Consider the following 72,089-nt stretch of genomic DNA (forward strand, 5'->3'; position numbering starts at 1 on the left):
CAATACACCTTAGGGCACTTCAGTGCTCGGCCACGCCTCTCTGACTCTTCACACAGCAGGATGAAAGGTTTATCTCAAGTATTGCAGGAACTATTAAAAACGTATGACAACCTAGACGAGGGTTGGGGAACCTTCGGCCCTCCAGCTGTTGCATAACCACAACTGCCATCAAGCCTGGACTGCTTCGCTTTGGCTGTCCAGGCATGATGCGAATTGTAGTTTTGCAACAGCTGGAGGGCTGACCTATACCATCACGTACTCATTGACTGCGGACTCCTGTATAACATATACAGTCACCAATGGGGTACTATTACACGGAGCGATTTTTAATGATTAACAACTAACGATAAACGATCACAAGCGAGACTGTTTATCGTTTACCTGAAATCGTTTACCATATCACACAGAGTGATAATCATTACTGCGATCGGTACTATGACCGTTTATTCCTTCTGATCCCGGCAAAACAATGGGCAATGTGCAATTACACTGAACGATTAGTGAACAAATGGGAAACTTAAGCGAACGAACGTGGAATTACAGCAAACGATTAGCGAACGATTAAAGGGGTTGTCCGGCGATAAAAAATTATTCACAGACATAACATACATTACAAAGTTGTATAACTTTGTAATGTATGTTATGTCTGTGAATGGCCCCCTTCCCCGTGTCCCACCCCCCCCACCCGTGTACCCGGAAGTGTGGTGCGCTATACATTACCTGTCACGTGCCGACCACGGTCTCCGATCCTCAGCAGTGACGTCTTCTTCGGGAGGCCGGCGGATCTTCCCGAGTGCCGGCAACCCTCTGCAGCGTCATCCGAAGCTCAGCCGCGATTGGCTGAGCATAACTGTGCTCAGCCAATCGCGGCTGATGACGCGGCCACGTCATCAGCTGCTCAGCCGCGATTGGCTGAGCACAGTTATGCTCAGCCAATCGCGGCTGAGCTTCGGATGACGCTGCAGAGGGTGGCCGGCACTCCTGAAGATCCGCTGGCCTCCCGAAGAAGACGTCACTGCTGAGGATCGGAGACCTTGGACGACACGAGATGCGGTGAGTATAGCGCACCACACTTCCGGGTCTAGCGTGGGTGGGGGGAAACACGGGGAAGGGGGCCATTCACAGACATAACATACATTACAAAGTTTTATAACTTTGTAATGTGTGTTATTCTGTGAATAATTTTTTATCGCCGGACAACCCCTTTAACAATAATTTTAGATTCAGATCTAAATCAAAGATCAACCACATATGAATGCTTTTTCAATCGTTGCCTGCAATTACACAGAACGATCATTGTTTAAATTCGAACGATTTAACGATTTTTCGCACAATAATCGTCCCGTGTAATAGGGTCCTTACAATACACTCATGGTATGATGATTGCATCATGGTTATAGCCCCTGGGTCCGATCACTGAGATTTTATCATGTAATTATGCTTTATTGAACCATTTTGTGCAGCAGATACAATGACAGTGACGCAATAGACTACAGGGCACATTGTGACCCGTTGTTACGCGCAATAAAGTTATTGAAACGTCCAAGGTCAAGACCACGTGGTGAGGATGGTAGCTGGTAACCTTGACTACAGGAGAAAACGCCGGTTACAGCTGCTTCTCGCGAGATCTCACCTCATTTACCAGAGCGGCTGGTAGGAGTTCTCGCGAGGTTTTTGACTCCCCGCTGTACTCTGCGCTAGGTCAAGATGTCGGAGTCTGAGCTCGGAAGGAAGTGGGACCGGTGCCTGGCGGATGCTGCTGTCAAATTCGGTAACGTTCAGGGGGAGAATGGCGGGACGGTGCTGTCATGACTGTCATACAGGCGCTAAGCGGGAGGCGGGGCAAGCATGGCTGACCCCAATGTGACCCTGTAATCCGTGAGTGAGCCGCCCGTCCTGTGTGCTCCGGTGCCGCCTGTCCTGTGTGCTCCGGTGCCGCCGCCCGTCCTGTGTGCTCCGGTGCCGCCTGTCCTGTGTGCTCCGGTGCCGCCGCCTGTCCCGTGTGCTCCCCGGGGCCGCCGCCGCCTGTCCTGTCCTGTGTCATATATAGAATGGCCAATAACATTGTATTCATCACTGTGGGAAACGGGAGTTTCTATCCTGGGATGCTGCGAGATTCCAGCTCTGAAGCTACAGAATACAGAGTGCAGCTCTGGAGTATAATACAGGATCAGTAATGTATGTACACAGTGACCTCACCAGCAGAATAGTGAGTGCAGCTCTGGGGTATAATACAGGATGTAACTCAGGATCAGTAATGTATGTACACAGTGACCCCACCAGCAGAATAGTGAGTGCAGCTCTGGGGTATAATACAGGATGTAACTCAGGATCAGTAATGTAATGTATGTACACAGTGACCTCACCAGCAGAATAGTGAGTGCAGCTCTGGGGTATAATACAGGATGTAACTCAGGATCAGTAATGTAATGTATGTACACAGTGACCCCACCAGCAGAATAGTGAGTGCAGCTCTGGGGTATAATACAGGATGTAACTCAGGATCAGTAATGTAATGTATGTACACAGTGACCTCACCAGCAGAATAGTGAGTGCAGCTCTGGACTATAATACAGGATGTAACTCAGGATCAGTAATGTAATGTATGTACACAGTGACCCCACCAGCAGGATAGTGAGTGTTGCTCTGGACTATAATACAGGATGTAACTCAGGATCAGTAATGTAATGTATGTACACAGTGACCCCAGCAGCAGAATAGTGAGTGCAGCTCTGGGGTATAATACCGGATCAGTAATGTATGTATGTACACAGTGACCCCACCAGCAGAATAGTGAGTGCAGCTCCGGGGTATAATATAGGATGTAACTCAGGATCAGTAATGTAATGTATGTACACAGTGACCCCACCAGCAGAATAGTGAGTGCAGCTCTGGGGTATAATAAAGGATTGGAGGAGTATTTCAGCCAAATGTAAAAATCCAGAGTGGCAGGGAGTGGTGGAGACATAACAGAATTTATACACTCCTGTCCCTGTGCACCCCCAGCGCCACCACTCATAGCCCCTCACTCTGTGTCTTCACGATATGGCAGGATACATCTGCTCAGCCAGTCACTTACTAGAGGACTAGGCATTTCTGAGCCGGGTCATGATTTCACCGGGCGGGCGGCTGTGAGTGTTGGCGCTGCACTGCAGGGGCACAGGGACGGGTAAGTATAACTTGTTTATGTTCTAAAGTCTGTGGAGAAACATGGCCGGTCAGATGGATCCAGATCTCTGTGGAGAAACATGGCCGGTCAGATGGATCCAGATCTCTGTAGAGAAACACGGACGGTCAGATGGATCCAGATCTCTGTGGAGAAACATGGCCGGTCAGATGGATCCAAATGTCTGAAGAGAAACATGGCCGGTCAGATGGATCCAGATCTCTATGGAGAAGCATGGCCGGTCAGATGGATCCAGATCTCTGTGGAGAAGCATGGCCGGTCAGATGGATCCAGATCTCTGTGGAGAAACATGGCCAGTCAGATGGATCCAGATCTCTGTGGAGAAACATGGCCGGTCAGATGGATCCAGATCTCTGTGGAGAAGCATGGCCGCTCAGATGGATCCAGATCTCTGTGGAGAAACATGGCCGGTCAGATGTATACAGATCTCTGTGGAGAAACATGGCCGGTCAGATGGATCCAGATCTCTGTGGAGAAACATGGCCGGTCAGATGGATCCAGATCTCTGAGGAGAAACATGGCCGGTCAGATGGATCCAGATCTCTATAGAGAAACATGGCCGGTCAGATGGATCCAGATCTCTATAGAGAAACTTGGCCGGTCAGATGGATCCAGATCTCTGTGGAGAAGCATGGCCGGTCAGATGGATCCAGATCTCTGTGGAGAAACATGGCCAGTCAGATGGATCCAGATCTCTGTGGAGAAACATGGCCGGTCAGATGGATCCAGATCTCTGTGGAGAAGCATGGCCGCTCAGATGGATCCAGATCTCTGAGGAGAAACATGGCCGGTCAGATGTATACAGATCTCTGTGGAGAAACATGGCCGGTCAGATGGATCCAGATCTCTGTGGAGAAACATGGCCGGTCAGATGGATCCAGATCTCTGTGGAGAAACATGGCCGGTCAGATGGATCCAGATCTCCGTGACAAAACATGGCCGGTCAGGTGGATCCAGATCTCCATATAGAAACATGGCCGGTCAGATGTATACAAATCTCTGTGGAGAAGCATGGCCGGTCAGATGGATCCAGATCTCTGTGGAGAAACATGGCCGGTCAGATGGATCCAGATCTCTGTGGAGAAACATGGCCGGTCAGATGGATCCAGATCTCTGTGGAGAAACATGGCCGGTCAGATGGATCCAGATCTCTGTGGAGAAACATGGCCGGTCAGATGGATCCAGATCTCCGTGACAAAACATGGCCGGTCAGGTGGATCCAGATCTCCATATAGAAACATGGCCGGTCAGATGTATACAAATCTCTGTGGAGAAGCATGGCCGGTCAGATGGATCCAGATCTCTGTGGAGAAACATGGCCGGTCAGGTGTATACAGATCTCTGTGGAGAAACATGGCCGGTCAGGTGTATACAGATCTCTGTGGAGAAGCTAATCCTTTGGTTGTGAATGGAGAGATAAAATAGTTTCTATAAAATAATAGTAAAGTGATGGGATCTTCTGTGTAGATGTAAGGTCGGTGGGATGGGGTATTAGAGGAGCCATATTTTAGGGTTAATCCAGTTGCCTGTCCTGACTAAGACCATGAATCTTATTAGATGTTTGGGGCCGTACTCCCATCACCTCACTGATCGGCCGCGGCTCTCCTCTCAGCTTTGGGTTTCCATTGCTACTAGCACTTGTTCCTCTGCTGTGTATTAGTGGTGGTGACAGATACTGTAGTGTTGTTCTATTGACCTGAAGCAGATGACACTGTGATACGTTGCACGGCTGCAGCTGCTGAAACTTTGATTGGGGAACTCAAGAGAAAAAAATAGTTATCACATCACCATCAATCAGACAGTGTTCTAGGTGTGTAGGGGGGGGGGGGGGGGGGGGGAGTCACTAATTCAAGTTCTTCTTTATATGCTCACAATGTCCCTGGAAGTTTCTCTGACATACGGACGATATTGGAGAAATGGAATGCGCGGTCCCTCTTAGGGAGGATAGCTGCAATCACCAGGACAATCCTTCCTAAAATCCTGTACTACTTCGAGACTCTCCCGGTTCAGGTCCCTCTTGAGGCCCTATTCCACGGAACGATTATCGTCCGTATTTGGCCGATATAGGCCAATAATCATCCCGTGAAATACAATCCAACGATCACCCGGCTGATCGTGCAGTCGTTTGTCCTTCAAGCATGTTGAAAAAAATTAGACTGATACAGCAATGATCCCCTGCCGTCCCTCCGTGGAATAGGAGCGGTGGCAGCAGACCACTGTTGTATGCCATGGGCTGCCCGGACGATCTAGCGATCACCCGGGCAGCCTCCCCCCGGACTCACCCGCTCGCTGCTGTCACATGGAATAGGGGCTTTAGCGCGCTTAAAGGACAACACCAGTGCCCCCCCCCTTTTAATTAACACACTAATCATTGGCCTGAAGCCGTTCCACCTCTCTTACCAGGAGCCTTTTTGCTCCCATTCATGCCAGAAGAACCTGGAAGTACAGAAGATCCAAAGACACGGACAAGGCTGAATTTCGAATGGCGATCGAGTGTGATGGTGAGTATAGGATCTGTATAGAATCTGTAATCTATATATATATATATATATATATATATATATATATATATATATATATATATATATATATATATATATATATATATATATAATTTTTTTTTTTTTTTTTTTTTTTTCCTGCTGCCGGAGTTGTCCTAAGGCAATGCAAGCTTCCATCCCCTGCTTTAGGGACAGAGCGCCTAAAGGTCCTATTCCACAGAACTTTTTTGAACGATTATCGCTCATAAAATCGATCAAACGACCGCTCGTTAGCGATATTCATTCAGTGGAATAACTATAAACAAGTGAACGACAACAGCGAAATCGTCGTTGAGTCGTTCACTATCTTTTTTCAACATGTGGAAAAAAAAAATCGTTGGTCTTTCAACAATAATTCGCTAATCTTTTCGTTGAATAAAAAATCTTTCAGTCGTTCTTGAAATGTCTACCGACATTTCCCCACGTTTTAAATGACCATGTAACGACCGCAAAAAAATTGTTACACTACAGTAGGGCTGGGCAGTTAATCGAATTAATTCGATTAATCGTCCAGAACTTTGAAATCTATTTCATTTTTTTGTGAAAATCGTAAATTCGATTTTCACAAAAAATAATTTCGGGCTGCGGTGCTGGAGAGGAGCTGAGGAAGAAGGGTTGTGGTGTGGGCCGGCGGGAGAGCTGTAGAGGGGCGGTGTGGGTGAGCGGGGAGAAGATGCTGGGTGGCCAGGCTGGAGAGGGGCAGTACGGTGCCAGCGGCCTCCAGCCACTGACAGCGCCGCCGCTGACCTGCCACCGCCCCCGCCCCCTCCACTGAGCGTCCCGCTCCCCTTCCGGCCAGACGTGGAGGTCCCGAGTCTGTGGAGGAGGAGGCCGCAGGGACTACAGTAGGTGGTGATTGCAGCGCTGCACGTCCTGGAGCTATACAGCGGGATCGGGGGGGCTCAGTGCAGACCCCCGTTCCCGCTATATAGCTCCGTGACCCGCAGCGCCGCGATCACCACTTTCTGTAGTCCCTGCGGCCTCCTCCTCCACAGACCCGGGACCTCCATGTCTGGCCGGGAGGGCAGCGTGTGTGCGGAGGTGAGGAGGAGGAGATGTGCCCTCCTGCTCCAATCCCCCCCAGCTGCACCAGTCACCTCCCAGTCCTCTCATTGTCCCCCAATTCCCTCAGTGTTCCCCCAATCCCCTGTGTCCCCCTCAGTTTCCTCCCCCCCCCCCCCCCCCCCCCCCCAGTGTCACCTCAGTTTTACCCCAGTCCCCTTCAGTGTCCCCTCACAGTCCTCCCAGTCTCCCCTCAGTGTCCCCCCAGTCCCCTTTAGGGTCACTTTAGGGTCACCCCAGTCCCCTTTAGGGTCACCCCACATATATACCTGTACTACTACTACTACTACACCCCTTATCCTTTATACCTCCACTACTACACCCTATGTAGATGGAGGCATGATTTCCTATACTATATGGGGGCTCTGTTACACTGGAAAGCAATACAGTTGTCTGAAATATCATTAAAATAGTAAAATTAAAATTGTCCAAAATTTTTTAAAAATCAAGATTTTACTTTTTGCCCATATCGTGCAGCCCTACACTACAGATATCGTTCATGTTCCCACACGTATTATGTGTGGTCATTCGCTTAAAAAAAATCGCCGTTTGAGCGATTCTATGAACGATAATCGTTTCATGAAATAGGGCTATAAGACTTCTGTATACACTACTTACAAAGAAAACCAATATAAGCTTCTGCTGTTCTGCTCTTACACCTCAGCGGTCCTGCATGCCATGAATCCGCCACTCCCAGGAGATGCCACCGAGCGCTGGGCTCCCTTCCACACATCTATTGGTTATTGTCCCATATTAAGATATTTCGGCTTTAGATATACCGCTGGACCCAGTATGTAAATGGATCCTCACAGCAGCCTGATGAGACTCGCTAAGCATTGGAAGAGACCGACTGCTCCAACACAAGATGAACCCTTAGCTCGGATGCTAGATGCGAGGAATATGGAGCAGCTAGCGGCTATAATTAATAATAAGCTAGAAAGATTCCGGAAGGTGTGGGTCCCTGTGGGATGTCTGCAGGGGGGAGAGAACCGCCCGTAACCCCACTGCTTCTCACCAAGGCTTAATGTGAGTGACGGGTTCCCGACAACAGTTTTCTCCCGTTGTGTGAGCGATCTTCTCGTCCAGACTATATGATATGCTACAAAACTGTATTTGAATGCGTTAATTGTACTTGTTGTATATTTGGCTGTGTAATATACCATTGTTATTGCTTCTGTTTTGCTGACTTTATGGAAGAATCGTCAATAAGAGACTAATTATTAAAAAAAAGAAAGTTATAAATCATTTTTAAATTACTTTTATTCAGAAATCTCCAGTCTTCCAATACTCATTAGCTGCTGTATGTCCTGCAGGAAGTGGTTTATTCTCTCCAGTCTGACACAATGCTCTCTGCTGCCACCTCTGTCCATGTCAGGAACTGTCCAGAGCAGCAGCAAATCCCCATAGAAAACCTCTCCTGCTCTGGACAGTTCCTGACATGGACAGAGGTGGCAGCAGAGAGCACTGTGTCACACTGGAAAGAATACACCACTTCCTGCAGGGCATACAGCAGCTGATAAGTACTGGAGGACTGGAGATATTTACCTAGTAATTTAGTAATTTTTTTAGTAAAATATCTCCAGTCCTCCAGTACTTATCAGCTGATGTATGCCCTGCAGGAAGTGGTGTATTCTTTCCAGTGTGACACAGTGCTCTCTGCTGCCACCTCTATCCATGTCAGGAACTGTCCAGAGCAGGAGAGGTTTTCTATGGGGATTTGCTGCTGCTCTGGACAGTTCCTGACATGGACAGAGGTGGCAGCAGAGAGCACTGTGTCAGACTGGAGAGAATACACCACCTCCTGCAGGGCATACAGCAGCTGATGAGTACTGGAGGACTGGAGATATTTACCTAGTAATTTAGTAATTTACAAATCTCTATAACTTTCTGACACCAGTTGATTTAAAAACAATTTGTTTTCCTGGAGTACCCCTCTAAGGCCCTCTGTTTATGTTCTGTCTTGTCTGGAGCTGCTGCGGCACCTCTTTTGTGGCTGTGTGACATGGATCAGATGGGTTTCTTAGCTGTAATATGATACGGTCTATAGGCTGCTGGTAGCAATGTGTAGCTCACAGTCTTCTCCATTTACCCACTGACTGATTGTCATTGTCTAGTAAGAGCGTCGGTGGTGGCTGCTCGGCACTACAGGTGCAGACCTGAGGACCACATCCACCTCTACAATCATCATACTGTGAGTGTCACTGACATGTACAGTCCCTGGCAAGAAAAGGAGGGATGATACTGTATGTGTCATGGGGGGGGGGTGATCTATGTGTGATGAGATGATGGTCTGTGTTGTGATGGGGTAATGTGGTGATGGTCTATGTGTGATGAGGTGATGGTCTGTGATGTGGTGATGGTCTGTGATGGGTGATGATCTATGTGTGATGAGATAATGGTCTGTGTAATGAGATGTGATAGGATGATGATGATGGTCTGCGTGATGAGGTGATAGGAGGAGGATGATGATGATGATGGTCTACGGGTGATGGGGTGATGATGATCCATATATGACGACGACGACCTCTTCTGATCAGGTTTTCCTTACCTGAGTGGGTAGTGCTGGGCTCCTGACTTACATCCACCCCCATGATAGAGGAGACCATATATAAGCCCCTCTATTTACTGCCAGGGATGTCTTTAATACTTTCCCTTTAAGTATCATAGAGTGAAATAAGAAGCAGAGGCTGAAGCGTATGTTCTGGGTGAAGTGGTGAGTGAACCCCATAGGCGGCTTGCGTGCCGGCTGTAATTGCTGCAGCACATCGCTCCGCTCTGATCATTCTTATCGAGAGAAGTCATCATGTTTTCTGTAACGTCCAGATTATGAGAATGGGGAGGAGGTGGTGATGGCGGGATCTATCTGTACACTCACATCCCCCATGGATCGGTGACAGTCCAGTGTCTGCAAAGCCGCTCACACAGTGCAGCGCCCCCCACTGAGGGGGTTAGTAAGTCAACTACAAAGCCATCGGCTAAACCCCCTGATCAGCAAATGTTCACCCCCACTGCCCTCTCCACATAAAACTACAACTCCCATCATGCCCTGACCACATTGCTTGGTGTATAGGGCAGTGGCCTTCATCCAGTCACTCAATCTAAACTACCGTTCCCAGCGTGCCCACCTGGGAGGTGCCTGTCCTGTACAATAAACTATGCTGTCTGGGCATGCTGGGATTGATAGTTTGCAGCAGCCATAGAGCCACAGATTGTGTCACTGCTTTATACTCTGAGGGTTGCAGTGGGGACATGCTGGGAGTTGAAGTCTGCGGCAGCAGAGGATCACTGCTTGGTGTGTAGCGTCTCAGGAATATTGGGTTGTGTTGAGCAGACTGAATGCTCCTGGCGTCTGGAGAAGATGGATGGCGCCCTAGGAAGTCCTGGAGGATACAGCCATAGGGCGGCATCCATCTTCCCCAGCCGCCGGGAGTCAAATGCCAAGCTATCGGGTTCAGAGAATGTAGCCAAACCCGAACAATTCATCAACTCCACTGAACACTGCTATTAGGCCATGTGTCTGATACAGTAGACAATGCTCTACGAGCTCCACACCTCCCCTGTGTGACCTGCAGACAATAGTAGGGAGGCCTAGCTGGGAATGGTGTCAGGTGTACTGATTCCATCATCCGGATGTTTCCGTTCACTGACAGAAAGTAGAGAGGTCGCCGAGGATTGGAGCGAGTGCTGGAGCCACGACTTATTACCACTTGTAGTAATCTTTACACGTCCCGATATTCTGGGGGAGGGAGCGCCCACCTGTCAGCTCAGCGGTCACTTCCCTCTCTCTCCCCGCTCGCTGCACTCCATTATTACACAGACAGCGGGCGGGGAGCAGCAGGAACGGCCATTGTTTGGGTGACCCATTGAAGTTAGTGGTGGTCTGCTGCTCTTATTACAAGGGGCAGACCATCGCTGATCTTTCAGACATCTCGAAAGACCATGATCAGCCGACTGCCCATGCCTGCTGACCGTTGCTTTTTAACATGCTGAACAATTATCCACCTTAAAAGGTCGCAAATCGGCCCAATAATCGTTCAGTGTAATAGGGACTGTGTTTAGTGACTGTGGAGAGAGTGGTCCCTGCCTATGGTGGCGACGGTCCCTGCCTGTGGCAACAGCGGCAGTGGCTGTCACTGCCTGTAGCAACAGTGGAGGTCTGCGACTGTGGCGGTCCCCGCCTGTGGTGGTGGCTGTCCGTGCCTGGGGTGGTTCCTGCCTGTAGCGGTGGTGGTTGTCCCTGCCTGTGGCGGTGGTGGTTGTCCCTGCCTGTGGCGGTGGTGGCTGTCCCTGCCTGTGACGGTAGCGGCTCCTGCCTGTGACTGCGGCAATGGCGGTCCCTGGCTGTGGCGGCATGTTGCGTGTTTTTCCTCTTTTGTCATCTCCAGTTGTTTTGCTCTTTTGTACACAGCTCATGTTTGTTAACCTCCTCGGTCACAGACCGCTCTGTGCGGTTGATGGAACGGTGTGCGGTTTCCTCCGTCCAGGCCATGTAAGGGTAAATGTGCGTTCTCATTCCTCAGTTATTTCTGTGTAGAATAATCCAAATATAACCGTATAACCGTACACTGCCAAACAGCTGCATAGTGTTCACAAGTGAATAAGCAAGCGGCTGGAAGGCTGAACCAGGGAATGGCTGTCACTGTGCCGTCTGTTCACCTGGATGTCAGCTGTTGTATAAGAGAGAGGATAGGGGGCAGTATTATAGTTATATTTCTGTATATAGAAGCAGTATTATAGTAGGATATTCCTGTATATAGGAGCAGTATTATAGTAGTTATATCCCTGTATATAGGAGCAGTATTATAGTAGTATATTCCTGTATATAGGAGCAGTATTATAGTAGTATATTCCTGTATATAGGAGCAGTATTATAGTAGTTATATTCCTGTATATAGGAGCAGTATTATAGTAGTTATATTCCTGTATATAGGAGCAGTATTATAGTAGTATATTCCTGTATATAGGAGCAGTATTATAGTAGTTATATTCCTGTATATAGGAGCAGTATTATAGTAGTATATTCCTGTATATAGGAGCAGTATTATAGTAGTTATATTCCTGTATATAGGAGCAGTATTATAGTAGTTATATTCCTGTATATAGGAGCAGTATTATAGTAGTTATATTCCTGTATATAGGGGCAGTATTATAGTAGTTATATTCCTGTATATAGGAGCAGTATTATAGTAGTATATCCCTGTATATAGGAGCAGTATTATAGTAGTTATATTCCTGTATATAGGAGCAGTATTATAGTAGTTATGCGGTTCAGGGAAGAAACAGAGTGCTGCACCTCACACCTATGGCTGATACTAGTGCCGCTAGGCTGAATAAAAAACACATCAGAATTTTGTGTATGAATTGATCAAGCCATACTGCCCCATGTACCTCGTGCAGGTATCTGATACACATGGGTCCCTACACTAAGTCCACACCGTGCCAGTCAGTGGCCACCAACCCCGCAGGCGTGCACAGTCAGGGAACGGGGGCCATGGGACGGCCCTGCGACCCCCATGCCACAGGACCAGACCCAAAAACACCACACCAGAACCCGGCCAGCACCGCCGGCGGAGAAGGTCGCCCCCAAGCAGCACAAGTCTGGATGAGGTATTACACTCACCATAGCTGCAGCAAACAGAATGGGAAAAAACAGGAGGGATTAAAACCATGTGCCTGTGCTCACATGTCTGGACCCTATGTTTTCCCCATTCTGTGAGAGCAGCAATGGTAAGTGTAATACCATATCCATACTTGTGTCGTTTGGGGGCAGCCTTCCCCGCCGGTGGTGCTGGCTGGGTTTTGGTGGGGCTTTTTGGGTCTGGTCCTGTGACATTGGGGTTGCAGGGCCGTTCCATGGCCTCCCTTCCCTGCACGTGCACGCTTTGCGGGGTTGGCGGTCGCTGACCGACACGGTGTGTAGTTAGCGTAGGGACCCGTGTGGACCAGAGGACCTGCGCGGTGGTACACGGGGCAATATGGCTTGATCAATTCATATACAGATACTCTGGTGTTGATTTTTAATATAGGCCTAGCGGCATTAGTATCAGCCATAGATGGGATGTGCAGCGGTTCCATTCTCTCCAGTTCGTATTATAGTAGTTTATATTCCTGTATATAGGAGCAGTATTATAGTAGTTATATTCCTGTATAAAGGGGCAGTATTATAGTAGTTATATCCCTGTATATAGGGGCAGTATTATAGTAGTTATATTCTTGTATATAGGGGGAAGTATTATAGTAGTTATATTCCTGTATATAGGAGCAGTATTATAGTAGTTATATGCCTGTATATAGGAGCAGTATTATAGTAGTTATATTCCTGTATATAGGAGCAGTATTATAGTAGTTATATTCTTGTATATAGGGGGAAGTGTTATAGTAGTTATATTCCTGTATATAGGAGCAGTATTATAGTAGTTATATTCCTGTATATAGGAGCAGTATTATAGTAGTTGTATCCCTGTATATAGGAGCAGTATTATAGTAGTTATATCCCTGTATATAGGAGCAGTATTATAGTAGTTATTTTCCTGTATATAGGGGGCAGTATTATAGTAGTATATCCCTGTATATAGGGGGCAGTATTATTTTAGTTATATCCCTGTATATAGGGGGCAGTATTATTGTAGTTATATTCCTGTATATAGGAGCAGTATTATAGTAGTTATATTCCTATATATAGGAGCAGTATTATAGTAGTTATATCCCTGTATATAGGGGGCAGTATTATAGTAGTTATATTCCTGTATATAGGGAGCCGTATTATAGTAGTATATCCCTGTATATAGGGGGCAGTATTATTTTAGTTATATCCCTGTATATAGGGGGCAGTATTATTGTAGTTATATTCCTGTATATAGGAGCAGTATTATAGTAGTTATATTCCTATATATAGGAGCAGTATTATAGTAGTTATATTCCTGTATATAGGAGCAGTATTATAGTAGTTATATTCCTGTATATAGGGGGAAGTATTATAGTAGTTATATTCCTGTATATAGGAGCAGTATTATAGTAGTTATATTCCTGTATATAGGAGCAGTATTACAGTAGTTATATCCCTGTATATAGGAGCAGTATTATAGTAGTTATATTCCTGTATATAGGAGCAGTATTATAGTAGTTATATTCCTGTATATAGGAGCAGTATTATAGTAGTTATATCCCTGTATATAGGAGCAGTATTATAGTAGTTATATCCCTGTATATAGGAGCAGTATTATAGTAGTTATATTTCTGTATATAGGAGCAGTATTATAGTAGTTATATCCCTGTATATAGGAGCAGTATTATAGTAGTTATATCCCTGTATATAGGAGCAGTATTATAGTAGTTATATTTCTGTATATAGGAGCAGTATTATAGTAGTTATATTCCTGTATATAGGAGCAGTATTATAGTAGTTATATTCCTGTATATAGGGGCAGTATTATAGTAGTTATATCCCTGTATATAGGAGCAGTATTATAGTATTATATTCCTGTATATAGGGGGCAGTATTATAGTAGTTATATTCCTGTATATAGGAGCAGTATTATAGTAGTTATATCCCTGTATATAGGAGCAGTATTATAGTAGTTATATTTCGGTATATAGGAGCAGTATTATAGCATATTATATATTAGGACATCCTTAGCAGTTGTTGGGTGGATCACTGTGGGGAAACAAGTTTGTCTTTATTCCACCCCTCCCCTTCCCCCTTTGGGTTGTTGTTTCTGCAGCGCTCGGTACATAGTAAGGAGTTGGGGGGTAAATTTAATGAGTTTTGGAGATGTGTTCAGGGTTTTGCCTTTCCTTCCCACTTCTGAGTAAAGTGAGATGTCGTCGGCTCTTGTCAGATGAGTCACTGCGGTTATTACGTACACAGACCGGGACGTGAAGCGGATGTTATATATCATGCTTGGTCTGGGGCTGACATCCATATGGTGTTATGCTGCTCATTGACCTCAGGAGTGTTTATTAGTCTGTGGTACCATCACGTATCTGACGTCCTATACTCTGATGTTACAGACACATATATGATAACTCCAGAGCTGCATTCAGAATGCCACGGGTGACTCCCTAGGACTGAGGCCCCATTGTTTTGGGTTTATATCTTGGCATATACCATGTCAGGTCCGATGAGCATTACGGTCACGTTTAACATGTCACACTTCATGTTACATAAGGTTTTTATAGTTTGAGGTGTCCATTTTGGGGGCTGAGCACTGCTTGTGACTAGGTATATATACTACAGGCTGTATACTGCTCCGTGACTCCCTCACAAAAACTATATACACCCAGAAAATTTACCATATACTCAATATACTGTTGTAGCTGTCAGTATAGCTTTCGTCTGATATGCTGACCATACCCTGGTGTGGATGAGGCCTGTACTCTGTATACTCACTCTGTGACTCCCCTGCTGCTCTTGTGCTGACGCTGTTCAGGTCCCCCACCAGACTCTGCTCACCCTGCTCCAGCCATGACCTGTCATGTGATCTCCTCAGCCAATCACAGGGTGGCACCTTATTACTGATGGGTGACTATGGAAGCACAGGACACGGGTGAGGTTGGTACATTGGTATGGTATATTGTGTGGTGAGTGTTTGTCTTGTGGATTTCCCTGCAGGTATCCAGAGGGAATCCAACATGTATATGGATGTTTAGTGATGGTGGTCAGATGACTGGCTATAATATGTGAGTGCAGGTGAGATGGACGCTGTATGCTATGGGCTGGTGGATCCCCGCAGGTACTGGATGAAGGACAGAGCCGTGTAGACAGGCCTGTAATAAATGAGTCACGTCCGGATGGGTCTATACCTAAGAGCCATCCGCCCCTGTGGATGTGGAGGAGGGAGTGAGGTCATCTCACTGTCCACAAATAGAGGCCATAGCAACCCCGGAGGAGGCCGCCGCCACCACCGCCTCACACTTTCCACATTGATTGATTAATGGCTCCGTCTAATACACAGCGGCCCAATGTCAGGACACTTTTGTTGTACATGGATCAGATTCATCGCCTCTTGGAAGGAACGTCGTGCTGGCGAGCCATTTTCTTTTTCTAATAAAACAACAGGAATTTGCAGTCTGGACTTGGTTACAGAAATGTTATGTTATATACAGTTGTGCTCTAACGTTTACATACCCAGCAGAATTTTTGCTTTCTTATCCTTTTTTCAGAGTATATGAACTTTTTCCCCCTCATGGTTAGTGGTCGGGTGACGCCAGGTACGCCATGGTTAGTGGTCGGGTGACGCCAGGTACGCCATGGTTAGTGGTCGGGTGACGCCAGGTACGCCATGGTTAGTGGTCGGGTGACGCCAGGTACGCCATGGTTAGTGGTCGGGTGACGATAGGTACGCCATGGTTAGTGGTCGGGTGACGCCAGGTACGCCATGGTTAGTGGTCGGGTGACGCCATTTATTGTCACTGCGTTTTTCTTTTTTTAAATCATAACGACAACAAAATGTCCCTGATCAGAAGTTTACACCCTCAGTTCTTAATCCTGTGTGTTGCCGCCTCTAACATCAATGACAGCTTGAAGACTTTTTGTGGTAGTTGTGGATGAGGCTCTGTATGTTCTCAGATGGTAAAGCCGCCCATTCTTCTTGGTTCCTGTATATTCCTGGGCTGTCCTGGGTGAATTGTGCGCTGGAGATCTCTGCAGAATGGCTCGATGATACTGAGGTCAGGAGACTAAGATGGCCGCTACAGAACCTTCACTTTGTTCTGCTGAAGCCAATGACTGGTCAGCTTGGCCTTGGTTTAGGGATTGTTGTCATGTTAGAACATCCATGTACGTCCCATGTGCAGCTTTCGGGCTGATGACTGCACATTTGCCTCCGGTATTTGCTCATAACCGGCCTTCATCTTTCCTTCATCTCTCAGTTTCCTGAGCCTTTGTAGCTCACAGAACACCCCCCCCCCCCCTCCCCCGTGCTTTACGGTAGAAATGGTGCTCCTTCCATGGTGCTCCACAATCCCCAGGTAGGGGAACTTCTGATCAGGGTCATTTGGATGTTTTTGGTTGTTATTATGATATAATAAGAGAAAACACAGTAATGTAACAATAAATGGTGTCACCCGACCACTAACCATGGGGGGATGTGGAGTTTTTGTGTTGTCATTCATACTCCCTGAAAACAAAGACAAGAAAGTAAAAATTCTGCTGGGGTATGTAAACTTTTGAGCACAACTGTATCCTCCTGTCGCCAGAGCATCGCTCGCTGTTCTCCAGGTCTGATGTGGTTGGTATCTGTACCCGGCATGCTATATACCGCCGTATTGGCCCTGTGTACAGGCCCTGGGTTTTATGTAGAGTATCTGAAGCTAATCCACATCTCCATTTATTCTCTCTATTTGAATGGAATGATCTGTGAGATTGTTAGATGCCTCGGTACTATGAGTACAGCTCTGGATGTAATGATTCCTTACTTGCTTCGGGGTTAGGCCTACGAGTTTCATACATATGGCATCCTGTACCATGTGTGGGCTCTGTTCACATCTGCCGGGCAGATTTCCATCCACAGCCGGGGGACATGCAGGACGCAGTGATAGATGATCCATACATGTTTGTTAGATCAGGATAGAGGGTCAGTATTGGACATGTTGGTTGTGTGAGGGTACTATTACATGGAACGATAATCGGCCGATTCGGCCGATCATCGCTCCATGTAATAAATACAACGATCAGTCGATGACAACGATCATCGGCTGATCGTTGATATAGGTTTAGACCTATTTTTGTCGGGCGCTGAGCACGCACCGCTACGTGTAATAGCGGTGCGCGAGCGGCGACTAAAGATATACATTACCCATCCACGTTCCAGGGCTGCTGTTGCGGTCTTCTTCTCCCCGGGTCCCGCGCGCTGTAACGTCAGAGTGGCCTGTCAGCTGACAGGCCACTCTGACATTACAGCGTGCGGGACCCGTGGAGAAGAAGACCACAGCAGCCCTGGAACGTGGATGGGTAAAGTATATAGTTACGCAAGGGCTGCAAGGACATCGGTAACTATGTCCTTGCAGCCCTTGTTTAACGATTATCGGGCCGTGTAATAGGCCCAGTAAACGAGCAGCGATCTAGCAGATCGCTGCTCGTTTACAGGTATTATCGGGCCTGCTCGGCCCATGTAATACCACCCTGACTCCTGGTATCCTCACGATGAGCTGCTTGGGGGTGCGCTCATGTAGCCTCTTCAGTTTGTGCTGTGCAGTGGAGCAGGGTCCTACAGCGTTAGGCCGGGTTCACATTGCGTTTTTGCAGTGTAACAGGTCCGTTACTTTCAACGCACACAAAAACTTGGTCAAACACATTTTTGTGTGCAATTTAAAAAGCATCCATTTGGTTTGTTGGGTTTTTTTTTTTTTTTTTTTTAAATAATGGAAGTTAATGGTAAATTGAATCCAAATTTTTCCATAAAACCTATACGTTAAACGTACTGCAAAAACTGTGTGAACCCAGCCTTACCCTGAGTGACATGAATAAGCTTGCTACTAATATAATGTATGCAGAGTAGGTTTGAGCGAACTTCGGCAACTCCACCGAACCTCAACTCTCACCACTTGACTCTCACCGCCTTGAGAAGTTGTATGCCGCCCTAGGGAGTCCTGCGAAACTTTTACAGCTCAACACTATTGCAAAGCCATAGTAAGCATTGAAGAGGCTGCAGAAGCACCATGGGGGGGGGGGCGGTTGTCTCGTGTCTGGTGCCCCCCATCCTGCTCCATGGCTGAGGTGTTGTCCGTACCAGCCCCGAAAGGATTGATGAGACTGTTCGTTGCCATCTTGTGTGCCGTCTGTGACTGCGTTATCCTCCCTGGCGGTACCTGTGTATCTATGGCCGCACAGGATGCTGCTAGTAGTAGTAATACATCATATAGCCATGTCCCCTTTACGTACGTTCTATTTGGCTTCTCTATTGCACAGACCCTCTATACGGATGTTCTATGTGACCTCTGCTCTCCCCTGGTTACTATGTGTATTGTCTTATTATAATACACAGTTCCAGGAAGTGTTCGGCACGGCTCTCTGTGTTTTTCTTCCTTAGTGTCTTGTAAGTTTACAGGGAAGAGCTGAGATCCGGATGAACCCTGGAGACTTTGTAGCCTTTCCAGGTCTAATTTATTTTCCGAGGTTTCATTAAATCTGCTTCACTATTTTTGGAAATAAATCGTCATGAAGGGCCAAGAGTTTTGCCAGAATTAAGACTTTTCTTTGTGCGTTGATTCCGGAAAAACATCTGCATGGAATCTGACAGAATTGGCAGCAGAAGAAATTGCTGAGAAACCTTGTGGACCTGTGTATGCGGAGCCGATGGCAGCCCTAGGGATCTCCTCGCCTGTGTATGCGGAGCCGATGGCAGCCTCAGGGGTCTCCTCGCCTGTGTATGCGGAGCCGATGGCAGCCTCAGGGGTCTTCTTGCCTGTGTAAGCGGAGCCAATGGCAGCCCTAGGGATCTCCTCGCCTGTGTATGCGGAGTCGATGGCAGCCTCAGGGGTCGTCTTGCCTGTGTAAGCGGAGCCAATGGCAGCCTTAGGGATCTCCTCGCCTGTGTATGCAGAGCCAATGGCAGCCCTAGGGATCTCCTCGCCTGTGTATGCGGAGCCGATGGCAGCCTCAGGGGTCGTCTTGCCTGTGTAAGCGGAGCCAATGGCAGCCTTAGGGATCTCCTCGCCTGTGTATGCGGAGCAAATGGCAGCCTTAGGGATCTCCTCGCCTGTGTATGCGGAGCCAATGGCAGCCTCAGGAGTCTCCACCTCTGTACCCAAAGCGGATGGCAGCTTCAGGTCTCCCCTCCTGTGTTCCCGGAGCCTTGGGGATTTCCCCTCCTGTGTTCCCGGAGCCTTAAAGGTCCTTAGATGTCTCCGCTCCTGGCATCCGTATATCGGCCTCCTGGCACAGGACCTCTCTGGTGTTTTATATCCACATGGAGGATGAGTTCTTGCTGGGCACATTTACTCTTCACGATGCCAGGGAAGTTGGGTGACACCTATATAAGCAGTCATTTCTCCTGGTACAGGTGGGAACCCATGCTTCGTCCAGGTGACCACCTCTGTGGATGCAGTAGTGGCCAATCCATCTTTCCCAGAAGCTGATGCCACTTAGCTGTCATGTACATAATTTAGTTTGTTAATTTTTTGTGAAGTTTTTGGCTTGGACAAGAATGTTATCTTTTTTTATTAGTCCGCTGGCCGTTTAAGCCCCAGGTGCTGGTCTGAGACTGAGCTGTAGGGGGCAGCACCACATTCTGTTCCCGTAGCTCTTGGCTGACGTCTCCCCGCACCTCTATAAACGATGTCGTTCTGATCAGCGGAGTCCCACAGAGGGAGCCGTCTTTGTTTACTATCATTCCTCGCTGGCGTTTCCTCCCTGTATTGTTCCTCATGAGTCACCATTATTTGCCCCCTCAGCTTTCCTGTTTTAGGACATGAATGTTTGGTGCAGCTGCTGCGGTCTCCTCTTTTTGCCAGGATTTGTATCATTGTTTGTTCCGCTGCGTCCTGGTTTATATGGACACTGGCCCTGGATGAGAGCGCCGGGCCCCGGGGAATCCCTCCAACACTGCTGCATCTGCGGCCTCCGAGTCTCTGCATCACCACTATGCTATCTGTTCTCACCCCCTCTGTATATCAGAGCTTGATTTAAAGGGGTTCTCTGCTTTGCACAATCCCCTTAGTATAAGCCGACCACATAGCATCCTAATGCTGGGACCTCCCAGAGATCAGCTGTGATCAGTAGGTAAAGCTGCCTGCAAGTGTTAAGGTTCCAGGCAGCGGGCAGTATCAGAATTTGCCCAGTGTGTCAGTGTATGGTCTGGATTCCTCGTGTTCCATGGTTGGGGCGGCGGCCCGTGGAGGTCCAAATGCTACTGTTCTCTATAGTGCTTGTTGGTGGGGGGAGTCTGTCCAGCAGTTCTTTTACCATCGCTATGATCCAGCTGGACTGAATGCAGAAATAATCGGGAGCATTAAAATGCCCTTTAATCCAGAACCTGATCATTCAGAATGTCCAGGTCTCCTTGATGTCAGATAAATGGAGAATCCCCGCTTTCCTGTCACCCCAGGGTGTGTGTGTGTGTGTGTAAACTGTGCCGAGCTGCCATTGTTGGTGCATGACCCCTCCACAATATTAGGTGTGCACACGGCGCCCACACACATCCCCTCTGCTCCCCGCAGATGGGGAAGGCTGCTCTCCCCTGTGTGATACAGAACAGTCAACATGGCCCCGCCAGCAGCAGGCCGGCACACTTCCCTTCCACAGGAAGCACTCGGAGGTGAGATGAAACTTATTAAATGGAAAAATAGAGCTTGGCACAGAGTGGGCAGTGTTGTGCCTGCATGCCAATGTGCTGGAGTATTGTGCTCCCAGGCGAAAGAAAATTTTTCCATTTCCTAGAACATTAAAAGCTATTTTTTTTTCTTTATTCTGGCTCCATTAAATGAATTGCAGCGATCTGACACGAGAACGGCTGGCTGCAGGCTGAGCGGACCCCAGCACCATGCCCCCCATCCTCTGCCAGCGACACAGTGTGATCCCTTGTAAGAAAACTATATTTGTCGTCTTTGTCGTTGTGTGTAGCCTCGGGTTAGTGTTAAAGGCCAAAACCATTAAGTCATTGCCATTCTGATGCATCACACCTTGTAGACCACCGGCTAGGAATCACCGCCCAGCGGACGCTTCCTCGTCCCATCTGCACCGCCCAGCGGACGCTTCCTCGTCCCATCTGCAACGCCCAGCGGACGCTTCCTCGTCCCATCTGCACCGCCCAGCGGACGCTTCCTCGTCCCATCTGCACCGCCCAGCGGACGCTTCCTCGTCCCATCTGCACCGCCCAGCGGACGCTTCCTCGTCCCATCTGCACCGCCCAGCGGACGCTTCCTCGTCCCATCTGCACCGCCCAGCGGACGCTTCCTCGTCCCATCTGCACCGCCCAGCGGACGCTTCCTCGTCCCATCTGCACCGCCCAGCGGACGCTTCCTCGTCCCATCTGCACCGCCCAGCGGACGCTTCCTCGTCCCATCTGCACCGCCCAGCGGACGCTTCCTCGTCCCATCTGCACCGCCCAGCGGACGCTTCCTCGTCCCATCTGCACCGCCCAGCGGACGCTTCCTCGTCCCATCTGCACTGGTCTGTATAGCTGTAGTAAGATGCATGATGAAAGTTATCAGTTCTGCTACTACAAGGCTCATCCTCTCTGCTATCTGGGCAATGATGGGTGGATAAGTCTGTGATGCGATGGGCTGGGCCCCCTAGTACTCATCATACAGTAACTCTCCTAAGGTTCCTGTCTGGGCAGAGTGATCTGTGGAGGTTTCCAAGAAAATATTTTCCTGATAATGAGAAATAAAATGGGATAAATCCATCCGCGCCTCGCCCAGGCATTTTCCTGGCTCGCTCCATTCACTGATAGTGAGGTGTTAATCTGAGCCTGACCCATCCGCATTCCCAGCTGCTCTCCACCCCTCTATACAGGGTCCCAGAGTGAGGAGCGGGGCCTGCATCGCTGCTCTCCACCCCTCTATACAGGGTCCCAGAGTGAGGAGCGGGGCCTGCATTGCTGCTCTCCACCCCTCTATACAGGGTCCCAGAGTGAGGAGCGGGGCCTGCATCGCTGCTCTCCACCCCTCTATACAGGGTCCCAGAGTGAGGAGCGGGGCCTGCATCGCTGCTCTCCACCCCTCTATACAGGGTCCCAGAGTGAGGAGCGGGGCCTGCATTGCTGCTCTCCACCCCTCTTTACAGGGTCCCAGCGTAAGGAGCAGGGCCTGCATCGCTGCTCTCCACCCCTCTATACAGGGTCCCAGAGTGAGGAGCGGGGCCTGCATTGCTGCTCTCCACCCCTCTATACAGGGTCCCAGAGTGAGGAGCGGGGCCTGCATTGCTGCTCTCCACCCCTCTTTACAGGGTCCCAGCGTAAGGAGCAGGGCCTGCATCGCTGCTCTCCACCCCTCTATACAGGGTCCCAGAGTGAGGAGCGGGGCCTGCATCGCTGCTCTCCACCCCTCTATACAGGGTCCCAGAGTGAGGAGCGGGCCCTGCATCGCTGCTCTCCACCCCTCTATACAGGGTCCCAGAGTGAGGAGCGGGGCCTGCATCGCTGCTCTCCACCCCTCTATACAGGGTCCCAGAGTGAGGAGCGGGCCCTGCATCGCTGCTCTCCACCCCTCTATACAGGGTCCCAGAGTGAGGAGCGGGGCCTGCATCGCTGCTCTCTACCCCTCTTTACAGGGTCCCAGAGTGAGGAGCGGGGCCTGCATCGCTGCTCTCCACCCCTCTATACAGGGTCCCAGAGTGAGGAGCGGGGCCTGCATCGCTGCTCGCCATCCTGTGGCCCTCCAGATGCGACATCTCCCAGCATGCCCTAACAGCATTGCCCACGGTATAGGGCAGCAATTTCCAACCTGTGCCTCTCTAGATGCTGCAAACTAGAATTCCCAGCATGGCCGGACAGTCTATGGTTGTCCTGGCATGCTGGGAGTTGTAGTTTTCCAGCAGCTAAAGAGCCATGACTATCCTTGCACCAGTATTGTGGACGTGTTCTTGATCACTCTGCTTTCCTACATGCAGTGTTGGTTATGCTGCGTCCTGCATGTTATCCCAAAAGGACGCCAGCCATAGTGGAATAATCCACAGTGTTATGTTTGGCTCTGTAGCCCCCCCCCCCTCCAGGTGCCCTCTGCATTCCCCTCCCCCTCCAGGTGCACTCTGTAATTCCTACCCCCCCCTTCAGGTGCACTCTATGGCCCCCCCTCTGTGTCTCCCGCCAGGTGCTCATTTGGGCCCCCACCCCACTCTGGTCTGTGACTCCCTCTGGGTCAGCTCTGTGGCTCCCTTCAGGTCGGCTCTGTGCCCCTGTCCTCCGCCCGCCCCAGTGCGCTCTATGCCCATCTCTGGCTCCGCTCTGTTGCCCCCCCTCCAGGTCCGCTCTATGACCCTCATAGACACTACTGACCCCTGACCGGCAGGCCCCCCCCCCCATTTTACGTCCAAATTAAGTAAAAATCTTGCAGTTTTGGCATCGGATCGCAGCGTCCTGAGACAGTGGTTTTCCCTGAAACATTTATTTTTTGTTCTGTGAAATTGCCATTACTATGTGTCCTGCCAAAGCGTCTGCGCTCGGCTCTGTAATGAGATAAGAGCCCGGGGCGCTCAGGAGTGCGAGCTCTTAAAGGGACCTGCCACTGGATTGTGGCCTCCAGCCTCCGACCACTCTGCGCCTGACTGCTCATGATTAGCAGAACATTAGCAGTCCATATTACTGAGGTCTGCTCCCTGTATAAGGACAGCGCTGGCTACAACTCCCATCATGCCCTGACCACAAAAACGTGCGGTCAAGTGTAATTCTGCAACAGCTACAGAGCCATATGTCCTAGATTATGTCCGCACAGCCTGCAGCATGAGGGCATGCTGGGAGTTGTAGTTTTGCACTGTTGGAGAGCTACAGGTTGGGGACCAGTGTGAATACAGTCAGCAGTGTTCCTGGGGTTCCTGTTTGTAACATGATGACACACTTGCCTGTACATTGAGCATTGCTCTTGGATTATGCTGGGAGTTGTAGTTGTGCCGAAGGTTGGAGGCCACTGTCCTGTACAGGGTATGCTGGGGGTTGTGGTTGTGCCGCAGGTTGGAGGGCACAGTCCTGTACAGGGTATGCTGGGAGTTGTGGTTGTGCCGCAGGTTGGAGGGCACAGTCCTGTACAGGGTATGCTGGGAGTTGTGTTTATGCCGCAGGTTGGAGGCCACTGTCCTGTACAGGGTATGCTGGGAGTTGTGGTTGTGCCGCAGGTTGGAGGCCACTGTCCTGTACAGGGTATGCTGGGAGTTGTGGTTGTGCCGCAGGTTGGAGGCCACTGTCCTGTACAGGGTATGCTGGGAGTTGTGGTTGTGCCGCAGGTTGGAGGCCACTGTCCTGTACAGGGTATGCTGGGAGTTGTGGTTGTGCTGTGGCAGTGAAGGGGTGAGGTGGCGGGCACGTCGCTCTCTGGGGTAATGAAGAAAGTGTGTGTGCAGCTTTCAGGCTGTGTAATAGTTTCTTGCCTGGGATTAGTCCCTGTTCCCGCCAGGCGCTGGGCGTCTCTGGCAGAGCGGCATTCTGGGAGCTTGGCACTGCCGGTGTTTTCCTTCGCTTACCCTGCACCTCTTCTGCTTTCACAAAAGTACCAAAAAAAAAATCCGCCCATCACAAGATGTTTGTGCAGATAAGATGAGAATGTGGAGCCGCTCTCCTCCGCCCCCTACCTGGTTACAGCCGCGTGTCCACCCCCAGGCGTCATACATGTGGCTGCCAATGCTTCACAACCTTCCGATAATCCGGAGACTCCGATAATCTGGGACCGAGAACCCATCAGTCCCATTACTACATTAGTCTACCTGACAACCATCTCATGGGAATGGCGCCTTAGTACATGAAACGAATATCGGCCGTATTTGCCCGATATCGTCCGTTGTGGCTGATAATCTTCTTGTGTAATAGAAGACAACTATCAGCTGACATGAACGATGTCGGCTGATCGTTGTAGTCGTTTGTCTTTCAACATGATCTGCTGCCGTTGCTCCGTGGAATAGAAGTCAGCAGACCGCTGCTATCTGCTATGGGCTGCCCAGACGATTTAGCGATCACCGAGCAGCTCACCGCCCCCCCTCACTGCTGACGCATGTAATAGCGGCTGGGGGGTACAGAGAGGAGCCCTGGAAGAGGAGGGGCTGGGGGGTACAGAGAGGAGCCCTGGAAGAGGAGGGGCTGGGGGGTACAGAGAGGAGCCCTGGAAGAGGAGGGGCTGGGGGGTACAGAGAGGAGCCCTGGAAGAGGAGGGGCTGGGGGGTACAGAGAGGAGCCCTGGAAGAGGAGGGGCTGGGGGGTACAGAGAGGAGCCCTGGAAGAGGAGGGGCTGGGGGGTACAGAGAGGAGCCCTGGAAGAGGAGGGGCTGGGGGGTACAGAGAGGAGCCCTGGAAGAGGAGGGGCTGGGGGGTACAGAGAGGAGCCCTGGAAGAGGAGGGGCTGGGGGGTACAGAGAGGAGCCCTGGAAGAGGAGGGGCTGGGGGGTACAGAGGAGCCCTGGAAGAGGAGGGGCTGGGGGGTACAGAGAGGAGCCCTGGAAGAGGAGGGGCTGGGGGGTACAGAGAGGAGCCCTGGAAGAGGAGGGGCTGGGGGGTACAGAGAGGAGCCCTGGAAGAGGAGGGGCTGGGGGGTACAGAGAGGATAATTGCTGGTACAGAGAGGAGCTCTGAAGGGGAGGAGAGACTGAGAGAAACTTTTGAGGAGAGTGCGGGGGTCAGAGGAGTCTGGCAGCAGTTTGCCCCATGCTCTTGGCTGAGTGTATGGCAGCCTTGCGCCCTAGGCGCCCCCATCACCGCGTTCCTCCCCTCCCCAGTCTAGCCCCTTGTGTCTTAGCACATTGTTATGGTCCATTGTTCTGCATCGGTGGCAATGTTCATCCCGAGCCTCCTGGTTCATGTGGTGCAGTGGGGGGATAAGCATGGATGTGATGACTGGTCTGGTATGTTTCTTGTGTGTTTAGTGACGTGGAAGCTGTGAGAGGGGGGTGCACGCTCGGAGCGGGGGGATATTTTTCATCCACCAGGTTTGCACAACACATGTTGCTGTGATGCCTCGAATTCTCCTCTTATCCCATAAAATCCAGATGCTGCTCGTAGCCTGGAGCCCGCTGACTACCACGTATGTTCCAGTCGACTCTGCACTTTCTCAGCCGTTAATCTCCTATCTGGAGATCTCTGAGCCCATCGCAGGTTGAGCCAAGCGACCCCAATGTGTTTGGCGCAGAAGCCTTTTATGATGCTTAGGCCCTCGCTATTGTCACAGAATATTGGTGGATGCGTTCCAGGTGCCGCGGCTGCAGCCGGCCCGTCGTTTGTTTACCATTGTTTGCCCAGCTCCAGATCTGTATATACCAGAGCGTAAGCGGGATTACTGTATTATAATAATGATTATTAAAGATCTTCACCCCCCCCCCCCCCCCCTTTTGGCCACCACTAGCCAAAAGTCAGTCACTTTTTACAGATCTGTCATGGCCGTCTCTGCTATTCTATTTAGAGGGAACATACACAGAATAGCCCTACAATGTGGCTGTCTGGGTATGATGGGAGTTGTGGATTTGATGGGTGATGTCTCCTGTAGACTGCGGCAGGTTTCCTCCAGGATGTGTGATGGGGGATGTCTCTCCTATAGACTGCGGCAGGTTTCCTCCAGGATGTGATGGGTGATGTCTCTCCTGTAGACTGCGGCAGGTTTCCTCCAGGATGTGTGATGGGGGATGTCTCTCCTGTAGACTGCGGCAAGTTTCCTCCAGGATGTGATGGGTGATGTCTCTCCTGTAGACTGCGGCAGGTTTCCTCCAGGATGTGTGATGGGTGATGTCTCCTGTAGACTGCGGCAGGTTTCCTCCAGGAGATGTGATGGGTGATGTCTCTCCTGTAGACTGCGTCAGGTTTCCTCCAGGATGTGTGATGGGTGATGTCTCTCCTGTAGACTGCGGCAGGTTTCCTCCAGGAGATGTGATGGGTGATGTCTCTCCTGTAGACTGCGGCAGGTTTCCTCCAGGATGTGTGATGGGTGATGTGTGTCCTGTAGACTGCGTCAGGTTTCCTCCAGGAGATGTGATGGGTGATGTCTCTCCTGTAGACTGCGGCAGGTTTCCTCCAGGATGTGATGGGTGATGTCTCTCCTGTAGACTGCGGCAGGTTTCCTCCAGGATGTGTGATGGGTGATGTCTCTCCTGTAGACTGCGGCAGGTTTCCTCCAGGATGTGTGATGGGTGATGTCTCTCCTGTAGACTGCGGCAGGTTTCCTCCAGGATGTGTGATGGGTGATGTCTCTCCTGTAGACTGCGGCAGGTTTCCTCCAGGATGTGTGATGGGTGATGTCTCTCCTGTAGACTGCGGCAGGTTTCCTCCAGGATGTGTGATGGGTGATGTCTCTCCTGTAGACTGCGGCAGGTTTCCTCCACAATTTGACAGCAGAGGAGCAGTATGATGCCACCATGGTGCACTGTGACGGTTCGCATATGTTGAGTATATTTTTCTTCTTTGTGATTCCGGAGTCTTCTCTTCTGGCGAGCTCCTCAGATTTGTTGGTCGTGTTTTACATTTTTTTCCCCTCATCATTGATCATTATCGTGCGGCGGTCGTGAACGGCTTCCAGAAGGCGCTATAGATTACAGCTACAGAGCCAGCGCTCCACTATCTGGGAGAGACTTGCTGCACTGCTCATCCAGATCTCCCCAGTTCATGATCAGAACTCCAGAGCTATAGCCGTCTCTCCTGTGATATGTATAATATATAGTATGGCCAGCCTGAAAGCTACGGTCGGCTCTCCTGTCATATGTATAATATATAGTATGGCCAGCCTGAAAGCTACAGTCGGCTCTCCTGTCAAATGTGTTATATATGGTACTCTCACTTTGGTTGGTGACCACTTGTCTACATGAACCAGGAGGCTCAGGCTGGGAGGGAAGCTCCAGATATTGTGACCATCTGTAACCTCCATATGATGCGCGGTGCAGATGGCGGCCGGGTTTCAGCGTTGCACGCACACACCACGTCCAGACCCCATGGATTTTGCTGGCAGGGGGATCTGTGTTCTGGTTGCCGTCCTCTCGTCTCTGCGAGTTTCACAATCTTTCCCCCTGCGTTGTTTAAAGGTGCTGCGTGTACAGGATGGAGCAAGCTGTTCACATAGTTTATCTAATTCTCTGCAGGGACGGGGGCTGTCAGCGTTTGATGTTCAGCCCCCGGACTGATGGGGGGGGACAAGGCTTGTGTTTAATCCTTTCCATACAGGGGCTGATGGAGACCCTCAGCGAAGCGCCTGGCCATCTACATCCAGCTCCATGTGCTTCAAAGGGTTTCAGCCCTTCCTTATTAACCTCTGAGAGACCCTGAACATAGAGAACTGGAGGCGCTCGATCACTGGCAGGAATGGTGGTGTCATGACAGGCGCGGCCCCCGAAGCTTCACTTCTGTATGAGGGGCTTATGCCATTCATTGCATCCCGTTCCTCTCCCCCTATATAGCTTTCAGTGACTCCTCCATATACTGCTTGTGTCCCCATTGTATGACTGCTCTGTGGAGCTGCACTCACTATTCTGCTGGTGGGGTCACTGTGTACATACATTACATTACTGATCCTGAGTAACATCCTGTATTATACCCCAGAGCTGCACTTACTATTCTGCTGGTGGGGTCACTGTGTACATACATTACTGATCCTGAGTTACATCCTGTATTATACTCCAGAGCTGCGCTCACTATTCTGCTGGTGGGGTCACTGTGTACATACATTACTGATCCTGAGTTACATCCTGTATTATACCCCAGAGCTGCACTCACTATTCTGCTGGTGGGGTCACTGTGTACATACATTACATTACTGATCCTGAGTTACATCCTGTATTATACCCCAGAGCTGCACTCACTATTCTGCTGGTGGGGTCACTGTGTACATAAATTACATTACTGATCCTGAGTTACATCCTGTATTATACCCCAGAGCTGCACTCACTATTCTGCTGGTGGGGTCACTGTGTATATACATTACATTACTGATCCTGAGTTACATCCTGTATTATACCCCAGAGCTGCACTCACTATTCTGCTGGTGGGGTCACTGTGTACATACATTACTGATCCTGAGTTACATCCTGTATTATACCCCAGAGCTGCACTCACTATTCTGCTGGTGGGGTCACTGTGTACATACATTACATTACTGATCCTGAGTTACATCCTGTATTATACCCCAGAGCTGTACTCACTATTCTGCTGGTGGGGTCACTGTGTACATACATTACTGATCCTGAGTTACATCCTGTATTATACCCCAGAGCTGCACTCACTATTCTGCTGCTGTGGTCACTGTGTATGTACAGTACTGATCGGAATTACATTCTCTATGATACTCCACAGCTGCACTCTGTGTGGTGCACTATCTGGCACAGATCCCCTGTGTTACCTATGTGTTATGTGTGGATTTCATTCCTGTCAGCAGCACCTCCCCCTGTGTGAATGAGCACTAGGTGAGGGGGGGTCCATTGCTGATCTCTGTAGATGTTCCTGGGTGGAGGCTGATGCACTGGGTCTGATCCCTGGCAGCAATGGTGCTGGGTGTGCAGCTGTGCTGTGTGCATGCTGGGACTTGTGGTTCCACCACAGCTGAGTAAACATGGCTCCGCATCCCCTTGCAGAGCAGATGGGTGAAGCGGCTTGTGCACGTGTCCTGCTCCTCTGTGGGTTATCTGGATCCCCCCCCCCCCCCCCTTACACTCGCCCGCAGCCCTCACTCCCTGACATGGAATGCACTGACAGCTATTAGGGCGTCCCGGGGGCTGCGGTTTTTTCGGAAGGGACTTTGCTCATCGCTGATATTTCTGGAACTCGTGTCAAGTTGCACTTAAGCAAAGACATGATAGGACGGGCAGATAGCAGCAACACCCTAGAAACAGGAAAGTGTGAGCCACTAGTATTACTCTTCATTTGGAAATTGGGTTGGCATGAAGGCCCGATCCTACCAGGCTGTATAGATGATCCCTCTAGATCTTACCAGGCGGTATAGATGAGTGATCCCTCCAGGCTGTATAGACGAGTGAACCCTCTAGATCTACCAGGCCATATAGATGATCCCTCTAGATCCTACCAGGCCGTATAGATGATCCCTCTAGATCCCATCAGGCCCTATAGAGGAGTGATCCTTCAGGGGCTGAGCCGCGCTGCAGGGCCCCGGCCTTATGACTTGGCCTATGTTGCTACACGGCATTGTTTATAGAAATGGTTTTTCGGTTGGGGAACTACAACTCCCAGCATGCCTGACCAGACAAGGGCTGTTAGGGAATGCTGGGAATAGTTGTTTAGCAGCAGGTTGGAGACAGCTGCTCGATGCTGTGAGGGACATTGTTCGGGCATGCTGGGAGTTGTAGTGCTTTCAGGGTATACTGTAGTGGCAGCCGTGAGCGGGAGTCTTGCTCAGAGATTGATGGGCTGCTGGATTGATCTGGCGGGCTTCTCGTGCGAGGGGTTTAGAATTTAACAGCTTGAAATGAGGCGTTGGCCCCCCTTGCCCCCCTACCTTTCCCCCACGTCCGCCATATGCGATCGGTGAAATTCCACCCAGCCCCCATCCCGTCCAGCCTTAATCTTGTTGGCAATGGGGCTCTTGGCATGCGGCTGGTTAATGGCGAGCAGTAAATGAGGCAGCGCCCGGCTGTTTTTTCAATTAAGCGTTTGAAGCGGTCACAGAGAAGGTGTAAATGGCGCTGTCCCCGCTGCCCCCCGCCCCTCGCTGCTGCCTGCAGGCCTCACTTTACTATAGATGAGCCTTTCATCTTTTATTGTTACGAGTGCCGGGCTGTCCTGGAGGTGCCACCTCTTAGTGGAAACAGCTGCGACCGGATCAGGTGCCAGGAGCCCCCACGTTATGGCGGCTGCTTAACCCTTGTACAGCTGAGCCCCCTCACCTCCCATACGTCTGGTGCATTGTTACATCAACCTGCCATAGCTGGAACCTGTTACTAGCCGCCTGTACAGTGAGTGAGGAGGTCAGGCCGTGCTGGGACTTGTAGTTGGAGGCTACTAGGTTATGGGGTCTCTTCTCTGTAGACAACAATCGTTGTTGAGTGTCTGGCATTGCCATTATAGCATCTATATTAATGGTGATGTGAACAGAGCCGTAGATAAATAGCTCAGATCCATGGCCTTAGATACATAGCTCAGATACATGGCCTTAGATACATAGCTCAGATACATGGCCTAAGATACATAGCTCAGATCCACGGCCTTAGATACATGCGTCGCTGCCATAGCTTATAAATTATGGCGGTGTGGACTCCTCTCAGCTCCTGGGGTTAGTGTCCCCCAATCTCTTACTCCGGGAAAGGGGGGGGGGGATCAGCGATGGGAAGTGAAGGGTGACCCTACACTGACAGCAGCTGTCGTGGGGTGGGAGATCAGTGATCAGAGGATCTGACAGGCTGACCCTGCACTGCCCGCGGCTGTCATGGGGTAGGGGTGAGGGGGATGATCGGCGATCAGAGGATCTGACAACTGAGAAGAGGCTGACCCTGCACTGACCGCGGATGTCATGGGGTAGGGGTGAGGGGGATGATCGGCGATCAGAGGATCTGAAAACTGAGAAGAGGCTGACCCTGCACTGACCGCGGATGTCATGGGGTAGGGGTGAGGGGGATGATCGGCGATCAGAGGATCTCACAACTGAGAAGAGGCTGACCCTGCACTGACCGCGGTTGTCATGGGGTGGTTGGACATGTTGGGAATTGTGAGGTTGTGTTTTTTTGTTATTTTTCTGGTCTTTCTTAGGGTGAACTCTGCAGGCCAAAATAAAATCTTCCTCATCCTCCCGGCTGCTGCTTTGTTTTTGTCTTTGAATTCTCTTTTCTAGAAAAAAATTAATCTGAAATGTATATGTGATGGTGTATCCTGTCTAGTCCCGGTCCTGTGTATGGATATGATCCTGTGTGATCTGTCCTGTCTGGTCCTAGTCCTGTGTATGTATATATATATGATCCTGTGTGATCTGTCCGGTCTAGTCCTAGTCCTGTGTATAGATATGATCCTGTGTGATCTGTCCTGTCTAGTCCTAGTCCTGTGTATGGATATGATCCTTGGTGATCTGTCCTGTCTGGTCCCAGTCCTGTGTGTGGATATGATCCTTGGTGATCTGTCCTGTCTGGTCCCAGTCCTGTGTGTGGATATGATCCTGTGTGATCTGTCCTGTCTAGTCCCAGTCCTGTGTATGGATATGATCCTGTGTGATCCTCATGTCTCTCTCTTTCTGCTCCGCAGGTGCCGGCCTCGGATTGGGGATTGTATTTTCTGTCATCTTCTTTAAAAGTAAGTTCCTGCTGTGGATCGACACACTGTTAGGTCAGTAGTTTCTGATTGGTGGGGGTCTCGCTGCTGAGACCCCCAGATGATCACTAGACTCATTCGAGAGAATCATAGGGGCAGTGATGGGGTGGTGTCAGAGGGAGGATCCCACAGGGTGGTGTGGGAGTGCGGGTGGGATCCTCAGGGGTGGTGAGGGAACATGGGGAGGGGGGTCCCACAGGGTGGGGGGAAACCGCAGGGGTGGTGAGGGAGTGTGGGGGGATCCGAAGGGGTGGTGAGGGAACATGATGAGGGAGTGTGTGTGTGGGGGGGGTGATCCGCAGGGGTGGTGAGGGAGCATGGGGGGATCTGCAGGGGTGGTGGGATCCGCAGGGGTCATGAGGGAGCGTTGGGGGGGGGGCGGGGAGGGAAGGATCCGCGGCTGGGGGGGGGGATCCGCAGGGGTGGTGAGGGAGTGTCGGGGAGGATCCGCAGGGGTGGTGAGGGAGTGTCGGGGAGGATCCGCAGGGGTGGTGAGGGAGTGTGGGGGAGGATCCTCAGGAGTGGTGAGGGTGCGTGGGGGAGGATCCTCAGGGGTGGTGAGGGTGCGTGGGGGAGGATCCTCAGGGGTGGTGAGGGTGCGTGGGGGAGGATCCTCAGGGGTGGTGAGGGTGCGTGGGGGAGGATCCTCAGGGGTGGTGAGGGAGCGTGGGGGAGGATCCGCAGGGGTGGTGAGGGTGCGTGGGGGAGGATCCGCAGGGGTGGTGAGGGAGCGTGGGGGAGGATCCTCAGGGGTGGTGAGGGAGCGTGGGGGAGGATCCTCAGGGGTGGTGAGGGAGCGTGGGGGAGGATCCTCAGGGGTGGTGAGGGAGCGTGGGGGAGGATCCTCAGGGGTGGTGAGGGTGCGTGGGGGAGGATCCTCAGGGGTGGTGAGGGTGCGTGGGGGAGGATCCTCAGGGGTCATGAGGGAGCGTTGGGGGGGAGGGAAGGGGGGGGGATCCGCAGGGGTGGTGAGGGAGCGTGGGGGAGGATCCGCAGGGGTGGTGAGGGAGCGTGGGGGAGGATCCGCAGGGGTGGTGAGGGAGCGTGGGGGAGGATCCGCAGGGGTGGTGAGGGAGCGTGGGGGAGGATCCGCAGGGGTGGTGAGGGAGCGTGGTGGAGGATCCGCAGGGGTGGTGAGGGAGTGTGGTGGAGGATCCGCAGGGGTGGTGAAGGTGTGTGGTGGAGGATCCGCAGGGGTGGTGAAGGTGTGTGGGGGAGGATCCGCAGGGGTGGTGAAGGTGTGTGGGGGAGGATCCGCAGGGGTGGTGAGGGAGCGTGGGGGAGGATCCGCAGGGGTGGTGAGGGAGCGTGGGGGAGGATCCGCAGGGGTGGTGAGGGAGCGTGGTGGAGGATCCGCAGGGGTGGTGAGGGAGCGTGGTGGAGGATCCGCAGGGGTGGTGAAGGTGTGTGGGGGAGGATCCGCAGGGGTGGTGAGGGTGCGTGGGGGAGGATCCTCAGGGGTCGTGAGGGAGCGTTGGGGGGAGGGAAGGATCCGCGGGGGGGGGGGGGGGGGGGGGGTTAAAGGGAAGGATCCGCGGGGTGGGGGGGTTAAAGGGAAGGATCCGCGGGGGGGATCCGCAGGGGTGGTGAGGGTGCGTGGGGGAGGATCCTCAGGGGTGGTGAGGGGGTGGGGAATCCCTTGGTTCGATGTATAGAGAAGTTCTTTCCTGTAACATCTGAAGCACAGGTTTTTCCCTTTATTTTATATATCTGACAGTAAATGTGACTCAGGAATTTATATATATATCGTGGGAGGGGATGGTTCTGTGATATTCTGAAATAAAAAGCAACGCCGTGCGGATCAGTGAGTCACGGTCGTATAACGCAGGTTACAGGGAGTTTTGCCTTCATCTCTGTCTTTTCGTGCCCAGAACTTTCCATTAAAGCTCATTAAGCTGGTTAGGGGGCGGCTGGTGGTGCGGGCCGCTGCTCGCAGAGAGTTAATGGTCTCCACGTGGTCCCGAGTAACCCATAAACCCTTCTCTTTCCAGGAAAGACGTGGCCCATTGTGTTCTCCTCCGGGATCGGTTTAGGAATGGCGTACTCAAACTGCCAGAACGACTTCCAGTCTCCGTACCTTCTTCACGGCAAGTTCGTCAAAGTGAGTGAAGGGGAACAGCGTCTGATTCTCGCTCACCCAGCAGGCTGCACTCTACAGGGGGTCCGCCAAAGTCACACCCACCCCCTCCTCGCTGCTCACACTGTATTAATGCACACATGCTGGAGCATCACAGGACCTGTGACATCACTAACCCTTCCAGAGTTGGTGACCTCATAGGTTTTTGTCATGCGCTGGAAAACGTGATCAGCAGTGGGGGGAGGTGGTGATTATCTGGCCCCCGGGCCTCAGTCACGCTCTGTATTTGCCATAATTGGTGAAGTTTATAAATCTCAGCCGTACAGTGGGTGTGGCCAGGTGTAACTCCACCCACTGCTCTGCTTAAAGAATGGCGCAGTCCAGGTTTTCCTAGCAGCCAGTGTGGGAAGCGTTCCTAGGATGGCGCTGGTTGCAGCGCTGTCTGGACGCGGTGGTAATGTTGCATCACAGAAGAGTCACCTCCGGGGTTCAAGGAGCGAGCACAGGGGGGTTCTAAAGGTTTTTGGAAGGATGCAGAGTGGGACCCCCATCACAACATGCAGGGTCCTGGAACGGTTAAATCCCTAATTACCTCCAAATGTGTTGTGTGGTTAATGGCGCGGCGACCGCGATCTGCCTAATTATTTAATAGCTGCTGGGGAACCGTGTGGAAACTATTAGGGAACTATTGGAGCAGCTATTCATAGCAAAGCAGCCTGGGAAGCCGGAGACCCTCCCTCTCGGCTGCTTAAAGGGGCCTTCTCCGGCCATGGCCACCACAGAGATGTCACAGGGAGGGTTCTACATCTGGAATGATACCAGTCCCTTAGTGGAGGAGGATTCGGGACTGCAGGGAGTGATCGGCCCCTGTACCCTGCTGCACACCGGGGGTCTGGACACTTTCTGCCCTCGCTCTGTCTTCTCCACTTGCTGTATTCCTGGCCCCTTTAAATCCCGCTGACTCCGCATGTGGTCTTGTTGCAGGATCAGTGAGCTGTGTGGTCACTCCTCATGGAGAACAGCTGGACATCTGGATCCCTGCACCATGCACCAGAGCCCCCGGCCACAGCCTTCTCCACCGCGACATCCAGAGCCCAGACATCACTTGTTTTTTTTTTATTATCTGTCATGACAAATAGAGAAATAAAGAAAGAAATCTGTAAATTACATTGTGTCTGTCTATCAATCTATCTATGTGCAGGGGCCCAGAGATCTGATTTTCAGTCTGGTCACTGTAGTGCAGGATGAGGGGCTGAACATCAGAAGACATTTGAGAAAGGAGCAGGACCTGCACACAGAGAGAAAAGTGTGAAGGACCTGATCACATGACTGACAGGTCCTCAACTTCACAATATGGAGATCAGCCTGACACAGAGGAAGAGGGAGAAGACTGAGCTGTAAGTCCTGCGTGTCAGTCAGTCAGTGGTGCTGCGTGTCAGTCAGTCAGTGGTGCTGCGTGTCAGTCAGTCAGTGGTGCTGCGTGTCAGTCAGTCAGTCAGTGGTGCTGCGTGTCAGTCAGTCAGTCAGTGGTGCTGCGTGTCAGTCAGTCAGTCAGTGGTGCTGCCAGTCAGTCAGTCAGTGGTGCTGCGTGTCAGTCAGTCAGTCAGTGGTGCTGCGTGTCAGTCAGTCAGTCAGTGGTGCTGCGTGTCAGTCAGTCAGTCAGTGGTGCTGCGTGTCAGTCAGTCAGTCAGTGGTGCTGCGTGTCAGTCAGTAATAAGTAGCAGACAAACTCCTGACTGGATAACACCGGGCGCAGCTCCACGCAGTCAGATGACACAGGGTAAAATAGACACAACGCCTAACACGTTTAAAAATCTTGCTGATCTCGAAATGTCCTATGCTCAATGCTCTAACATCATACATGTATGTGAGTATGTGTGTGCACGGACATCATCCAGGACAAGAGGTGGAGGATAGTGAACAATCCGACCTCCCATTGCTGGGACCTCATATATACAGGAAGGTTCAGCACTAGGGCAAAGGGCAGAACTTACATCTCCATGAGGCTTCACGGTTTCTCAGCTGCCTGTGTGTGGTGATCTGCACACTCAGGGATTCTCCCGGATAACTTGCCGCCGATTCCTTTGACCCCCCCCCCCCCCCCCCCGCGCTCCTGCTTGATTCTCCGCCGGGCCCATAGGCTCCGTTCTATATGCAGGTGAATTGTCATGTCAATCCTAGAGAGCTGATACTCCTCCATTGTCTGTGTATATGCGAGACAAGATTTCTGGATTGCTGATTAGTTATGTGTCCTGTGTATTATAATAGTGCTGAACCTTCCTGTATATATGAGGTCCCAGCAATGGGAGGTCGGATTATTCACTATCCTCCACCTCTTGTCCTGGATGATGTCCGTGCGCTCACATACTCTTATATACATGTATGATGTTAGAGCATTGAGCATAGGACACTTAGAGATCGGCACGATTTTGAAACATGTTACACGTTGTGTCTATTTTACCCTATGTGTCATCTGACTGCGTGGGGCGGAGGGGTTTGGCTGCTATTGAATGGAAAGTGGTCTCTGGGAGTGGCTGCGGTCCATGCCTCAGGGCCTTATTACACCGGACGATTATCGTGTGAAAAATCATTATCGTTTGAATTTTAAACGATTACCGTCCTGTGTAATTGCAGGCATCGATTGAAAAATCGTTTGTGTGTCGTTGATCGTAGATTTAGATCTGAACCTAAAATCATCATTAACTGTTCGCTGTAATTCCACATTTGTTCACTAATCGTTCAGTGTAATAGTTCAATGTTCATTGTTTTGCTGGGATCAGATGGAGTAACGATTATAGAAACGATTGTAAATAACGACACTTGTTCTGTGTAATATGGTGAACGATTTCAGGTTGACGATAATCTTATTTGCGATTGTTTATCGTTACTCGTTAATTGTCAGTTTGCACAGCACCATCAGGTGACAACCTCCTATAGCTCCTTTACCTGTCTGTGTATATCTCTCAGTTACACTATGGAGCACAGCTCTTCTTTGTATTCTATTATAGTCAGTCATGTGTATGTTAGTGGTGTCACAAGTGATTGTGCATAGTGTGTGCATGGATGAGGGGCCACAAAAACCAGGAGTCATCTATCTATCTATCTATCTATCTATCTATCTATCTATCTATCTATCTATCTATCTCTCTGTCTCCTATAAGGGAATTGCGCCATCACAGAATAATGTACAGTAAGTCACACACCTTGCATTTAGCTTTCATGTTAAAGGGCCGGTGTCAGGAAGCAATGAAGGTATAGTCAGATGTGGAGCCCATACATATAGGTGCTGTGCTTAGTATAGAAGCTTACACCCCACCACCATCTTACTTCTCTGTATCCAATCACTTCCTGGTTTCCTCTGAGCTCACATGGGGGATAAGTGAGTCTATAGCTCTCGTACATTGTGAGAGATGCCTGTACATTGCACATAGGCTTCATCTTACATCCGGCCCCCCACTCCTATACATAGTGACCTCCGGCCCCCCCACTCCTATACGTAGTGACCTCCGGCCCCCCCACTCCTATACGTAGTGACCTCCGGCCCCCCCACTCCTATACGTAGTGACCTCCGGCCCCCCCACTCCTATACGTAGTGACCTCCGGCCCTCCCACTCCTATACGTAGTGACCTCCGGCCCCTCCCACTCCTATACGTAGTGACCTCCGGCCCCCCCACTCCTATACGTAGTGACCTCCGGCCCCCCCACTCCTATACGTAGTGACCTCCGGCCCCCCCACTCCTATACGTAGTGACCTCCGGCCCCCCCCACTCCTATACGTAGTGACCTCCGGCCCCCCCACTCCTATGCGTAGTGACCTCCGGCCCCCCCACTCCTATGCGTAGTGACCTCCGGCCCCCCCACTCCTATGCGTAGTGACCTCCGGCCCCCCCACTCCTCCAGACCATTAGTGATGATACATCCTGCAGATTATTACACCATCGGCCCTATAGAGATTTACAGGACATTGCTCTCTCCTCTTTGTCTAGTGATATATTCACTGTAGACTAATGGTACGTTTACACCGACAGATTTATCTCACACATTCTAGAAGCCAAAGCCAGGAATGGATTTGAAAATAGGAGAAATTGTAGTCTTTCCTGAATGACCTTTTCTCTGTTTATAGTCTGTTTCTGGCTTTGGCTTCAATGATTTGTCAGATAAATCTGTCTGTGTAAAAACACTTTAAACAATAGATTTTAAGGGGGAATCTGAAAGCTCCAGCTAGCGGGGTGACATTACTGTGGAGAGGTTGCCATCGGGTGTCCCCGGGCAGAGCAGTCACTGCTAATAGCTTCTGGCTGGATGGGGTGTGCTGGCGCCATCTATTGGTGAGCAATGATAATTACATGAACCTCAAACTTGAAATCTATCCACTGGCTCAGTACACTGTGGGGAGCAGAGGCAGGCTGAGACTTCTAGTCCTACATTGCCTTACCTCCATGCATTACCTGTATGCTCTCCTTGTTCTGACATCTATATGACAGTAGTCTTAGGTTTTCCTTACCTGATGCAGACAATTATCATTGTATCTGGTAATGATCTGATCTACTCGCTGATCTCAGCCCCTTCACTCACTCACTGACAGTAAGCAGAGATCTCGGAAGGGGGAAGACATTGGAAGTTATGATAGCTTGTGTTTCATAGTCTGCTGTTAGTGCACTGAATATAGCGCCTCTTCCACTCTGCATGGGCCTCACAATGATATTTACCCCAGCTATGAGCCAGAGTAGATTTCTGGGGTAAATCAAATGCTCCACCCTCTGCCTTTTAAGCCCCAATTCCTTTCCTGAAACTCACATTGGCTGTAGCCCCCCAAGCACCCAAACATTGATTATACCCCCCCAACCGGGGTATCTCTCTTCCCTAAAACTCTGGCATTGGCTGTAACCCTCCCATACATCACCCCCACATTGGTTATAGCCCCCCCCCCCAGAGTGACTACCTTCCCTGACTGACACCCCCACATTGGTTATACCCCCCCCCCCCCCCAAGCCCTTCCAATACAGGGGGCAGTAGTTTGGTGCCAAAGTGTCCGGCTGGGAATTCCTCAGTTATTACTTTGGCTTTTTAGCGGAGGGGATGATGAAATTCCTAGAGACAAGAGGCCACAAGCAGATGCCACCCCCCCATGGCTGCGCCCCCTCCCCCTAGTGTCAGCCAGTACCTGCACCCTCCAGTGCTCGCAGATGCTGGGACTCAGCACTTGATCTTGGTCCTAAGGACTGAGCGCAGCTGCCTGTCCCCCCTTCCCCGCCAGCAGTGGGCAGAGGAGGATTTTGGATGTCTTTTCCCTATTAGGAGAGGCGGGTTCAGTGCTGACTTGTGTTCTGCACAGGAGACAGCTCTCTGCTTCCCTGCCTGAGCTCTCTGCTTCCCTGCCTGAGCTCTCTGCTTCCCTGCCTGAGCTCTCTGCTTCCCTGCCTTGCTTTCTCTCTTTCCTGGGGGTCCTTGGTTTGCAGCCTGACACCGGAGCCCTGGATGGATTGTAAGCCTTAGGGAGCTCTGTATGGAATTGCCCCTGACTCTTCTCCTGGTAAGTTCCCTTTCCTCCTCCTCTGGGTATGGGTTACGGGGGCAGCGCAGGCTTCAGGGGGTCTCCTATACATCCGGTCATCAGGAAATCTGGCCAGAAAGTCATCTGACCATCCGGGGGGCAGACGTTAGATGTTAAGCTCTTGGTGCAATAAGCTATTGTTCTTTTCTTCCTGACTTTACAGCCTGGAGCAGATGAGTCTCACATCCTTTCATGTTAACCCTATGATGACTGCTGGTGGGGTTACAATTGGGTTACCTGTGAACCCCCTCACTAAGACAAATCCCCCATCTAAAGTCTACTTTAGTGTTCCGACGCTTACCATGTACAGAGGTGCTCTTCAGTAAAGCGTGCGCTCATAAATATACCCCGTCCCTTTTAGAAGATCCTTTGTTACAGTGTAGCATATCTGCTTCCATAATAATATATATTTGTGGGGTCCGACCAGAACAGAACATTCCCCAAAAGGGGGTTTATTTGGAACCTCTATGGTGACCTGACTCATGTCGGCAAGTGAGCGCCCTACGGAGGGAGTCACATGACCTGTGCCATAAAACATATAGAACCCACCCCATGTAACCCCAAATTCACAATCTGCTTCTCCTTATTATTAAAGATTTAAATATCTCGCCCCCCCTAAAAGATGACCCTATTGATGGTCCATTGAGCATACTGCTCCCCTGCTGTTCACCAACATACGTAGTGCTGACGCCTGTACTAGAATGAGTCCACTGCTCCCTGAGATGCCGTATCCAGTCACCTGACCCTTCCCCCCATAACCCCCAACAGATTATATGACCCCCCAATTACTACCCCCATCTGCAATGCTCCCCACCTTATCTGTTAACAATGAACGAAGACCTCCCGGCCTCCAGAGGAGCTGAAAATGATGATCCCCTGAAAAGTGTTCTAGACTGACCCCTAATCCATAAGATAAAGGCATAATCTAATGACAAAGAATTAACGTTATTTTAAAACGACAGCTGTTAAATGACGGCCATCCGCAAAATTTCAACAGTGTGTGAACATAGCCTTTCTGTGTTTTCAATTCAATCCTGGTTTTGATTCAAAAATACTGTGTTTCACCATAGCCTAATACTGCCCTATATAGAAGAATAGAAGTACTATAATACTGTTCCCTATATACAGGAATATAACTACTATAATACTGCTTTTATATACAGTGATATAACTACTATAATACTGCTCCTATATACAAGAATAGAACTCCTATAATACTGCCCTATATACAAGAATATAACTACTATAATACTGTTCCTATATACAGGAATATAACTACTATAATACTGCCCTATATACAAGAATATAACTCCTATAATACTGCCCCCTATATACAAGAATATAACTCCTATAATACTGCCCTATATACAGGAATATAACTATAATAATACTGACCCCTATATACAGGAATATAACTACTATAGTACTGCTCCCTATATACAGGGATATAACTACTATAATACTGCTCCTATATACAGGAATATAACTACTATAATACTGCTCCTATATACAGGAATATAACTACTATAATACTGCTCATATATACAGGAATATACTACTATAATACTGCTCCTATATACAGGGATATACTACTATAACACTCCTATATACAGGGATATACCTACTATAATACTGCTCCTATATACAGGAATATAACTACTATAATACTGCTCCCTATATACGGGGATATAACTACTATAATACTGCTCCCTATATACAGGAATATACTACTATAATACTGCTCCTATATACAGGAATATAACTACTATAATACTGCTCCTATATACAGGAATATACTACTATAATACTGCTCCTATATACAGGGATATAACTACTATAATACTGCCCCTATATACAGGAATATTACTACTATAATACTGCTCCTATATACAGGGATATAACTACTATAATACTGCTCCTATATACAGGAATATAACTACTATAATACTGCTCCTATATACAGGGATATAACTACTATAATACTGCTCCTATATACAGGAATATAACTACTATAATACTGCTCCTATATACAGGAATATAACTACTATAATACTGCTCCTATATACAGGGATATAACTACTATAATACTGCCCCTATATACAGGGATATAACTACTATAATACTGCTCCCTATATACAGGAATATACTACTATAATACTGCTCCTATATACATGAATATAACTACTATAATACTGCTCCTATATACAGGAATATAACTACTATAATACTGCTCCTATATACAGGAATATAACTACTATAATACTGCCCCCTATATACAGGAATATAACTACTATAAGGCTATGTTCACACTGCGTAAAACAACAGCCGTAGAATTACGATTGTATGGGCTAGTCGTGACACTATGGCTGTTGTTTAATTTTGATTCCTAGCATGATTATAAACTGGATAAAACAGGTCATTTACATTAAATACTGCGCCCAGCCCGAGAAACCACTCAGAATTTTTTTTACATCAAAATCAAGTTTAATTCGGCAGGTATAAGTTTTACATTCGTGGCAGCATTGAAATCCACGGCCGTTGTTGCAGTATTACCGGCCGGAAGTAATTGACATGTTCATTTTTCACGGGGCCGTATAAACAACTGCCATTATCTGATACGTAGTGTGAATTCAACGGCCGTAGTTACATTGCATTGCATTTATTATAGGAACCTCAAAACAACGGCCGTAGTTTTGTGGCGTGGACAACGGCCGTTATTTTACGTAGTGTGAACATAGCCTAATACTGCTCCTATATACAGGAATATAACTACTATAATACTGTTCCTATATACAGGAATATAACTACTATAATACTGCTCCTATATACAGGGATATAACTACTATAATACTGCTCCCTATATACAGGGATATAACTACTATAATACTGCTCCTATATACAGGAATATACTACTATAATACTGCTCCTATATACAGGAATACAACTACTATAATACTGCTCCTATATACAGGAATATACTACTATAATACTGCTCCTATATACAGGAATATAACTACTATAATACTGCTCCTATATACAGGAATATACTACTATAATACTGCTCCTATATACAAGAATATAACTACTATAATACTGCTCCTATATACTGGAATATACTACTATAATACTGCTGCTATATACAGGAATATAACTACTATAATACTGCTCCTATATACAGGGATATAACTACTATAATACTGCCCCTATATACAGGGATATACTACTATAATACTGCTCCTATATATAGGAATATAACTACTATAATACTGCCCCCTATATACAGGAATATAACTACTATAATACTGCTCCTATATACAGGAATATATACTACTATAATACTGCTCCTATATACAGGGATATAACTACTATAATACTGCTCCTATATACAGGGATATAACTACTATAATACTGCCCCGTATATACAGGGATATAACTACTATAATACTGCTCCTATATACAGGAATATACTACTATAATACTGCTCCTATATACAGGAATATAACTACTATAATACTGCTCCTATATACAGGAATATAACTACTATAATACTGCTCCTATATACAGGGATATACTACTATAATACTGCCCCTATATACAGGGATATAACTACTATAATACTGCTCCTATATACAGGAATATAACTACTATAATACTGCTCCTATATACAGGAATATACTACTATAATACTGCTCCTATATACAAGGATATAACTACTATAATACTGCTCCTATATACAGGGATATACTACTATAATACTGCTCCTATATACAGGAATATAACTACTATAATACTGCTCCTATATACTGGAATATAACTACTATAATACTGCTCCTATATACTGGAATATAACTACTATACTACTGCCCCTATATACTGGAATATACTACTATAATACTGCTCCCTATATACAGGAATATAACTATTATAATACTGCTCCTATATACAGGAATATAACTACTATAATACTGCCTCCTATATACAGGAATATAACTACTATAATACTGCTCCTATATACAGGAATATAACTACTATAATACTGCTCCTATATACAGGAATATAACTACTATAATACTGCTCCTATATACAGGAATATAACTACTATAATACTGCTCCTATATACAGGAATATAACTACTATAATACTGCTCCCTATATACAGGAATATAACTACTATAATACTGCTCCTATATACAGGGATATACTACTATAATACTGCTCCTATATACAGGACTATACTACTATAATACTGCTCCTATATACAGGAATATAACTACTATAATACTGCTCCTATATACAGGAATATAACTACTATAATACTGCTCCTATATACAGGAATATAACTACTATAATACTGCTCCTATATACAGGAATATAACTACTATAATACTGCTCCTATATACAGGAATATAACTACTATAATACTGCTCCTATATACAGGGATATAACTACTATAATACTGCTCCTATATACAGGAATATAACTACTATAATACTGCTCCTATATACAGGGATATAACTACTATAATACTGCTCCTATATACAAGAATATAACTACTATAATACTGCTCCTATATACAGGGATATAACTACTATAATACTGCTCCTATATACAGGAATATAACTACTATAATACTGGTCCTATACAAGTGCTATCATGCTGCCCCTTGTGGCCATGTGAGTAGCTGCAGGCCTCTGTATTAGTATGTGATCTTTGCAGTTTCCTTTCTGTATAATGGGGGAGGTGACTTTGGGGTCTTTGGATCCTGGGAATGAGGTTGGGGTTTGAGGACGGCCGGGACGTGAGCTGCACATCTGTGTGTTGCGGAGCCTTTGGGGGTGTGCGGTGTGATGGGGGACATCCTGTCCGATCCCAGCAGAGAAGACAGGATTAGTGCAGCTAGTAGACAGGATGGAGGCTGCAGATGTCCCGGACGTTGTGTATTCTTCCCTCTGCTCGTCCACTGATGTGTTATATACAGGGGTAGAGAATGCTGCCCGGTGTTATATACAGAGGTGGAGAATGCTGCCCGGTGTTATATACAGAGGTGGAGAATGCTGCCCGGTGTTATATACAGAGGTGGAGAATGCTGCCCAGTGTTATATAGACAGGTGGAGAATGCTGCCCGGTGTTATATACAGAGGTGGAGAATGCTGCCCGGTGTTATATACAGAGGTGGAGAATGCTGCCCGGTGTTATATACAGAGGTGGAGAATGCTGCCCGGTGTTATATAGACAGGTGGAGAATGCTGCCCAGTGTTATATAGACAGGTGGAGAATGCTGCCCAGTGTTATATAGACAGGTGGAGAATGCTGCCCGGTGTTATATACAGAGGTGGAGAATGCTGCCCGGTGTTATATACAGAGGTGGAGAATGCTGCCCGGTGTTATATACAGGGGTAGAGAATGCTGCCCGGTGTTATATACAGAGGTGGAGAATGCTGCCCGGTGTTATATACAGAGGTGGAGAATGCTGCCCGGTGTTATATACAGAGGTGGAGAATGCTGCCCGGTGTTATATAGACAGGTGGAGAATGCTGCCCGGTGTTATATACAGAGGTGGAGAATGCTGCCCGGTGTTATATACAGGGGTAGAGAATGCTGCCCGGTGTTATATACAGGGGTAGAGAATGCTGCCCGGTGTTATATACAGGGGTAGAGAATGCTGCCCGGTGTTATATACAGAGGTGGAGAATGCTGCCCGGTGTTATATACAGAGGTGGAGAATGCTGCCCGGTGTTATATAGACAGGTAGAGAATGCTGCCCGGTGTTATTTAGACAGGTAGAGAATGCTGCCCGGTGTTATATAGACAGGTAGAGAATGCTGCCCGGTGTTATATAGACAGGTAGAGAATGCTGCCCGGTGTTATATAGACAGTTGGAGAATGCTGTCCGGTGTTATATAGACAGGTAGAGAATGCTGCCCGGTGTTATATAGACAGTTGGAGAATGCTGTCCGGTGTTATATAGACAGGTAGAGAATGCTGCCCGGTGTTATATAGACAGGTGGAGAATGCTGCCCGGTGTTATATACAGAGGTGGAGAATGCTGCCCGGTGTTATATAGACAGGTGGAGAATGCTGCCCGGTGTTATATACAGAGGTGGAGAATGCTGCCCGGTGTTATATACAGAGGTAGAGAATGCTGCCCGGTGTTATATACAGAGGTGGAGAATACTGCCCGGTGTTATATAGACAGGTGGAGAATGCTGCCCGGTGTTATATAGACAGGTGGAGAATGCTGCCCGGTGTTATATAGACAGGTGGAGAATGCTGCCCGGTGTTATATAGACAGGTGGAGAATGCTGCCCGGTGTTATATAGACAGGTGGAGAATGCTGCCCGGTGTTATATAGACAGGTGGAGAATGCTGCCCGGTGTTATATACAGAGGTGGAGAATGCTGCCCGGTGTTATATAGACAGTTGGAGAATGCTGTCCGGTGTTATATAGACAGTTGGAGAATGCTGCCCGGTGTTATATAGACAGATGGAGAATGCTGCCCGGTGTTATATAGACAGATGGAGAATGCTGCCCGGTGTTATATAGACAGGTGGAGAATGCTGCCCGGTGTTATATAGACAGATGGAGAATGCTGTCCGGTGTTATATAGACAGGTGGAGAATGCTGTCCGGTGTTATATACAGAGGTGGAGAATGCTGCCCGGTGTTATATACAGGGGTAGAGAATGCTGCCCGGTGTTATATACAGAGGTGGAGAATGCTGCCCGGTGTTATATACAGGGGTAGAGAATGCTGCCCGGTGTTATATAGACAGGTGGAGAATGCTGCCCGGTGTTATATAGACAGGTGGAGAATGCTGTCCGGTGTTATATAGACAGGTAGAGAATGCTGCCCGGTGTTATATAGACAGTTGGAGAATGCTGCCCGGTGTTATATAGACAGATGGAGAATGCTGTCCGGTGTTATATAGACAGGTGGAGAATGCTGTCCGGTGTTATATACAGAGGTGGAGAACGGGTGGGGGTGGGGGGGGGATCCGTGCCGCGATCCGCACTTGGACATGGCCTATTTTTTCGTGGTGCGGGTCGCTACGCGGATCATGTGAATGGCTGCATTCACTTCAATGGGCCCTAAAATTGTCCGTGGTTGTGCATCTGCGACCACGGACAATTTCACAGGACGTGTGAATAAGGCCTTACAGTAAAGAATCTATAGAGAGCTCCACAGTGTCCCTGCTCTTACAGTAAAGAATCTATAGAGAGCTCCACAGTGTCCCTGCTCTTACAGTAAAGAATCTATAGAGAGCTCCACAGTGTCCCTGCTCTTACAGTAAAGAATCTATAGAGAGCTCCACAGTGTCCCTGCTCTTACAGTAAAGAATCTATAGAGAGCTCCATAGTGTCCCTGCTCTTACAGTAAGGAATCTATAGAGCTCTACAGTGTCACTGCACTACAGTAAAGAATCTATAGAGAGCTCCACAGTGTCCCTGCTCTTACAGTAAAGAATCTATAGAGAGCTCCATAGTGTCCCTGCTCTTACAGTAAAGAATCTATAGAGAGCTCCACAGTGTCCCTGCTCTTAGAGTAAAGAATCTATGGACCGCTCCATGGTGTCACAGCTCTTACAGTAAAGAATCTATAGACCGCTCCATGGTTTCCCTGCTCTTACAGTAAAGAATCTATAGACCGCTCTATGGTGTCACAGCTCTTACAGTAAAGAATCTATAGACCGCTCCATGGTGTCACAGCTCTTACAGTAAAGAATCTATAGACCGCTCCATGGTGTCACAGCTCTTACAGTAAAGAATCTATAGAGAGCTCCATGGTGTCACAGCTCTTACAGTAAAGAATCTATAGAGAGCTCCATGGTGTCACAGCTCTTACAGTAAAGAATCTTAAGAGACTGTCCTCTTCCTGCATCCTGTCAGTTGCCTAACACTGGTCTCTACAGCTTAGGCTGCAGTATGGAGGATGATGGGGATGTCCTGGGACTATGGAGGATGATGGGGATGTCCTGGGACTATGGAGGATGATGAGGATGTCCTGGGACTATGGAGGATGATGGGGATGTCCTGGGACTATGGAGGATGATGGGGATGTCCTGGGACTATGGAGGATGATGGGGATGTCCTGGGACTATGGAGGATGATGGGGATGTCCTGGGACTATGGAGGATGATGGGGATGTCCTGGGACTATGGAGGATGATGGGGATGCCCTGGACTATGGAGGATGATGGGAATGTTCTTGACTATAGAGGATGATGGGGATGTCCTGGGACTATGGAGGATGATGGGGATGTCCTGGGACTATGGAGGATGATGGGGATGTCCTGGGACTATGGAGGATGATGGGGATGTCCTGGGACTATGGAGGATGATGGGGATGTCCTGGGACTATGGAGGATGATGGGGATGCCCTGGACTATGGAGGATGATGGGGATGCCCTGGACTATGGAGGATGATGAGGATGTCCTGGAGTATGGAGGATGATGAGGATGTCCTGGAGTATGGAGGATGATGGGGATGTCCTGGAGTATGGAGGATGATGGGGATGTTCTTGACTATGGAGGATGATGAGGATGTCCTGGAGTATGGAGGATGATGGGAATGTCCTGGAGTATGGAGGATGATGGGGATGTCCTTGACTATGGAGGATGATGGGGATGTCCTGGAGTATGGAGGATGATGGGGATGTCCTGGAGTATGGAGGATGATGGGAATGTCCTGGACTATGGAGGATGATGGGAATGTCCTGGACTATGGAGGATGATGGGAATGTTCTTGACTATAGAGGATGATGGGGATGTCCTGGGACTATGGAGGATGATGGGGATGTCCTGGGACTATGGAGGATGATGGGGATGCCCTGGACTATGGAGGATGATGGGGATGCCCTGGACTATGGAGGATGATGAGGATGTCCTGGAGTATGGAGGATGATGGGGATGTCCTGGAGTATGGAGGATGATGGGGATGTTCTTGACTATGGAGGATGATGAGGATGTCCTGGAGTATGGAGGATGATGGGAATGTCCTGGAGTATGGAGGATGATGGGGATGTCCTTGACTATGGAGGATGATGGGGATGTCCTGGAGTATGGAGGATGATGGGGATGTCCTGGAGTATGGAGGATGATGGGAATGTCCTGGACTATGGAGGATGATGGGAATGTCCTGGAGTATGGAGGATGATGGGAATGTCCTGGAGTATGGAGGATGATGGGGATGTCCTGGAGTATGGAGCCTGGTTGCGCTGCAGACACTGAGGGGTTAAGTGAGTGCGGTTTATGGGCTGAGGAGAGGTTGCGCTTGTAGATGATGAGATATCAGGCGCTTTATGTGCAGCCAAAGTGAATTCCAGCCCGGAGGCTGCGGGACATTCCTGTACTGAGGGTGAGACGGCTGGACTCCAATGTGAAGGTGAGGAGGGGCCCCAGGGGCCACACATACCAGGGCCACAACTGCCCCACATACTTAGGGCCACACATACCAGGGCCACAACTGCCCCACATACTTAGGGCCACACATACCGGGGGCCACCACTGCCCCTCGTACTAGGGGCCACACATACCAGGGTCACAACTGCCCCACATACTGAGGGCCACCTATACCGGGGGCCACCACTGCCCCACATACTGAGGGCCACACAAACTGGGGGCCACCACTGCCCCACATACTGAGGGACACACAAACTGGGGGCCACCACTGCCCCACATACTGAGGGCCACACAAACTGGGGGCTACCACTGTCCCACATACTGAGGGCCACACATACCAGGGTCACAACTGCCCCACATACTTAGGGCCACACATACCAGGGCCACAACTGCCCCACATACTGAGGGCCACCTATACCGGGGGCCACCACTGCCCCACATACTGAGGGCCACACAAACTGGGGGCCACCACTGCCCCACATACTGAGGGCCACACAAACTGGGGGCCACCACTGCCCCACATACTGAGGGACACACAAACTGGGGGCCACCACTGCCCCACATACTGAGGGCCACACAAACTGGGGGCTACCACTGCCCCACATACTGAGGGCCACACATACCAGGGTCACAACTGCCCCACATACTGAGGGCCACCTATACCGGGGGCCACCACTGCCCCACATACTGAGGGCCACACATACTGGGGGCCACCACTGCCCCACATACTGAGGGCCACACAAACTGGGGGCCACACAAACTGGGGGCCACCACTGCCCCACATACTGAGGGCCACACAAACTGGGGGCCACCACTGCCCCACATACTGAGGGCCACACATACTGGGGGCCACTACTGCCCACATACTGAGGGTCACACAAACTGGGGGCCACCACTGCCCCACATACTGAGGGCCACACATACCAGGGCCACCACTGCCCCACATACTGAGGGCCACACATACCAGGGCCACCACTGCCCCACATACCGAGGGCCACCTATACCGGGGGCCACCACTGCCCCACATACTGAGGGCCACACAAACTGGGGGCCACCACTGCCCACATACTGAGGGCCACACATACCAGGGCCACCACTGCCCCACATACTGAGGGCCACACATACCAGGGCCACCACTGCCCACATACTGAGGGCCACACATACCAGGGCCACCACTGCCCCACATACTGAGGGCCACACATACCAGGGCCACCACTGCCCCACATACTGAGGGCCACACATACCAGGGCCACCACTGCCCCACATACTGAGGGCCACCTATACCGGGGGCCACCACTGCCCCAGATACTGAGGGCCATACATACCAGGGCCACCACTGCCCACATACTGAGGGCCACACATACCAGGGCCACCACTGCCCCACATACTGAGGGCCACCTATACCGGGGGCCACCACTGCCCCACATACTGAGGGCCACACAAACTGGGGGCCACCTATAGCAGAGCCACCACTGCCCCACATACTAGGGACCACACATACCGAGGGCCACCACTGCCTCACATCTGTTCTCAGCTCCTCATAGATTTCATAGACAATTACAGGAAAAGTCGGAGCCTGGAGACAGTAGAGTGCAAGCTCTTCTGCAACATGTCCAGTACATGGGACAGCTCCTGTATATAGTGATATGGAGCATGCTGGTATAACCTGGGTATCTCCTGTATATAATTATACAGGAGACCCCCTAGGTTATACCAGCTGTACATATATAATTATATGCACTATATACCCAGGTTATACCAGCTGTACATATATAATTATATACAGTATATACCCAGGTTATACCAGCTGTACATATATATTATATACAGGAGATACTAAGGTTATACCATCTGTACATATATAATTATATACAGGAGACCCCCAGGTTATACCAGCTGTACATATATCATTATATACCGTATATACCCAGTTTATACCAGTTGTACATATATAATTATATACAGGAGATACCCAGGCTATACCAGCTGTACATATATCATTATATACAGTATATACCCAGGTTATACCAGCTGTACATATATAATTATATACAGTATATACCCAGGTTATAGCAGCTGTACATATATAATTATATACAGTATATACCCAGGTTATACCAGCTGTACATATATAATTATATACAGTATATACCCAGGTTATACCAGCTGTACATATATAATTATATACAGTATATACCCAGGTTATACCAGTTGTACATATATAATTATATACAGTATATACCCAGGTTATACCAGCTGTACATATATAATTATATACAGTATATACCCAGGTTATACCAGCTGTACATATATAATTATATACAGGAGATACCCAGGTTATACCAGCTGTACATACAGTATATAATTATATACAGTATATACCCAGGATATACCAGCTGTACATATATCATTATATACAGGAGATACCCAGGTTATACCAGCTGTACATATATCATTATATACAGTATACACAGGTTATACCAGCTGTACATATATCATTATATACAGGAGACCCCCTAGGTTATACCAGCTGTACATATATAATTATATACAGGAGATACCCAGGTTATACCAGTTGTACATATATAATAATATACAGGAGATCCCCAGGTTATACCAGCTGTACATATATAATTATATACAGTATATACCCAGGTTATATCTACAGCTGGTATAACCTGGGGATCTCCTGTATATTATTATATATGTACAACTGGTATAACCTGGGTATCTCCTGTATATAATTATATATGTACAGCTGGTATAACCTAGGGGGTCTCCTGTATATAATGATATATGTACAGCTGGTATAACCTGTGTATATACTGTATATAATGATATATGTACAGCTGGTATAACCTGGGTATCTCCTGTATATAGTGATATATGTACAGCTGGTATATCCTGGGTATATACTGTATATAATTATATACTGTATGTACAGCTGGTATAACCTGGGTATCTCCTGTATATAATGATATATGTACAGCTGGTATAACCTGGGTATATACTGTATATAATTATATATGTACAACTGGTATAACCTGGGTATATACTGTATATAATTATATATGTACAGCTGGTATAACCTGGGGATCTCCTGTATATACTTATATACATATGTACAGCTGGTATAACCTGGGGATCTCCTGTATATACTTATATACATATGTACAGCTGATATAACCTGGGGATCTCCTGTATATAATGATATATGTACAGCTGGTATAACCTGTGTATATACTGTATATAATGTTATATGTACAGCTGGTATAACCTGGGTATATAGTGTATATAATTATATATGTACAGCTGGTATAACCTGTGTATATACTGTATATAATTATATATGTACAGCTGGTATAACCTGGGGGTCTCCTGTATATAATTATATATGTACAGCTGCTATAACCTGGGTACACACTGTATATAATTATATATGTACAGCTGGTATAACCTGGGTATATACTGTATATAATTATATATGTACAGCTGGTATAACCTGGGGATCTCCTGTATATAATTATATATGTACAGCTGGTATAACCTGGGTATATACTGTATATAATTATATATGTACGGCTGCTATAACCTGGGTATCTCCAGTATATAATTATATATGTACAGTTGGTATAACCTGGGGGTCTTCTGTATATAATTATATATGTACAGCTGGTATAACCTGGGGATCTCCTGTATATAATGATATATTTACAGCTGCTGTAAGCATTATATATGGCATGATGACATTCAGTCATGGCCCTATGCATTAGGTGCTCATACCAAGCACAGTCTCGTGCTCCCAGCGTCAGGCTGTCCGTTCCTGTTATGCACTGGAGTGCACAGAACACTTTCAGGTCACTTGGGGTCAGTGGTTTTGGCAGATGTTTTACTTCCTACAACAGCTTAACTTTATAGAAAGATGACATGAGGTATGGCACAGAAATAAAAGAAGAGCGACCTCTGCTGCACAGTGCCCTAACAAGGGATGGATATGTAAAATGACTATAATCCTGCTTCTATATACAAGAATATACCTACAATAATACTGCTCCTATATACAGGAATATAACTACTATAATACTGCTCCTATATACAGGGATATAACTACTATAATACTGCTCCTATATACAGGAATATAACTACTATAATACTGCTCCTATATACAGGAATATACCTACAATAATACTGCTCCTATATACAGGAATATAACTACTATAATACTGCTCCTATATACAGGGATATAACTACTATAATACTGCTCCTATATACAGGGATATACTACTATAATACTGCTCCTATATACAGGAATATAACTACTATAATACTGCTCCTATATACAGGGATATACTACTATAATACTGCTCCTATATACAGGAATATAACTACTATAATACTGCTCCTATATACAGGAATATAACTACTATAATACTGCTCCTATATACAGGAATATAACTACTATAATACTGCTCCTATATACAGGAATATAACTACTATAATACTGCTCCTATATACAGGAATATAACTACTATAATACTGCTCCTATATACAGGAATATAACTACTATAATACTGCCCCTATATACAGGAATATAACTACTATAATACTGCTCCTATATACAGGAATATAACTACTATAATGAACAAGGATCAAGAAACAGAGTCTCGCACTCACCGGACTGAAGATGCAAGTGGTTTATTTCCGATACATCAGAGTAGGCTAGGCGGGGAGAGGGGAGATGGTGAAGCAGGTGTGTTCAGCAGGAGCAACAAAATGTTTCACGCCTACAGAGGCGCTTCGTCGGGCTAGGAACGCCCTGTAAGTGCTGGGGAGGTGCTTAAATAGCAATGCAGGTAACAATAAAGTTGTTGAAAGACAATCAATAAAGTTGTTACAAAGGACAAGAAAAAAAAAAAAAGAAAAAAAAAAAAAAAAACCATCAATAAAGTTGTTACAAAAGACAAGAATAAAAAACCTACAACAAAAGCAAATAGACATAGCGGTCAGTTATAACAAAGTATTTAGATCGTTCCTCTCGTTCAGGCCACTTGGCCCGGTAGCATCTAAGCGTAGAATCCATCGGGTTTCTCGCTTGAGGAGAAGTTTTAGTCTATCCTCTCCATTGCTGGGGGGATCTATACGTTCTAGACCTATGAACCGTAATGACTTAGTGTCACTATTATGAGCAGTACGTATATGATCGATCAACCTGGGGACACCCTTGCCCGTGCGGACAGAATACTGATGTTCTTTAAAACGTGTCCACAATGGACGTTTAGTTTTACCGACATAGTATCTGCCGCAAGGGCAAAGGATGGCATAGACGACGTGGGTCGTTCTGCAGGTTATAAAGTCGCGGACAAAACACTCTCTGCCTCCAAGGTTGACATAGGCTTTGTTCAATAATTGGGGGCAGTAATGACAAGTGCCACATCGCTTGTTGCCTTCCGGCAGGTTGCGATCTAGCCAGTTCCTATTCGGAGTGGCGCGATTCTCAGTCAGGGAGTCGGCTATGGTGATGTTCTTTCTGAAAGTGATAAGTGGCTTCCGGTCAACTACCTCTCTAAGGTCACTATCATGCTGTAACAAAAACCAGTGTCTTTTAATAATGTTGGTCACCATATCATTTTGGTTGCTGTTCTGTAGCGCAAAAGTGAATCTTTTATTGCTAGGGTCGAAGACCTTCTTGGATTGTCTGTGGGATTTATCAGACAAGAGGGAGGTTCTGGGAAGAGTATTAGCCCTAGCGTGTGCCTCTTCTAGGAGGTGAGCTGGATAGCCTCTATTGAGCAAGCGGGCCTTGAGGTTGGTAGCTTGCAGCTGAAAACCTTCTTCAGTACTGTTGATGCGTTTCAAACGCAGCATCTGACTGAAGGGTATTGACCTTTTAGTCTGCAAAGGATGGGAGCTGTTAAAATGTAACAAAGAATTTACGGCAGTTTTTTTACGGAAAACAGTGGTAGTAAGACCCTGGGGCGAGGCTTCAACTAAAACGTCAAGGAACTCAAGTGTATGGCCTCCAAAACAAAATGTAAAAAACATATTACGTGAGTTGTGATCATTCAGAAAAGAAACAAAACCCTGAAATTCCTCTTTGGTGCCATTCCAAACAACAAAAATATCGTCCACATAACGGTGGAAAGAAACGATACCCGTGATGTAAGGATTGCATGGAGCAAAAACTAAATCCATTTCCAGTTGTGCCAGAAAGAGATTGGCATACGTACAGGAGACCGGCGTGCCCATAGCGGTGCCGGTCTCCTGACGGTACCAATCTCCTCTGTAGGTAAAACAGTTGTTCCTCAACACAAATAACAAAGCGTCCCGTACAAAATTACGAAAGTTTAAAGGCTTGTCAAGGCGACCGAGGATGCAATCGACAGCCTCCACACCCGCATCATGGGGGATGCGGGTGTAGAGGCTCTCTACATCCACGGAGGCCAAGGCGAACTCGGGTTGCCAGTGGACATCGGCCAAAACCTGCAGGAAACTATTAGTATCTTTGAGATATGTGACAAAACATTGCAAAATAGGGCGAAGTGCCCAATCTAAGTACTGTGAGAGACCCTCGGTCACTGAGCCGACCGCCGAGATGATGGGACGACCCGGCGGGCGGCTCAGCGACTTATGGATCTTGGGGAGCAGATACCATTTGGGGGAACGGGGGGACTCAGGGATGAGCCGCTCGGCCGTTTTACGGTCTATGGCACCAGTCTGCACATGGGTGTGCAGCAGGGAGCGCAGCTGCTCCTTGATCGAGACTGTGGGGTCTCTACTCAGTCTGCTATAAGTAGTAGTGTCCTGCAATTGTCGTGTTGCCTCTAGATGGTAATCTTCCTGGGTCATTATGACGGCAGCGCCGCCTTTGTCCGCACGGCGGACCAACAAATCGGGCCTGGATTTAAGCCACTTCAAGGCTCGATGTTCACGGTCTGTCAAGTTGGAGGAAGGTGCCGGGTAGGAGAGTGCCTTGACATCTCTCAGGACAGCCTTGTGGAACAAATCCAATGGGCTCCCTGGGGTAACTTGGGGCGAAAAAGTGGAGGGGTTTCCCCCAGTAAAAGGGGTATCTGTGGATACCAAGACAGGGGTCATATCAACTTCAGTGGTACTGTTCGCCATGGAAATGAGGTCTGCAAGGCATCCTTGTTCACGGGTATCGAAGGTGGTTGGAGGAAAAAACCCCAGTGGACCGATGTGGTACTGTATATCAGAGACGCTGCTGGTGGGGTTTGTTTTTTTCTGCGTGGCGAAGAATTTATGGAGGTTCATCTTGCGTATTGCTTTATGTAAATCGCCTTCGAAGGTTGTGATGGAAAATTTTTCATTTATGCCATAATTAAGTCCTTTGTTGAGCAAAGAATCGCATCCGTCCGGGAGGGTGACGTTTGTCAAATTGACCACCATTGGAGGGTCTACTATCGCCGCCATGAGACCTGTTTTCTCTTCAGTGGGCCCCGATTGGGGCCGTCTCCTCTTCTTCCCACCCCTGCGGGTCGGCCGCCTAAAGGGGCTGACGTTTGGGGATAATTCGGCCCACTGTCAGACTGACTGGACTCGGAATCAGTTGTCCAGAAATCAGGTGTTCTCCTGGTCGATTTAGGCTTCTTTCTGCCTTTTGTGTTCCAGTCAAAAATTCTCCCCTGGTCATAATCGGCTTTATCTCTCACGAACTTTTCCCTTTTCCGATCTTTAATGTCTGTTTGAAGAGTAACTAAACGCTTCTCTAGCTTATTCAGAAAAACCGTAGACTCGTTATCGGGGAGTCCTGTCCGGTATTCCGTTTTGCTTTTTAGTAACTCTGTGGTGATCCGTTCATATTCGATTTGGCTTTTTTTCAGCACGATTTTAGTGAGGTTTAGAGCGTGCAGATGATGCGCCTCTTGCCATTCTCTCAAAAACGCCTCGTCGTCCTGGTATTGGGAAGGCGACTTGTAAGTGCGGAGTCCACGAGGGACTCGATTACTTTCCACGTAAGACTGCAGGGAGTTCACAGTCCAGAAAGACTTGATTTCCTTTTCAGCTAAGGAACTGATCCGGTTTTCCAAGGACTTAAGTCCAATGACCTGCACCTCCTCCTTGCTGTTACAGGAGGTGAAGAACACACCTGCACCCACTCTCCCTGCGCTTAAAGCCTCTGTAGGTGCTGAAGCTCCTATGTCCATGCTGGGGTCCTGGTGTCCATCTGGTTGTGCCTGGGTCGGTGGAGGAAAAGACATAATGGTATACGTATGGTGAGAGTTCCGGCCGGCACTAACTACAAGGTACACCCAATGTGGGAAACCCGGGACTGGAGTATATAGCACACAGACTGTATCCAAACCGTGGAGCGGCGGTGCAGAGACAAAAAAGGCAGGATAAATGAACAAGGATCAAGAAACAGAGTCTCGCACTCACCGGACTGAAGATGCAAGTGGTTTATTTCCGATACATCAGAGTAGGCTAGGCGGGGAGAGGGGAGATGGTGAAGCAGGTGTGTTCAGCAGGAGCAACAAAATGTTTCACGCCTACAGAGGCGCTTCGTCGGGCTAGGAACGCCCTGTAAGTGCTGGGGAGGTGCTTAAATAGCAATGCAGGTAACAATAAAGTTGTTGAAAGACAATCAATAAAGTTGTTACAAAGGACAAGAAAAAAAAAAAAAAAAAAAAAAAAACCATCAATAAAGTTGTTACAAAAGACCGTCTCGGCGGTCGGCTCAGTGACCGAGGGTCTCTCACAGTACTTAGATTGGGCACTTCGCCCTATTTTGCAATGTTTTGTCACATATCTCAAAGATACTAATAGTTTCCTGCAGGTTTTGGCCGATGTCCACTGGCAACCCGAGTTCGCCTTGGCCTCCGTGGATGTAGAGAGCCTCTACACCCGCATCCCCCATGATGCGGGTGTGGAGGCTGTCGATTGCATCCTCGGTCGCCTTGACAAGCCTTTAAACTTTCGTAATTTTGTACGGGACGCTTTGTTATTTGTGTTGAGGAACAACTGTTTTACCTACAGAGGAGATTGGTACCGTCAGGAGACCGGCACCGCTATGGGCACGCCGGTCTCCTGTACGTATGCCAATCTCTTTCTGGCACAACTGGAAATGGATTTAGTTTTTGCTCCATGCAATCCTTACATCACGGGTATCGTTTCTTTCCACCGTTATGTGGACGATATTTTTGTTGTTTGGAATGGCACCAAAGAGGAATTTCAGGGTTTTGTTTCTTTTCTGAATGATCACAACTCACGTAATATGTTTTTTACATTTTGTTTTGGAGGCCATACACTTGAGTTCCTTGACGTTTTAGTTGAAGCCTCGCCCCAGGGTCTTACTACCACTGTTTTCCGTAAAAAAACTGCCGTAAATTCTTTGTTACATTTTAACAGCTCCCATCCTTTGCAGACTAAAAGGTCAATACCCTTCAGTCAGATGCTGCGTTTGAAACGCATCAACAGTACTGAAGAAGGTTTTCAGCTGCAAGCTACCAACCTCAAGGCCCGCTTGCTCAATAGAGGCTATCCAGCTCACCTCCTAGAAGAGGCACACGCTAGGGCTAATACTCTCCCCAGAACCTCCCTCTTGTCTGATAAATCCCACAGACAATCCAAGAAGGTCTTCGACCCTAGCAATAAAAGATTCACTTTTGCGCTACAGAACAGCAACCAAAATGATATGGTGACCAACATTATTAAAAGACATTGGTTTTTGTTACAGCATGATAGTGACCTTAGAGAGGTAGTTGACCGGAAGCCACTTATCACTTTCAGAAAGAACATCACCATAGCCGACTCCCTGACTGAGAATCGCGCCACTCCGAATAGGAACTGGCTAGATCGCAACCTGCCGGAAGGCAACAAGCGATGTGGCACTTGTCATTACTGCCCCCAATTATTGAACAAAGCCTATGTCAACCTTGGAGGCAGAGAGTGTTTTGTCCGCGACTTTATAACCTGCAGAACGACCCACGTCGTCTATGCCATCCTTTGCCCTTGCGGCAGATACTATGTCGGTAAAACTAAACGTCCGTTGTGGACACGTTTTAAAGAACATCAGTATTCTGTCCGCACGGGCAAGGGTGTCCCCAGGTTGATCGATCATATACGTACTGCTCATAATAGTGACACTAAGTCATTACGGTTCATAGGTCTAGAACGTATAGATCCCCCCAGCAATGGAGAGGATAGACTAAAACTTCTCCTCAAGCGAGAAACCCGATGGATTCTACGCTTAGATGCTACCGGGCCAAGTGGCCTGAACGAGAGGAACGATCTAAATACTTTGTTATAACTGACCGCTATGTCTATTTGCTTTTGTTGTAGGTTTTTTTTCTTGTCTTTTGTAACAACTTTATTGATGGTTTTTTTTTTTTTTTTTTTTTTTTTCTTGTCCTTTGTAACAACTTTATTGATTGTCTTTCAACAACTTTATTGTTACCTGCATTGCTATTTAAGCACCTCCCCAGCACTTACAGGGCGTTCCTAGCCCGACGAAGCGCCTCTGTAGGCGTGAAACATTTTGTTGCTCCTGCTGAACACACCTGCTTCACCATCTCCCCTCTCCCCGCCTAGCCTACTCTGATGTATCGGAAATAAACCACTTGCATCTTCAGTCCGGTGAGTGCGAGACTCTGTTTCTTGATCCTTGTTCATTTATCCTGCCTTTTTTGTCTCTGCACCGCCGCTCCACGGTTTGGATACAGTCTGTGTGCTATATACTCCAGTCCCGGGTTTCCCACATTGGGTGTACCTTGTAGTTAGTGCCGGCCGGAACTCTCACCATACGTATAACTACTATAATACTGCTCCTATATACAGGAATATAACTACTATAATACTGCTCCTATATACAAGAATATACTACTATAATACTGCTCCTATATACAGGAATATAACTACTATAATACTGCTCCCTATATACAGGAATATACTACTATAATACTACTCCTATATACAGGAATATAACTACTATAATACTGCTCCTATATACAGGAATATAACTACTATAATACTGCTCCTATATACAGGAATATATTACTATAATACTGCTCCTATATACAGGAATATATTACTATAATACTGCCTCCTATATACAGGGATATACTAGTATAATACTGCTCCCTATATACAGGGATATAACTACTATAATACTGCTCCTATATACAGGAATATACTACTATAATACAGCTCCTATATACAGGAATATAACTACTATAATACTGCTCCTATATACAGAAATATAACTACTATAATACAGCTCCTATATACAGGAATATAACTACTATAATACTGCTCCTATATACAGGAATATAACTACTATAATACTGCTCCTATATACAGGAATATACTACTATAATACAGCTCCTATATACAGGAATATAACTACTATAATACTGCTCCTATATACAGGAATATATTACTATAATACTGCTCCTATATACAGGAATATATTACTATAATACTGCCTCCTATATACAGGGATATACTAGTATAATACTGCTCCCTATATACAGGGATATAACTACTATAATACTGCTCCTATATACAGGAATATACTACTATAATACAGCTCCTATATACAGGAATATAACTACTATAATACTGCTCCTATATACAGAAATATAACTACTATAATACAGCTCCTATATACAGGAATATAACTACTATAATACTGCTCCTATATACAGGAATATAACTACTATAATACTGCTCCTATATACAGGAATATACTACTATAATACAGCTCCTATATACAGGAATATAACTACTATAATACTGGTCCTATATACAGAAATATAACTACTATAATACAGCTCCTATATACAGGAATATAACTACTATAATACTGCTCCTATATACAGAAATATAACTACTATAATACAGCTCCTATATACAGAAATATAACTACTTTAATACTGCTCCTATATACAGGAATATAACTACTATAATACTGCTCCTATATACAGGAATATAACTACTATAATACTGCTCCTATATACAGGAATATATTACTATAATACTGCTCCTATATACAGGAATATAACTACTATAATACTGCCCCCTATATACAGGGATATAACTACTATAATACTGCTCCTATATACAGGAATATAACTACTATAATACTGCTCCTATATACAGGAATATACTACTATAATACAGCTCCTATATACAGGAATATAACTACTATAATACTGCTCCTATATACAGAAATATAACTACTATAATACTGCTCCTATATACAGGAATATAACTACTATAATACTGCTCCTATATACAGGGATATAACTACTATAATACTGCTCCTATATACAAGAATATACTACTATAATACTGCTCCCTATATACAGGGATATACTACTATAATACTGCTCCTATATACAGGGATATACTACTATAATACTGCTCCTATATACAGGAATATAACTACTATAATACTGCCCCCTATATACAGGAATATAACTACTATAATACTGCTCCCTATATACAGGAATATACTACTATATACTGCTCCTATATACAGGAACATAACTACTATAATACTGCTCCTATATACAGGAACATAACTACTATATACTGCTCCTATATACAGGAACATAACTACTATAATACTGCCCCTATATACAGGAATATAACTGCTATAATACTGCTCCTATATACAGGGATATAACTACTATAATACTGCTCCTATATACAGGAATATAACTACTATAATACTGATCCTATATACAGGAATATACTACTATAATACTGCCCCTATACAGGGATATACTACTATAATACTCCCTCCTATATACAGGAATATACTACTATAATACTGCCCCCTATATACAGGAATATAACTACTATAATATGTGCACAAGCCAAAAAGACAGAAATGGCTGCACATCGCACCCATGGCTGACACGAAAGCTTATTCAGCTACACTTAAAACCAACATCAGAAGTTAGTATATAATTTGGCCAAACCATATTGCCTCATGTACCACGTGCAGGTCTTCTGATACACATGAGTCCCTAACCAAACCTCATCACTGTGCCGGTCAGCGACCACTATCCCCGCAAAACGTGCGCAAGCAGAGAAGAGGGGCCACGGAATGGCCCTGCAACCCCATTGTCACAGGACCAGACCCAAAAGGGCACCCCAAACCCCGTAGGCGCCACCGGCGGAAAAAGTGGACGCCAAGCAACACAAGTGTGAACAAGCTCTTACCTCTCTCCATTCCTCTGCAGGTAGAATGGGAGAATACTAGGAGATCCTCCCCTTATGTACACAGGTGCTTCCTGCTAATTTGGATCACATGGATCTTACACAGCACGAGTGCTAGCCACAATGAAAAAAGGGACATAAGGGGAGGATCTCCTAGTATTCTCCCATTCTACCTGCAGAGGAATGGAGAGAGGTAAGAGCTTGTTCACACTTGTGTTGCTTGGCTTCCACTTTTTTCGCCGGTGGCGCCTGCGGGGTTTGGGGGGGCCCTTTAGGGTCTGGTCCTGTGACAATGGGGTTGCAGGGACATTCCGTGGCCCCCCTTCTCTGCTTGCGCACGTTTTGCGGGGATTGTGGTCGCTGACCGGCACAGTGATGTTTTTTGGTTAGGGACTCATGTGTATCAGAAGACCTGCACGTGGTACATGAGGCAATATGGTTTGGCCAAATTATATACTAACTTCTGATGTTGGTTTTAAGTGTAGCTGAATAAGCTTTCGTGTCAGCCATGGGTGCGATGTGCAGCCATTTCTGTCTTTTTGGCTTGTGCATATAACTACTATAATACTGCCCCTATATACAGGAATATAACTACTATAATACTGCTCCTATGTACAGGAATATAACTACTATAATACTGCTCCTATATACAGGAATATAACTACTATAATACTGCTCCTATATACAGGAATATAACTACTATAATACTGCTCCTATATACAGGGATATAACTACTATAATACTGCTCCTATATACAAGAATATAACTACTATAATATTGCTCCTATATACAGGAATATACTACTATAATACTGCTCCTATATACAAGAATATAACTACTATAATACTGTTCCTATATACAGGAATATAACTACTATAATACTGCCCCCTATATACAGGAATATAACTACTATAATACTGCTCCTATATACAGGGATATAACTACTATAATACTGCTCCTATATACAGGAATATAACTACTATAATACTGCCCCCTATATACAGGAATATACTACTATAATACTGCCCCTATATACAGGAATATAACTACTAAAATACTGCTCCTATATACAGGAATATAACTACTATAATACTGCTCCTATATACAGGAATATAACTACTATAATACTGCTCCTATATACAGGAATATAACTACTAAAATACTGCTCCTATATACAGGAATATAACTACTATAATACTGCTCCTATATACAGGAATATACCTACTATAATACTGCTCCTATATACAGGAATATAACTACTATAATACTGCTCCTATATACAGGAATATACTACTATAATACTGCTCCTATATACAGGAATATATTACTATAATACTATAATTACTTTTGTTAAATGCTGATTCTTTCTGACGTGTTCACTCTAGTATCTGGTGTTCTAGTTCTAGGTGTCGATGATGATCCGATTCCTGATTGGCTGGCTGCTTCCTGTTGTGATCTTTGCAGCTCCGCCCCCTATAAACCGATTGGCCCTGTTTCCTGATAAAAGTGCCTGGTGTGAGGCCAAGAACATAACACAGATTGTGGGGCACAGCGGCTGTGAGTCCAAGTCCATCCAGAATCGGTAGGTGAGGGTGGGGTCCTGTGTGCTACTGCATTGTGGGGTCACCTTCTCCTCCAGAGCTGCGCTCACTATTCTGTTACATCCTCTCCTCCAGAGCTGCACTCACTTTTGTGTTACATCTTCTCCTCCGGAGCTGCGCTCACTATTCTTACATCTTTTGCTCCAAAGCTGTGCTTACTATTCTGTTATATCTTCTCCTCCGGAGCTGCGCTCACTATTCTGTTATATCTTCTCCTCCGGAGCTGCGCTCACTATTCTGTTATATCTTCTCCTCCGGAGCTGCGCTCACTATTCTGTTATATCTTCTCCTCCGGAGCTGCGCTCACTATACTGTTATATCTTCTTCTCCAGAGCTGCGCTCACTATTCTGTTATATCTTCTCCTCCGGAGCTGCGCTCACTATTCTGTTATATCTTCTCCTCCGGAGCTGCGCTCACTATTCTGTTATATCTTCTCCTCCGGAGCTGCGCTCACTATTCTGTTATATCTTCTCCTCCGGAGCTGCGCTCACTATTCTGTTATATCTTCTCCTCCGGAGCTGCGCTCACTATTCTGTTATATCTTCTCCTCCGGAGCTGCGCTCACTATTCTGTTATATCTTCTCCTCCAGAGCTGCGCTCACTATTCTGTTATATCTTCTCCTCCAGAGCTGCGCTCACTATTCTGTTATATCTTCTCCTCCGGAGCTGCGCTCACTATTCTGTTACACCTTCTCCTCCGAAGCTGCGCTCAATGTCCTGTTACATCCTCTCCTCCAGAGCTGCACTCACTATTCTGTTATATCTTCTCCTCCAGAGCTGCGCTCATTATTCTGCCACCAGGAGTCAAATGGCAAAGTTTGGGTTCAGATGAACCTGGACTTAGGGTCCTATTCCACCGGACGAGCAGGACCCGATCAACGACGTAAACGAGCACCGATCTGCCCCGATGATGCAGCCCTTGCTTCATACATTACCTGTCCGGGCCGCAGGTCTTCTTCTCCTGGTCCCACGAGCCGCAGCGGCTTCGGAGCGGGGGTCCCGGCCAGTGATTGGCTGAGCGCTCTGTCAGTTCAGACAGCCCCCGATGCTGCGGCGAGGGACCGGGAGAAGAAGACCTGCGGCCCGGACAGGTAATGTATGGTTCTGCTAAAAACGTCGGTCGGTGCCGCGCACCGCTATACAACCGATGCGCTGAAGGCAAACGACGATTTTAGGTCTGAACCTAAATGAACGATCAGCTGATCATTCTCTCTATTCCACCGAGCGATAATCGGCCGATTCGGGCCCTTACTGTAAGTTCGGTCATTTCTAGTAATTAAATATTCACAGCTATAGACGAGTCATTACAATCTGCTTTCACTAAAGGCCTTATTCCGCAATTATTATCGGCCGATATTGGCCGTTACCGCCCATAATCGCCCCGTGGAATAGAAGGCAAAGAACAGCCGACATCGTTCATGTCGGCTGATCATTGAAGTCGTTTGTCTTATAACTTGTTGAAAGACAAATAGAAGATGCGTGGAATAGCGGCGTCAGCTAGCGGGGAATGAGGAGCTGATAGTTCTCGTTTGCTCCTTTCGTCGGCCTGTGGAATAGGGCCGTAAGCATGTGCCCCCCATAACGGTGCCAGTCGTAGTGGCCCCCATAACAGTGCCAGTCGTAGTGGCCCCCGTAACAGTGCCAGTCGTAGTGGCCCCCATAACAGTGCCAGTCGTAGTGGCCCCCATAACAGTGCCAGTCGTAGTGGCCCCCATAACAGTGCCAGTCGTAGTGGCCCCCATAACTGTGCTGGTCTTAGTGCCCCCATAACTGTGCCGCTTGTACTACCCCCCCTAACAGTGCCGCTTGTAGTGCCCCCCCCCCACGATACAGCTCGTAGTGCCCCCCAAACGGTGCCAGTCATAGTGCCCCCCCTAACGGTGCCGGTCGTAGTGCCTCCCCTAACGGTGCTGGTCGTAGTGCCTCCCCTAACGGTGCTGGTCGTAGTGCCTCCCCTAACGGTGCTGGTCGTAGTGCCTCCCCTAACGGTGCTGGTCGTAGTGCCTCCCCTAACGGTGCTGGTCGTAGTGCCTCCCCTAACGGTGCTGGTCGTAGTAGCCCCCCTAACGGTGCTGGTCGTAGTGCCTCCCCTAACGGTGCTGGTCGTAGTAGCCCCCCTAACGGTGCTGGTCGTAGTGCCTCCCCTAACGGTGCCGGTCATAGTGCCCCCCATAACGGTGCCGGTCATAGTGCCCCCCATAACGGTGCCGGTCATAGTGCCCCCCATAACGGTGCCGGTCATAGTGCCCCCCATAACGGTGCCGGTCATAGTGCCCCCCATAACTGTGCCGGTCATAGTGCCCCCCATAACGGTGCCGGTCATAGTGCCCCCCATAACGGTGCCGGTCATAGTGCCCCCCATAACGGTGCCGGTCATAGTGCCCCCCATAACGGTGCCAGTCATAGTGCCCCCCATAACAGTGCCAGTCATAGTGCCCCCCATAACGGTGCCGGTCATAGTGCCCCCCATAACGGTGCCAGTCATAGTGCCCCCCATAACGGTGACGGTTATAGTGCCTCCCCTAATGGTGCTGGCCGTAGTGCCCCGCAATAGAACCAGTGCAGGTGCCTGAGTAACACCACTGATATCGGTATCTAATTGTCACCCCCTGTGTTGTATTTGGTTGTCGCCCCCTGTGTTGTATTTGGTTGTCACCCCCTGTGTGGTGCGTTTGGTTGTCGCCCCCTGTGTGGTTGGTTGTCGCCTTCTGTGTTGTATTTGGTTGTCGCCCCCTGTGTGGCGTGTTTGGTTGTCGCCCCCTGTGTGGTGCGTTTGGTTGTCGCCCCCCTGTGTGGTGTGGTTGGTTGTCGCCCCCCTGTGTGTCGCGTTTGGTTGTCGCCACCTGTGTGTCGCGTTTGGTTGTCAACCCCTGTGCTGTATTTGGTTGTCACCTCCTGTGCGGAGCGTTTGGTTGTCGCCCCCCTGTGTGGTTGGTTGTCACCCCCTGTGTGGTTAGTTGTCACCCCCTGTGTTGTATTTGGTTGTCACCCCCTGTGTTGTATTTGGTTGTCGCCCCCTGTGTTGTATTTGGTTGTCGCCCCCTGTGTTGTATTTGGTTGTCGCCCCCTGTGTTGTATTTGGTTGTCGCCCCCTGTGTTGTATTTGGTTGTCGCCCCCTGTGTTGTATTTGGTTGTCGCCCCCTGTGTTGTGTTTGGTTGTCGCCCCCTGTGTTGTATTTGGTTGTCGCCCCCTGTGTTGTATTTGGTTGTCGCCCCCTGTGTTGTATTTGGTTGTCGCCCCCTGTGTTGTATTTGGTTGTCGCCCCCTGTGTTGTATTTGGTTGTCGCCCCCTGTGTTGTATTTGGTTGTCGCCCCCTGTGTTGTATTTAGTTGTCGCCCCCTGTGTGGTTGGTTGTCGCCCCCTGTGTGGTTGGTTGTCGCCCCCTGTGTGGTTGGTTGTCGCCCCCTGTGTGGTTGGTTGTCGCCCCCTGTGTTGTATTTGGTTGTTGCCCCCTGTGTTGTATTTGGTTGTTGCCCCCTGTGTTGTATTTGGTTGTCGCCCCCTGTGTGGTTGGTTGTCGCCTTCTGTGTTGTATTTGGTTGTCGCCCCCTGTGTTGTATTTGGTTGTTGCCCCCTGTGTTGTATTTGGTTGTCGCCCCCTGTGTGGTTGGTTGTCGCCCCCTGTGTGGTTGGTTGTCGCCCCCTGTGTGGTTGGTTGTCGCCCCCTGTGTGGTTGGTTGTCGCCCCCTGTGTGGTTGGTTGTCGCCCCCTGTGTGGTTGGTTGTCGCCCCCTGTGTGGTTGGTTGTCGCCCCCTGTGTGGCGCGTTTGGTTGTCGCCCCCTGTGTGGTGCGTTTGGTTGTCGCCCCCTGTGTGGTGCGTTTGGTTGTCGCCCCCTGTGTTGTATTTGGTTGTCGCCCCCTGTGTTGTATTTGGTTGTCGCCCCCTGTGTTGTATTTGGTTGTCGCCCCCTGTGTTGTATTTGGTTGTCGCCCCCTGTGTTGTATTTGGTTGTCGCCCCCTGTGTTGTATTTGGTTGTCGCCCCCTGTGTTGTATTTGGTTGTCGCCCCCTGTGTTGTATTTGGTTGTCGCCCCCTGTGTTGTATTTAGTTGTCGCCCCCTGTGTGGTTGGTTGTCGCCCCCTGTGTGGTTGGTTGTCGCCCCCTGTGTGGTTGGTTGTCGCCCCCTGTGTGGTTGGTTGTCGCCCCCTGTGTTGTATTTGGTTGTTGCCCCCTGTGTTGTATTTGGTTGTTGCCCCCTGTGTGGTTGGTTGTTGCCCCCTGTGTTGTATTTGGTTGTCGCCCCCTGTGTGGTTGGTTGTCGCCTTCTGTGTTGTATTTGGTTGTCGCCCCCTGTGTTGTATTTGGTTGTTGCCCCCTGTGTTGTATTTGGTTGTCGCCCCCTGTGTGGTTGGTTGTCGCCCCCTGTGTGGTTGGTTGTCGCCCCCTGTGTGGTTGGTTGTCGCCCCCTGTGTGGTTGGTTGTCGCCCCCTGTGTGGTTGGTTGTCGCCCCCTGTGTGGCGCGTTTGGTTGTCGCCCCCTGTGTGGCGCGTTTGGTTGTCGCCCCCTGTGTGGTGCGTTTGGTTGTCGCCCCCTGTGTGGCGCGTTTGGTTGTCGCCCCCTGTGCTTTATTTGGTTGTCGCCCCCTGTGCTTTATTTGGTTGTTGCCCCCTGTGTTGTGTTTGGTTGTCGCCCCCTGTGTGGCGCGTTTGGTTGTCGCCCCCTGTGTGGCGCGTTTGGTTGTCGCCCCCTGTGTGTTGCGTTTGGTTGTCGCCCCTGTGTGTTGTGTTTGGTTGTCGTCCCCTGTGTTGTATTTGGTTGTCGTCCCCTGTGTTGTATTTGGTTGTCGCCCCCTGTGTGGGGCGTTTGGTTGTCGCCCCCTGTGTGGGGCGTTTGGTTGTCGCCCCCTGTGTGGGGCGTTTGGTTGTCACCCCTGTGTTGTATTTGGTTGTCACCCCTGTGTTGTGTTTGGTTGCAGGGCCTGCCTGGGGCAGTGCTTCAGCTACAGCGTCCCCAACACCTTCCCGCAGTCCACAGAGTCCCTGGTGCACTGCGACTCCTGTATGCCGGCCAAGTCCATGTGGGATGTGGTGAGTGCCTGGTATCACACTGACTGTCTAGGAGATAGGACCCCGGATATGGGAATACGGACATCCCCTTTAAGTGGCTGGTTATGGAAATCTGTGACCAGCTTCAATAAAGGTTAGGAAGTAGCTAAAGCTAGACTTCCCCTTTACATCCAGGTGTATAGAGGGGGTAATAGTGGGGTATTAGAGGGCGTAATGGGGGTGATGGAGAGGGTAATAGTGGGGGGTATTAGAGGAGGTAATAGAGAGGGTAATCGTGGGGTATGATAGGGTAATGGTGGGGTATTAGAGAGGGGTAATGGGGGAGATAGAGGGGGTAATAGTGGGGTATTAGAGAGGGGTAATGGGGGAGATAGAGGGGGTGATAGAGAGGGATAATAATGGGGTATTAGAGGGGGTAAAGGGGGTCATAGAGAGGGTATTAGAGAAGGTAACGGGGGTAATAGAGGTGATAGAAAGGGTTATAGAGATGATAGAGAGGGTAATAGTGGGTGATAGAGAGGGTAATGGGGGTAATAGTGGGTGATAGAGAGGGTATTAGAGGAGGTAATAGTGGGGTATTAGAGGGGGTAATTTGGGTTATAGAGGATGATAGAGAGGGTATAAGAGGGCAATTGGGGGTGATAGAGGGGGTAATAATGGGGTATTAGATCGGGTAATTGGGTGATAGAGAGGGTATTACAGGGGGTATTATTAGTAATAGTGGGGTATTAGATCGGGTGATAGAGAGGGTATTAGGGGGGCTGATTGGGGGTGATAGAGAGGGTATTAGAGGGGGTGATTGGGGTCATAGTGGGGTATTAGATCGGGTGATAGAGAGAGTATTAGAGGGGGTGATTGGGGTCATAGTGGGGTATTAGATCGGGTGATAGAGAGGGTATTAGAGGGGGTGATTGGGGTCATAGTGGGGTGATAGAGTATTAGAGGGGGTGATTGGGGTCATAGTGGGGTGATAGAGAGAGTATTAGAGGGGGTGATTGGGGTCATAGTGGGGTGATAGAGAGGGTATTAGAGGGGGTGATTGGGGTCATAGTGGGGTATTCGATCGGGTGATAGAGAGAGTATTAGAGGGGGTGATTGGGGTCATAGTGGGGTGATAGAGAGGGTATTAGAGGGGGTGATTGGGGTCATAGTGGGGTGATAGAGAGGGTATTAGAGGGGGTGATTGGGGTGTTAGAGGGTCTTCCTCGCTCTATAACGTGCCGGTGTTTGGGGACAGGTGACGCTGGAGTGTCCTGGGAATGAGGAGGTCCCCCGTGTGGACAAGCTGGTGGAGAAGATCCTACGCTGCAGCTGCCAGGCGTGTGGCAAGGAGCTGAGCCAGGAGGGAGCCATGTTTAATGTTTACCTGAACACGGCAGAGGAGGCGCTATCACCGGCCGAGAACATTGGGCGACACCAGCAGGAAGAGGAATCTCCACCCACCGCTCAGCGGGATGGGGAAAGTGAGGAGTGACGGGGGGGCTGAAGCCCAAAGACTTGCCTCCCCGCAGGCCCCTGCCCCCCACCAGAGACTAGACCCGGGCCCCACATGGACTACAGAGCGCCCTCCGCCCATCCCAGCATCATCACCCTCCATTACAGACCACATCCTCCACAGCTGCATTCACAATTCTGCCACAGCTGGTGCATGCTGGGAAATACCTCCCAGGAGCCAATGCAGGAAAGTAAAAGTGACAAATCTACAACTCCCAGCATGCCCTGCCAGCGGATGCAGCAGTGATCTCCAGCTGAAGGCTCTCACGCCATCATGGGAGTCAGCAGAATGGTGCATGCAGCTCTGGAGGTGAGAAGAGGAGAGGCAGCTGCAGGCGGAGGTGCATGCAGGACGCATTCTTACTCATCCCCGCCATCCGCCATTCTTCATCCCCGCCATCCGCCATGTGTTGCAGAGGTTTTTCCTCACGGTTTCCCTCTTCACTGCTTTCTCTGTGCGTTCTATTTATGAAACAGGAGGCCCAGGATGAGCAGTGCTGTGGATGAACAGCTACAAGGTTACGTGCAGGAAGAATAGTGCTGTGGCGGCCACTACTGGCAGAAAGTAGGAACTACAGGACCTTGTACGTCACTCCTTGAGATCGCCACCTGGAGTATGGAGTCCTCTAGGCCGTGCAATGCTTCATGGGAAAGGATGTAAAGTAGGCCGTGCCTCAGTCTCGCCACCTAGTGGAAGTGTTGTTCCCCATTATCAGTGCGGGATCCATCACTATATACACAAGATTTATCTGATAATGCTGAACATGTATATAGGGACCTCAGAGTTTATATTGTAGATATACGTCGGGCGCGATCCACAGGGCCGGGTTCTGTATCACAGCTCTTCCATCTCACATCAAATACTCAACCACTATAGGAAGTGACAGAGCCTTATACTCCAGTCACATCCAGAGCTGCACTCGGAATTCTGCCTCCTAGGGGCAGGCTCTGAGTGTGCAGTATAACCTCTGCCAGTCACTGCTGCCCCCACAGGCCATGTTGAGTACTGCGCCTGTCTGAGAGCATGGTGCCCAGCTTTGTGTGTAATTCAGGATAAGTAAGCAGAGGATGGAGATGATGAGAGTAGTTGTCCTGTGATGCCCTCTTCTTACCCAGACTGAT

At 48.3% G+C, this 72,089-nt stretch overlaps 2 protein-coding genes across 2 annotated transcripts in view; both read left to right on the forward strand.

Moving 5' to 3' along the window:
* The first annotated feature begins 1,625 nt into the window (after positions 1 to 1,625).
* MICOS10 (mitochondrial contact site and cristae organizing system subunit 10) lies at positions 1,626 to 35,892 on the forward strand. The gene is made up of 4 exons (XM_069948685.1): positions 1,626 to 1,771; positions 32,583 to 32,630; positions 34,640 to 34,749; positions 35,710 to 35,892. The coding sequence occupies exons 1-4, from the start codon at positions 1,708 to 1,710 to the stop codon at positions 35,716 to 35,718; spliced, it is 231 nt and encodes a 76-aa protein (XP_069804786.1). The 5' UTR covers positions 1,626 to 1,707; the 3' UTR covers positions 35,719 to 35,892.
* A 4,018-nt stretch (positions 35,893 to 39,910) lies between these two features.
* Positions 39,911 to 72,089, forward strand: part of NBL1 (NBL1, DAN family BMP antagonist) — a 32,299-nt gene continuing 120 nt past the window's right edge. Inside the window, exons 1-4 of the mRNA XM_069946960.1 lie at positions 39,911 to 40,259; positions 64,262 to 64,443; positions 69,383 to 69,494; positions 70,711 to 72,089. The exon at positions 70,711 to 72,089 is cut by the window's right edge and continues 120 nt beyond it. Coding sequence (XP_069803061.1) covers positions 64,274 to 64,443; positions 69,383 to 69,494; positions 70,711 to 70,947 — 519 coding nt within the window. The 5' untranslated portion in view covers positions 39,911 to 40,259; positions 64,262 to 64,273 and the 3' untranslated portion in view covers positions 70,948 to 72,089. The remainder of the gene's footprint in view (positions 40,260 to 64,261; positions 64,444 to 69,382; positions 69,495 to 70,710) is intronic.

The sequence above is a fragment of the Dendropsophus ebraccatus genome, chromosome 12, assembly GCF_027789765.1.
Source record: "Dendropsophus ebraccatus isolate aDenEbr1 chromosome 12, aDenEbr1.pat, whole genome shotgun sequence".
Taxonomy (NCBI): Eukaryota; Metazoa; Chordata; class Amphibia; order Anura; family Hylidae; genus Dendropsophus; species Dendropsophus ebraccatus.

Bases quoted from the DNA above. Each gene is read 5' to 3' on its own strand.
- MICOS10 (XM_069948685.1), top strand. From the start codon at position 1,708: ATGTCGGAGTCTGAGCTCGGAAGGAAGTGGGACCGGTGCCTGGCGGAT. The intron at 1,772-32,582 runs GTAACGTTCAGG...TCTGCTCCGCAG, and splicing joins GGATGCTGCTGTCAAATTCG to GTGCCGGCCTCGGATTGGGG. The intron at 32,631-34,639 runs GTAAGTTCCTGC...TTCTCTTTCCAG, and splicing joins TTCTGTCATCTTCTTTAAAA to GAAAGACGTGGCCCATTGTG.